A 72089-nucleotide genomic window follows, 5' to 3' on the forward strand; every position below is an offset into this window, starting at 1 on the left:
ATTCACTGCCTGCAAATCATCTTTGCTGCATAGAGTGCAGCTGATGTGTACAAATGTACTCATGGCTTAAAAGAAATTCGGAAGTTAATGTGAATTATGATACATTTAAAAGGTTGAGATAACGCTTTTCATGAAATGTAGTTGCTTTCTTTCATCATCGATACAGTATTTGCTGCCAGTGGCATGCCATCTTTTTAGATTCAGGCTGTAGTGCAGGCCTCTGTTTTCCAGGGTGATTGCTGTCCTTGGAAAAAAAAGGCAGTATGTTGGGATCATTTGATTAATAAAACAGGACCTCATTCCTGGCCCAAATGTAGTTAGTTATGTCTAAAGACAGCATCCAGAAAACGCTTCATAACCAAGCTGAATAGGTTTTCAGCAAATTTCTCTCTTGACCTCCCGTGACCTGCCTGCCTTCTCCTCTGTTCTCAGCTCTTTCCCTTAATCCCTTACTAAAAAAATAGCAAGAGTAATTAAGTGATCTCAATGCCTCATTCATGCCACCCTCTGTTGACCTGCAACACTATCTTCAGGCAACCTTCAGCATAACTGGAAAACACGATTTTTCTCAGGTTCACATAATGGCAAAAGCCAATTACCAGATACCGGAGATCAAGGTTTCTTAATTCTGACATGGAACCAATAAAACTGCACAGTAGTCGTTCTATAGTGATGTGAAACCCAGAAAGCAAACATTAAAATAAACATGAGGAAGATATATTTTGTCAATTAATTGATAGTCAGTTGAAAAATAATACAATTGATTCATTGTGTAAGTTTTGTAATCTTTGGTAAAAATACCAGACATTAGCTTTTAACCACTTCTTCAATGTGAGGATTTGCTCATTTCATTGTAAATTGAATCCCTTTAGGGTTTTGATTGTCAATTCAAAAACATGAACAGGTTGAAGGCATCACATTTTGCTCTGGTAGCTTGAGATAAGACGCTTTCATTATTTGTGACATTTTTACAAAAATAGTTGGATTAATCCTTGCAAGACTAATTATATAGTATGTCTCCAAAGCATTGCTTGATTTTGTTTTTGTGTTTTTTCTATGAGTGTAGTTTGACACTATGGAGAAAATACAGAAAATCCCAACGTTTTAATTATTGCTCTCCTTGACCCCAAAAAGTCATGTATTTATTTTCTGGTATGTAGGCTAACATGATATGTGGATTACCACCACCGTGTGAAACACTGCATCTGAAGCCAATGTGAGTTTATAAATGTCCATACACACACACACACATACACACAGAGCAGCCCTGTGCTCTCTATGTCAGCCCATCTAAGCGTCTTCCCCTCCCCCCTCTCAACATCTCTCTCCCCTTTTTTGTCCCCCTCGCCTTCTCCTTTTCCCTGCCGCCTGCTCTCTCCTTCCTGCTAGCACTATTTCAAGCCACTGCCTAGGAGAGAGAGAGAGAGAGAGAGAGAGAGGCAGAGACACACAGATGCGCAGTTAGAGGGAGAGAGAGAGAGAGAGAGAAAGAAAAAGAGAGGGGAGGGGAAAGCAAACAGGATTTAGAGTTCAAGTCCACGTGCAGAAAATAGGCTGAATAGAGGGGAGTCAGAGCAGAAAGGAAACCAGGAAAAGGAGCGGTAGGGGCAGGATACAAAGCACACAGTAGCTCTTTCTCTTCTTCTTTCTTCTTCGCTATTTCCTTCTTACAGAAAGAGAAGGTGTTAGCTGTGGAACAAAGGGGTGAAAAAATGAGAAAGCCCAAAATTTGAATAGCGTGAGCATAAAAATGACAAAAAATGTATTCCTATTCCTGCCCCCTCCTCTTTCCTCTCCCCACCGACACACTCCTCCTCCATCCCTCCCTCTTAGATATTTCTCCATGAACCCCCAGTGTCTCTCTCTCTCTCTCTCTCTGTCTTCTCGCTTTCTCTCTCCTCCCACCTCTTCACACACACACACACACACACACACACACACACACACACACACACACACACACTCCGGAGTCCTTCCCACTCCTTCCCCTCACGCGGGCTTACTATCCACTTCCAGTGGAGACCGCAACGAGCTCGGTTTTATTCCTTCTTTTCTTTTACTTGCCACTCTTTGCTTCGGTTATGCCCTCGTGTACGGAGGCACCATCACCCCTCCTATGCCTGGCGCCCCTGAAAAACGCAGGCCGTGGATTGTCCCTGCGTTAGAGCTAATGACAAACTGCTTGTCCTTTCCTGTTAGTAACAGTTTTTTTCTATTCTTTTGCAGTATTTTTTTTTCCTCAGAGCTCGACTTCTGTTTTCAAAACTATCTGCATGAAGCAGGAGCTGAGGGTTGAAGAAAAAGAAAAGAGTGTCCGATGAATGGACAGATTAAGGGGACAGAGGCAAAGAATGAGGAGAAAATGGAGAGCATGGTCTGCGGGAGAAAGCGAGAAAGACAGAGAAAGAGAGAGAGGTAGGAGAAAGAGTACCGGTACTGGCAAGAAAAACAGGAGGGGGAAGAGCAGTAGGGGATAAACTTAGGAAGGAGGGACGGCTGGATAGGAATTGGCAAAATCGCGGGAAAAAAAGAGAAAAAAGAAAACTCCAGAATGAGAAGAAACTGGACTTCTTGTCAAACTCAGACTTGCAGTCTGTGGTTGCATTTGCTTTTGCTTTTTTGACATGATTTTTCATCACTTCTCCGGTCACCCTCTCATTCATCTGTGAGTATACAGAATGTACATGTCCTTTTACTTTCCCATACATGCATCATCTCTGCCTTTTTAATATGTTTCTTTAAACCATTCTCCTCTCCCCCACCTTCACTTGACTACATTTTTCTTTCCTTCTTCTTCATTGCTAATCCCCTCATCCTGCTAATCTATCCCATCTCGTGCTCGACCTCTTTCCCTCTGTCGCTCTCTTTTTCCTCCTTCGGCCTCCTTTATCTTTGGTCATCGCTGTTCCCTTTGCCTCTCCTTGAAGGATTACCTCTGCTCACATTTAGATGAGGGCTTTGGAAAGGGATCACTGAGTGCACCCAGTTTTAGGGGGCCCATGCATGGGAGGCTAGCACATGAAGGAGGCAGGGTGTGTGTATTTCTGTGTGTATCTATCTGTATTAGTCATGTGTATCTGTGTCTGTGTGTGTCTGTGTGTGTGTGTGTTAGTATGTTGGTGTGTGATTTAGAGTTAACGAAGCCGGCAGTGGCGGACGGTCACTCCTGCTTACGCATGCGTACAATCAGGTTTCATATTCATGAAATGATTGTGGGATGGTGTTTGTTATAAAATGCACAAAAATGAAAGGTGATGTGTTAGAATGAGCCGAACACAGAGAGGCGAAAATACTGTAAGTACTGCAGGATTTCTTCTTCTTCTCTCATTGCGTATTTCACTCCTCCCATGCTTCTCCCCCTTTTTCTATGCCATCTTCCATCCGTTCATCCGGTTATCCCGAACCCGAATCTGACGGTCCGCCTGTAAAGACAAAACCCACGGTCCAAGATGTGGTTCGGTACCAACAAAAGATAAGTAGGGATTTGTTCCAGGGCGTAAACTAAGTAACACACCGGACTTCTCTTCAACAAGTTTTATTTTCATTTCCACAACCTGCGCATTTGGGCGAGATTACTTTTGTCTGATGTGGGGAAGTTACAGGTAACGACGGATTACTGCATGTATGCACTCTGCTATGTCGAGGTGTCAGACAGTAGTGGATTACATGAATGCTTTAGTGTACTGTCAGTAGAGTGAGCCTGAACAGTAGACAGAGGCATGTATCACAAGTCTGCTATCGTCCATTTGCAGTCCATCTGCTGTAACCTCCATCGAATATACCCTTTTCTCCTGCGGTATCGGCCTCAGATATCTCCTGGCATCTCTTTCCTTTCCCTTTTTTCCTCTCCCGTGTTATATCCCTGCCTGCTCTGTTTTTTATTTACATAGCCTCCTGTTATCTCTGCCCACATTTTCTCTATTACGTGTCATAGTTTTTATCTGAATCCACAATAATCCATTGGTATCGTTCCGAGGGGAGTGTGCCGAAACACCTTTTGATTGTTTGTGCTAGTTTTTGTCTTTATTGTCTGGTTTAATATCTTTGTTTGTCATCTGATTCCGAATAAAGCGAGGTTATTGAATGTATGTGAGGACGTGGACGTCAGAAAAAGTTTGATTAAAAACAGCGCAGTCATTTACAAAAATGCATACTGCCGTTATGGGTAAAAAAAATAAGCTAATTGTCGAGCGGAGGTCGTTAGATAACAGTTACTGGCTTAGTTGTCTAATAATATTCAGTGTCTAAATGTGTGCTGAATGAATTCATATGCAATGATTTGATTAATACACAATGATATGACATTTATAGGCAGACAGCATCGCTTCATTCTGTATTCAGCCAAGGGCGGAGGACGCTTTTGTTTAGTGGCGACTGGGCTCGACCATTCCACGACCTCCACTATAGCTCTGTAGAAAATGAAGGAAAATCATTTTTGGGGGAACCAAACTCCTGCAAAAAACACAAGAACGTTAGGAGAGATAAATCCCCCCCAGAGCCTTCGACTTGATCGTATTTGTTCTCAACTTTGACTTTTTTACGTTGCCAAACCTGCCCAGCACCTTTGAATCCACTCCTGATAGGATTGAATGGTAATGTCAGTGTAGTGGGACCCCCGGCTTATGAAACATTACTCAGACAGACCTGGTGTTATGTAATCTTACATAACTGAGGCCGCAGCTCAACAGGGTTGCGATCAGAGGCTCTGGAGGAGAAGCTATATGGGTCTGCTTATGGTATGAACTCACTGGCAGGGTCAACACACTCTGGGCCTTAAAGGGGAAGAGGCCCCGGCTGCATAAAGATACTGCAGCACTCACACACATGGACACCTAAAGGCTGAGGGAATAGAATAACCCCACCTATAGTAGGAGCGCTTTGCTGCAGACTGTCTCATTTACAGATGTTATGTACATTCCTGTGTAATTTGATTGAAATCAACCTCTTAATTTGATAATTGTTTTTTAAACGCTAACGTTTAAAGATAGCCTGCCCCAGAACTTGCGTATATCTGATGGGATAATATACTTCACACATTATGTTACATGTATTCACGGTGCTACAGTCCAACAGCCATGACCCATGATTCTCCACCAGCACTCTGTGAATCTCACATGTTTCTCATTCATAATTGATGACATTCAACCGCAGCATACATTAATGGATCGAACAGACCTCAGGAATTCCCATGCAAGCTGTCATTGTGTGTAGCTGGTTTGAATTTGTGCTGCTGAATTTGTGTTTTCCCAGCTGGAAACTGGCGAGTGCTACTACAACAGCCTAACGGGCCTGGAAGGAAATGTGAATAGTACAATGAAATGCCTGCAACGATCGGTTGTGTTGTAAAAAAGGAGGATTGAAAAACAATCTTGAAACATGGTTGAATATAGGATAAGGCGTGAATTTTAAGGGGAGAATGGGGGCTGGATTTAGGCTAGCTAACAGACAAAAGACAAATAATCCAGAATCAGTGCATGAATCCTATCAAACAATTCATGTTTTACAGAATACCTACAATTCTCAAAGTAATTGCAGCGGAAATAATGTATATGTATGTCTGTTTTTCAGGTTGAGCCTCTGAGAGAACTTTTTCATTGAAGACGTGATTTTTATCAGGTAAGGAAAGGAATTTACTTTACATTTATTTAATTCAACAAGGGTCCAGGATAAGCAACAGATTCTGTACTGTGTGTATATAAAGACTGAGACAAAACAAGTGCTTTACTGACTCGAGTTTTGCTTAATGGCACTCAGCAGTCAGGAACACTTGGTCAGCCATTTTAGTCTGTGGCCCGATCGAAACGTCGATGGACCATCGGAATAATTGAATTACTCTTCCCTGAGTCATTCTGTCGTGATTAACCTCCCAGATATGTGCTAACTGTGGGCCTACGTGAAAGCAGCAAGCATACAATCTTTCATTTTGCTGGCACGCCTATTCCAGTCAGTTTGGTGCAACACTGTTGGCTGTGACTTATCTTAGTAAGCAACAAGTGGAAGGGTCATCTGTTGGTCACGTCCCGATTATCAGATGTTGCTGAAAAGTGAGAGCGTACGGGCATAAAGAGCGGTCTGTGGTCTAACCTAGAAGCTCGCTTTGGAGATGCCTCACATTACATTTTTGTCTTTGTGCTGATGTCACCCCGATGCCCCCGGTCCAGCAGCAGGAGAATAAGAGCTACATTCTGCCTCTGTGACACAATAGAGCCCTTCTTGCCCTGATATTTTCACAATGTGTTTTTGCAAGGCCACATGCACACACAGACCGTTGATTCAGAGCAGGCTGAGCATTGCGCTTTACCTGATATTTCCATTCTTGTTGAAGCAGTTTGCGTCCACAGTCAGAATTAGCTCTGTAAATATAACCGCAGGTCATCAATTCAAATTTCCAAATTAATTGGCAGCTCACATCCAGTGTGAGGTCAGTGACAGAGAAGCCATATAAGCCACTGCAGTACAGTATGGTGGTGTGGCATGGGTTAACGTCTGAGGACCGGAGGAATGCGTTCGGGTCAACAGGGAGAATTCCTCAGTCTTGCGCGACTAGGTCACTGCACTGACGAGAGTCTGCCACCTATTTTAGCATGCGCATTGCCCTCTATCTTTATCTAATGCTGCCTGCCTGCCTTTCTCTCTCTTTCTCTCTCTCTCATCGTTTTTTCTCTGTCTGGCTCCAAATCTGTCCTTCTTCCTCCCCTTCCACTCCCTTCCTTTACATAATTTCCTCTTTTGTTCTTCCTGCCTGCTCTTTATTTGTCTCTGTCTCTCTCTTGTGACTCTTTTAGTTAATCTGTCCTTCACTCACGGCGTCTATTTTGCTGTTCTACTTTGCCGCATGTTTTTTTTCCACTCTTCGTTCTGTCTTTTATTTGTCCCCTTGCACTTTTATCTTTGTGTTTTTCATCTTCAAATATTAATGCCTCCAGGTATTTATACTCCAAATGTCATTATTCTGTCATTGTGGTTTATCCATCCTCCAACGCTTCAACTTCCTATCTTTTTTTGTTTTTTTTTGTGTCACGTATTTGTCTCCCTGTCTGTCTTTTTCTGCGGCACATTGAGTTCAGTGCTGCAGTTGCTTTCAAGGGGACATAGCGGGAAGACAGGGAAGTGAGACAAAAATGAAGTAGACGTATACATTCTTTATATGCTTGTGTATGACACTGGCATGCTTGTCATTAATGCAGTGCTGTGCATATGGTGCCTGGTGGTGCTGGTCATGTATGATTTATAGGGTGTGTTCCCACATACAGGCCAGGGGCTTTCATACTAGCTGTATGTATTCCTGGGTGAAGGAGTTTGCAGACTCTCACCTCTTCGTTGGCTGACAGCGGGGGTGACAGACAGACCCCCAGGTACAGGAGTGTTTCCGCTGCTGGCAGATGTGGCGATTTGACACAGTCTGAGCCTCGCACACATGCTCACTGAATGGAAGCACGTTTCTCCCTTTTACACCAATGTGGACTGTGCACAGCCGTATACCCCATGCAGAGGGGTATTGGCAGCCACATCTGGAGATTCACTTATCCTCTTGTTCGTCTGTACTCTCTACATCCATACACATATAAATTACTTGTGGAATACCTGGCTCAAATATTTCATGATTTATTGTTTCACTTTACTTTACAAGTTGTTTCTTTTGTATACTTTTCCTATCTGAACTATTCTATCATGCTAGATCGTTGACTGTTCTGTCATCCCCATCTTGGAGAACATTTAGGTCAAAACTAGAGGAATTTGAATTCCATAAAAGATGATAGACAGATTAATCTTTTAAGCAACAATTCACTGGTTCCAGCCTTTTAAATGTGACATTTTTTTTGTCTTCTTCGTCTTCTTTGGGCTTTGGGAAAATGCGATTTTTCACTATTTCTAAACATTTCATTGGCTAAACTGTAAATTGATTAATTGAAAAACAAATTGACAAATTAGAAAAAGTTGCAGCCCTAACACATAAGAAAATGTTTAATGCACTTTACTGTGATTGACACCGTACTATAAATATTCTGTCATGCTACATTTTTAACTCGAATGTCATGGTCATCTTGTCGTCCGTTTAAGGTTAAAACTGAATTGTTAAATGAAGAGTTTAGTTCCATAAAAGACATTCAACATTTCAGAAACTATGACAAAGTAATAACTTGTAATGAAATGCATGCTACACTAAAATAATTTCACTCTCAACTATGTGTGAGTCTGAACTAGTTTAGGTCATACAAATCTCCAAATTGGATTTACAGAGAATTCTCAGATACAGCTCTTCAAGTGCTATTTTATTCATCTCTGACACCACGCGTGTTACTGTGTGTCTGTGTTCGCTGTCGAGCACCTGAAGCCCTTGCAGTTTGAGACAGTGAGGGGAGGTCAGACGTGAGTAATAGCAGTGACTGATGATGTCACAGACAGCATTGCGCCGCTTCAGCTGCCCCCTGTGACCCGGCTTTAGGATGGCGGCAGCAGCGCGTAAGCACCCGTGGGTAACACACGCCAAAGCACATTAGAGGCAGGGAGCTGGAGAGAGGCGGGGATGGAGCACACAGAACATGGCTCAGGGGGACAGAGAGAGAAAGAGACAGTCAGAGAGACAACGGGAGACAGAAAGAGAGGAGGGGAGGCTTTCACATTAAAGAGGAGAGACAGGAAGAAAAGCTGAGAGACATTGGTCATGTTTGCCTCTCCATGCTTTTTTCTTTTTTTTTAGCAGACTGTCTGGTTGGTGGTGATGTTCGGCATCATGGCCTCAGGTATCTCTCACTGTCTCTCACTGTTTCTCTGTTGGTTTTACTTCCTCTATCAAATAAATGTCGTCTTTGCATGAAAAGAAACAAAACCTTGATATACCGTAGACAACAATTTTGATTATCAATCAATTTATGTCCCTTATCGTGGAAAAATGCATCACATCTGCTGGTTCCAGCTTATCCAAACATGTGGAGTTTCAGATTGTCTCTCTCTGATATTACAGTTATTTGAATATCTTTAGTTTTGAACAGACAAAACAGGCAGTTTTTGCACCTCCAACCTGCCAAATACAGGGTAAATTGCAGATAGGTTTCCTTTGTGTAAGAAATCTTATTCTGAACTGTAATTCTTGACTTGACTCAGGTTGCAAAGGGTACAAATTGTAGTGTAAGTTCAACAAGGGTGAAATGAGTGACAGTGACTCACCACATCTTCAAATCATCACGTCTGATAGATTGACTCAGAGAGTGACCGTCGCTGGCTGCAACCGGTCCCTTCTTTGCTCCAGTGGGTCCATCAAGTGCTCCAAAATATGCAGTTTCTGATGATTCATATGAAGTGATGGCAACATGTATGTAGCACAGAGAAACATATTGAAGGACAATATGATTTGTGATCTAAAATCTGGCAAATAGAAAAATTGTTGCTTTGATGCATATTAAGTGAATGTACATTATTAGTGCAGCCAAATGTCCCACCAGAACAGGAAAAAAAGCAACTGTTCACAATAAAATAACACCTAGATTATATATATATATATATATATATATATATATACTGTATATATATTACATATCAGATTATAGTTTACATGGTGAAATGAAAGTGCCTGTTATATTTGAAGTGATTCTCTTCAAATATGTTCAGTGTGCAAATAATAAAACTGCCAGTCAACAACTGTGTGATAGTATTCAGCAACCCCACCGCCATTCATGCTTCTCTTTCAAGGCCAAATCGTGAATTATGGGTAATGCATTGCTATATGTATCTCTTCAATTAAACAATATCACTTATAGCATGCAGAACTTTGCCTTTAGAGATACTGCACTTACAGTTAACCGAGGCTTTCATCATTGAAATCCATCTCAAGAGCCGAGGAACCTTGTGCAGGAAGTGGAGAGCGCCCGTTAAGAAAGCACTCAGCATCCATGACATGTGTTTGTTTTCGCCACTATCACTTCAAAGTCTCATTGAGTTCCGACTCCCAAATGGCTCTTGATTCTTTGATCTCATTGCCGAGCAGATACTCAAAGCAAGGAAATCTCAGAAAAGAAATTTCAGCATAGGTATGATATATATATATATATATATATATATATATATATATATATATATATATATATATATATATATATATATATATATATATATATATATATATATATATATATATATATATATATAATTGAGATAATGAATGATATATTATAAAGTCAATTTCGCAAAAAATATAAATGAGTATAAATACACACAAATACTTAAAGCTGGAGTGGGGACTTCTACAAATATATATATATATATCAACCAGAGTGAGAGACCAGAGTGACGGAGCAGATAGCTATGGCTAAGGCGGAAAATCCTAAATGGCATCCAAGGAAAGTTTCTGGAGTGGATGCTCCAGATAAATAAGAAACTCATCATTCAGAGGAATGATTAAAGTAAAAAAAGAAAAAAGAGATTGACAGTGAGGACAAACGCTCTTGGGGGCGGGGGAAACGCGGCGAGCACACCTTCAGGCATTCGTCGTAAGCACGCTGAGACAGTGTTTGAGGGGGAGACTCTTTTTAAGAAAGGTCCAAGAGGCTGATATCGATACTGCTGTACTCCATCGCCTATGTATTGCTCCGCTCAAAATAACATTCTCAACAATAGAAATTTGATACTCGATCAAATCTCTGGGGATTTCTCGATCACAGTCTAGACCATTATAGTTGACCGGTATGTCATATTTCAGCAGAGGACCCGACATGCGCGCGACAAGAATACAGCCTCACCCGAGCGTCTTTTCCTACATCCATTGTTGAGCAAAAACAGCTGTTTGAAGACGTCAACTTCAGGTCACATTATGGTTATTTTGTGACATTATATTGACCAAAAAACAGGGAGTTTAAGTGAAAAGGTCACAATGATATCCTCGGTAGCCTGAGATTAAGAATAGAAGTGAAAGGCTCAAAGTTGCCTGTGCAGACAGTGGCAGATTGTTGTGTTGTGAGATCTGGGCTTTGAGGTTTGTTTATTCACAGCCATGACTCTCTCACCTCAGTCATCAACATATTCGATTCTAACAATCACATACTTTCACAAAGCACAATACTAAAATGCTCTAATATTAGAAAAATGTTGATTATTGCCAGCTCCATGAAGCATTACAAGTATGAAAACTATTTGAAAGCGTGGATTAAAAATGGGAAATACTTAATAAGTCATACAGAGAGGTAAATTATTTTGTTCAGGCATCATTTTTTAAAGCGCCGTTTAAAAAAAATACACCAAAGTGAAACAAATATGTAACTTTATTTAACCAAGAAAGGGTAGAGATAAAAAAAAGAAGAAGAATTGAAGAAAAAGAAGCACCGTCCAGTCTCCCTTCACACCACCAGTGATGCAGGAATGCCGGGCTCGTCTCCGGTGCATCGCTGCTCACATGTCTCTCTCTCTGTTTTCTCTCTACCTTGCCTAACCATCCGTTTTAACCGTCAACGACCTCAAATCACTGAGGTTTTGCTGTAGAAATGAGTGGTCTTTCCCACGTGTACAGTTAGTCGCTGTGCTGCTGGTAGCACATCACCTCTCCAACCCTCCATCACCCCTCCCCCATCTCCTCCTCTGTGGCGCATCACCCCACTCACTCGCTTTTCAGTCTCTCCTTCTCTCTCCTTCACTCCCTGGTTTAATATTGATCTGAATTCATTTGTTTCCTATTGATCTGCCACTCCACCCTCTGCCGCATTGAACAAACACAAGGACACACACAATGCGCACACAAGCCTCAGACACGCACATGAAGATGCAGCACATGAAGATGCAGCACATGCGCGTCTCAAACAAGTCTCACGTGTGCACACACACATACACACAAAGAAAAAAGGCTCAAAACGCTCATTTACCAACCTGTTATACGAGAACTGATTTAAAGGTTAATATGCCCACAAACACACACACACACACACACACACACACACACACACACACACACACACACACACACACACACACACTGCAGACAGACACAATCGCAATTGCACACTCTTTATTTGTCAGAGGGTGAAAACACAAAGGTTTAGAGAGGTCCCAGCTCCAGCATCAGACAAGCTAATGACATACAAAGGAACCTGGATTCCATATTGATCCAACACCTCAGCAGTAAGATGAAAACGCAGACAGTCTAGGGCGGGCTCCGGCAGACGACACAATTACAGCTGCAGTTAATTTCTCAGCTTTTTCTCAATTGTACTCTGAGTTATTAGCACAATAAATGGCAATTGTTCGGCCGAGGTGTCATTCGTGGCAGCAATTGTGTGTTTTTTGAAAGCCCTTCTTAGTCTTTAGAATAAAATTAGCAAATGGAAGTCCGTCAAGTTTAAGGCGGCACTATGTTCATTGATGGGCTTTGCAAACACTGCATCATAAGGAAAATGTAAGAATGAGATGTAATGTATAAAAAAGAAAAACACAATTATTATTCTATTCTGAACATGAAGGCGTATGTGAGGATCACTCAAAATAGACTACACTGCTCATGTTCATGGTAATGAAGGAGCATGTCACCCAGTGCAACAGTTGGGCTCATTAAAGTGTCTTTAATAGTTTTTAGAGAACAATGTGACACAGAAGAATACGATTTTAGGCTTTATAGCTACAACAGAATTAATGATCGTCACTAGGGTCAATATAGAGTCTGTTTCGGTTTACTCTTTTCATGGGAACTTATTGATGACAACAAAAGTAAAGAATACCACCAGCTTTGTCCTTTAAGGTTCAACGCTTAATTCATTCATCCTTTGTCTTCACTAGGATGTGACAGTTTGACCAACCTTTCTTGCGGCTCAACCAGCCACTCCAATTTGCCATGACACCAGACTGATTCTCCTGCCCTCTGACCTCCTTTCAGGACATGCTGTGTTCAGTCATCTCCAGCAGTGGCTTGAGGTCAAAGGGTGGGGGGGGGGGGGGGGGGGGGGGGGGAGAAACAAGGGGGAGAGACGGTTTCCTCTCAATAAAATTTGATAAGATGCACCACAGGCAATTCTCGCTCTCCCTAAGTGCATGCAAACAGGAACACGGAGGCCCATAGATATACGTACATGTACACGTGTGGGAATTGATGAGCGCACACCAACACAAAAGCCTCACATCTCCGTCTCTGTTGTCTTTCATTGTGTTGCAGTGTCATAATTATTGCATTTGTTTCGCTCACTGTTGTTTAATTTATGATGTCGAACTGTGTTTTCCAGCATTATTAATGTATTATTCATCACCGTTGACTTTAACCGTCTCGGCTGTAAATGTATTTTTGTACCACCCGCTCATTCATGCATTGTTGATGGCACAGTATTCATTCTCACCATTATCTCCCACTTTGTTAATCCATTTCATACTCCACGCACCATGTTTGATGCTTCGCCCTTCATAAATGCTCGCTTCTCTATTCATTTCTTTGTGCTGCCGAGTGCTTCATCTCTAATCAGGGATTGGTCCATTATGGTTTCATTGTCTCCGAGAATTCCCTCATACTTGAGTCCAGGGTGTTTTTTTACCGGCACTACTTGTTTATGTGGATAAAAGCCCAGATACGGTTGTGTCTGGGTGGCTGACTTTATTTATTTACTTGCTCCCAACTTCATGGCTCAATGTGTTTATTGATGTTCCCCTTCCTATCCTGTGGTATGCTAATAATCTGCATGATGCTCTGCTGATTTCAGGAATGCCGTGGTCAACCATACAAGCTCCCCAGTGAGAGGAGAGCCATGGGAAAAGCCTCAAACTAGTTCTCGGTTGTGAGGTAAATGCTTTGGCAACATCTGTTTCTTCCTTTTTATACCAACAAAGACTCTTTGAATCTGACTGAAATAGAGATGGTGAGCGTCAGCTCCAAGTATACAGAGAGACGCTAGGACTTCCATGTCTCTGAGCCTCTCTTTCTGTCTCCTCCTGTCTCTTTAATCTGTACTCTCATCATAAAACACAAGTTTCTTCCTATTGACAATGCGTTTTGATGCAACATTGTAATATCTCAGCCACTATACACAGACTAGTTCCTGACTGTTAGCTATCACACACACTACAACCTGTTGAAAGAAGACCAAATCGGAGCACCAGCATGTATATAATTTAAGAACATTGTATATGGAACTCGCATAACTGTTTGCATGATTAGCAGTCATACACGTATACACACTTTCCCCTCTTCTACTCATGCACACACATCTTGGCCGACACTACCCAGTAGCCATTAACAACAGTGCCCTAGCAACCATTGGGCATCATGCCAAGCCGCTGAGGTTGCCTGGTACCGTGTTCCCATGGCAACATTTTCTGCCTTTTGTAAATAAGGTACAGGGAGAGTGAAATGGGGGGATTTGGGAGGAATCGCACCACCGAATCTCAACCTATCTTGAGGAAACTAATGATTTATAGTGTGTGAGTCGTGGATACTTATCCTGGCCTTGCACTGAGCTGAGGAGGGGCGTGGTATCCACAAGGATCTATATAAATAAAGTTATTATTATTATTATCTCATCTCCAAGTCCTCGTGACACACTGTCAGATCCAGCATGTAGTCTTAGTCTTCCTTTGTCTTCTGGTCTTTAGATTACTTCTTATAAATATAATTGGGAAAGTAATGATCACACTCTCCTGTAGACTCCCTGGAAGTTAAATCTGAATTTTGGACATGTTTTCTGACAATTTATATAAAAATTGTATTCATCTATTTGTTCTTTTCTCATCATCTTGGATTGATTTGTAATAGTTTCTTTTTAGAACTCTATTCATTCAGAAGCCATTGTGTTTTCCTACACAGTGTGTGCTCTTCTGTAAAGTCAAGCGAACCTTCAGCGGTCCTTGGTCCAGAGTTTGAGAAGCGCTGTCTGAGGCCTGCATTCCTGTTGAGCTGGCACTCGCCAGACGATTCATAGCAGCGGTTAACAGTTTATTTGCTGTCACCGGGCAGATTTCACTCCTCTGTGCCCCTACATTGTTGGGGTGGCGCCATAGTCTCTGTGCGTCACTTCTCAAAGACAATGAGTGGTGGAGAGTCACCTGAAGTCTTTGTTTTGTCGAAGCAGCAGAGCCTAAACGTCTTAAAGAAAAGGTTTCTCTTCAATTGAAAAGAAATGTCTTGTTGCGAGGCAGATGTGTGCTTGATTTCAGTAATTATCCGTCATTATTATCTCTCCAGTTAGTCCATGTCTTTTTGTTCTTGTTTTTCATGTGAAACACCATGAGGTCTTTGCCATTTGATGGCTTTCCTCTGACAGGCCATTGTTGTTAAAAAATTAATTTGTTTCATATAAATTTTGAATATTGAAGAACAGAATGCAGATGCTCTCTAATCTTGCAATTGATTGGGTCAGAACCGCCATGTATCCATATGTTTTACATTTAGTTAGTTGAAAACAGGAATAAGATTTCAGATTTCAAGTTTTTACTTCTATTTATTTTTCAGATTAAGTATCTGTCGTATTTTTTACATCCAATTCGTAAATTATACATTTAAAAAAACAATACTGTTAATTTTCCACAAGGAAATTAACTGTTGTTTCTTGGATACGTTTATTCTAATTCATGTGCCTTAACTCACAGTTCAAAAAATGAATCAAAATATTAAGCCCTCTTATCAAAGAAGCAAATAATCTGAACATTTGTAGAGATTTTGTTGTTGACTTAATGGAAAACTTTTGGCTGCCAGTTTTCATACATACATACATATGCAATGGATATTTTCCTACTAAACTATTAAACTATTATTTAAGTTTGATTATTTTAGCAGTAACGACTGACAAACGATAAGTCATTGCTCAGTATTGTCTCAACTGTTTTGCAAGATTAAACCATTCAATTTATAAACTGAACTCCCCTCAAACTTACTTTAAGAGGTTTTACAAGCCTGATGTATGAACTGGTTCTGATTAAATAAGCCACTTAAACGTTACTTTTATTTTTGGCTGATTAAATAAAAATATATATATCTAGTTCTGCTCAGCAACAGATGTTTTTTCCAGTATTGTGTTGCAATACAAAACCTTCTAGTGGCCATCTTGGTATTTGCCAGTTAGTTCAGCACTGTCATTATCTTGTTCCTCACGGGCCTAATACAACGTTATGAGTGATTACAACGGCTACAAATAACGGCGATTATTGTATTGCAGAAGGGGCATCATCAATATTTGGTGATTTAGGCGTTCCTTGGTATATACTTTGGCTCAACCTGATTCATTTGTTTTCACTCTCTCAATAGGCCAAACTGTAATCCCCACAAAGCTTCATCTGACCCGACACCAGCCCGGGTCTGGGCTTATGCACAACCCTGGCCTCCAGTGCAGGGGCTTCCCACCAGACATTGGCACACAAACACACCCAGGCAGATTGGCAAAGAGCTGGTATTGGCACAACCATGCCGCATTCATGCGTGATCCGACTTCGAATGAGACGGTGAGAGAGGTTTGAAAAGGGGAGGAGCAGAATCAAGGGCAACAAGGAGGGAGACTTAGATGGTATGAACAGGGAGAATGTCTAAGAAAAAAAAAAGAAAATACTTGTAAAGGATTTTGAGGCGTGAAATGTTCAGTGATGGAGGACAAATAAGAGGCACCAAGAGAGGCGGGAGGACGGCCAAAGAAAGAAAATGAAGGGTAGGCGGAGGGTGGGCTTTTAGCATGGCAGAGGGCAGTGGAGACAGGCGAGGTGAATGGGTTTGTGTTTGGAAGCTGGCCAATAAAAAAAAATAAAACATCTATGTCTCTATTAAGCATATGTTGCTGCCGTATCTTTTGAAGTTCACACTTAGTTGGCTCATTTTTTATTTAATAATGGTTAAATGTTGAATCTTTAGCTCTGTTACAAGTTAAAGACTGCTTACAAATGGCTTTTATGTCCATAATGTAATTGAACAAGACCCAGCGCAGCCATTTATCATCTGGCACACGTTTACCTGTGCTACGCAGCACATATTAAAACGCAGTTATCGTCCTGGCAGTTAATAGAGCGAGTTCCCTTTCGAGGAGTCAGTGTTCTACCACTTTTGTGTTTTGAGTCCAGCTTCATCGGTGAGACTCCAGACATACAAGACTTCAAGGTTGTATTTTTGGTGCATTGACCGAGCTGAATAGGGGGCCAAGCAACTCAGCTGCACAGCAGCTATCAAGTAATCAATGAGTCATTGAGGCACACAGGAGGAGTGTCAAAACACAGCCATTGACTGCTAACAACAGCCAATTTGCAGTTTTTGCAGGAGATCACCTCGGCGAGATGTCGAATGTGTGGGTGCGGCTCATTGTTTATTGGGTATGAGAAAGATTGACTGGATTGTGCTGTTACTCCAAATTGTCAGCCAATTACTCACCCATTAGATCCCCTTTGTTGTATTGGAAACTGCTCTCAAATGCACCAATGTATGCATTACCCAGAATGTACCTTATTAAACAGTGCAAATCAGCTTATAATGTTTTAATGTGACGAGCTATCTGACACCATTCCTGAGATTCCGAAACATGAACAGCACACAATCTGGATAAAATACTACAGTTATCTTTATTTACAGTTAGACAATGTAACGTTTTAACAACAGAAATTGAGTCTGACTCATTCAGTCATGCACTCACTCTTATTCAGCCATTCTATGGCTGAGAGGAAGCATGGTCGTGTCTACAGGCATCATTAACTCTCCCTCTGCAGCACTGCTTGTGTGCTTTGCATCTGTGGCACCGCTTTGCCCTTGTTAATGTTAAGACCTGAGGGCGGTGACGTGTTGTTCACTGCTGCCACTATTCTGTGAGGTAACACTTGACGATGATCCTTATGATGGAGTTTTCCATTTTTAAGTGTCATAGCTTTTCAAAGAATATTTTTCTTTTTGTGTCACAGTCGAAAGAGAAGAGAGGGAGAGAACTTGCACATATGGTTCAGGATAACGGTCTCAGAATACTTCAAATGAAACGGGAAGAAAGTATTTCATTAATAAAATAACTTCAGAGAGTTCAGACCCTTCCTACGTTCACAACTCTGCACACCTGGCCACGTGATTGCTGGATTGTTTCAGAAAATTACAAACATTTTATGTGCAAATTCCCCCCCGAGTCTTTTGGACAAGGCGTTTCAGACAATCCAACAATCACTTCATTTGAAGCATAGACAAGGGAAGACCAATTTATTTTTATAGCACCTGCCAACAACAAGGCAATTCAAAGTGCCCTACATAAGAAGCCATTAAGACAAGAAAATATAGAAACACAAGTCAACATATAAATGACAGCATACATACAAGATAAAAAAATAAAACACTATATTATGACATCATGACTATAGCTTACATTGTAGTTACAGTGCAGTGATTTAAATGAATTAGGCAGTAGAAAACAGAAAATGTATTAGTTAGTAATCTTCAAACTTCACATGAATGTTTTTATCAGATACTTTTGCACCATCAAAAGGAATGGACTATGTTTAAAACAACATATGATATCGTATATTACAGAGCTGAAACTTTTAGTCAATTAATCAATTGTAGTCATTTTTCAAGCAACAATGCCTTACTGTTCCAATCCTCCAATGTGATTGTTTGGTACTTTTTTTGTTTGTTTTAAATGATGGCAAACTGTGTTTGGGTTTTGGAGAGTTGGTCAGACAGAACAAGCAGTTTGAGGATGTCACCTTGAGCTGTGGTTTTCACTATCACGTGACATTTTATAGGCAAAACTTTCCATTGAAAAAACAACCAACTGCTTTAATGATAATGACAATAAAACGTCAGTAGTGGCTTTAATGTATCATTAAATCTTAAGAATATTTGTGGTTAAATGTCTTGAGTTAATATACTACCATAGACAAGTGTTGCTCCTTCAGCCCGCTGAAAGTGTGATATATAATATCAGCCTTCTTCAGACACCATGGCACGATAGGAATCTAACTATTGGTTCAGTAAAATGAAAACAGAAGAGGAGTATTCGACTTTAACCTCAGAATGACAATGAAGTTTGCTCAGTAGTGCTGAATCGAGTCTTTGAGGAGAAGGAAGATTCCACCGGCTCCAGTTGCAGAAATAGGTCATGCAGACGCCTACAGTAAGCAACTGCAGGTTAAGTGCTTGCCTTTGTATTCAGCGGCAGTAATGGTCTGCCTTGGCCTGTGGTGGGGGGTGGGGGTGGTCTATGTACTGAGTATACCCACAAGAGGGAGACAAGTCCACAACATGTTTTCTCGTGCATTTTCTCCAGCCAGCCTCAGCTATTATTTCTTTAAATTCCAACAGTATCACAGTATTAATCTTTAATATTGTAGACACAGACCAAGATATTTCCGTATCTTTTTTTATAACGTGGTAATCTGGAAAATAGCTTCATCATAAATATATGAGATTATGAATGAAATGAGACGTAGGCAAGCGGCAGATATACATAGACAGACAGAAGTAAAAGACACAGAAGACGAAGTATGGAAGAAGAAGAAGAAACTCCAACGCTGACCCTGCTCCGGTGCGCTGCAGTGTGAGGTAGTTGGTTGTATGGTTTCGCATCATAAACAGCCTGGAGATAACTGTACAACCTTCTAGCTTTCCCTGCGGTGTCGCCCAGACTTCAGACGAAGGACACCGCTCTTTATGTCTCTTAAAGTGGTAAGTTCAAAGACGGACCCGAACAAGGAACAACATTTACGTTTTTTAAGGTTACAGGCAAGCCATTTGAATCATTTTAACTATTTAACCAGAACAATTTATATTGAACATGGCAAAGGAATACAGCAAATCAAAGAGTGTTTCGGGCTGTAGTTAAATTATTCAATGAGGGTCCAAATTGATTTAAGTATAATACAGCGTGTTCCCTCTATGTTCTCTCACCATGTCTTTCTTTTACCTCTTTTTTCAACATGGTCTGTTTTCCTTAAAGATCTGATGGATGTCTTTTACAGTGCTGGACAAAAGAGCTGCACTAACAGTCACTACCATAGAGACCACATCCATTACCGAATCTAAAACAATTTAACATTTCTCCTTCAACAATTTTCCAGCCCATAATTATAATAATAAAATAATAAAAACAGCAGCAAAACAGTTTCTTCACTGACTTTAAATCTAATACATTTGAAATAGTAATCAGGTTTTGCTGTTGAGGTCCAGCTAATCCAGACATCAATATACCCACCTTGCTCTGCAGGGCTCTTTGATATGTTATTTGGTGCAGTCCAATAGAGCCAACTATCGATAGCGCTTTGCTTCTTTGCATTCTTAGCAGCCCGTGCAAAAAAAACACCTGACACCTCTTAAGGCGACATTATGCTGGAATGTGATCGAGAACGTTAAAACCAGGAAAACGAACCTATAAAGAACTCCTATTTAATTGTGGGTCAGGGGCATTTTTGCTGTCTGTAAAGTAAAACATCAGGTTGCACTGTGTTTTCAACAGTTTGAAAATATGAAATTTAAACTGCAATATGTTATAACCTTGGCCTTTTTATGGAAATCGTAATGGTTTAATTACATATTGTACAAATATGAAGCATTTTATGGCCAAAAGGTTTCTAGTTCTTGTTTATTTTTTGAAAGCCCTCCGTGTGCATTCATTCAATCGACATACAAATCTCCAAAGTGAACGATCTGTACACGCTTGCTGCTCTCTGTAGTCATGGTAGATAATGACAGTGTGCCTAGACGTTAGTATCAATGTGTCCTGAAGCACGAGGCTGTATGTGAACTTGCTTACCGCCTCCTTCTCCTCCCTGCAACCCCCCAACCAGCCCCCACCCGCTCCTCGCTCCTCGCTCCCCACCAACCCCACCCCCCTCTGTCCCCCAGTGTGTCTGGCTAGTGGCTCAGACACTCAGTATCCGCATTGCGTTGCAGTGCGAGGAGGGGAAAAAAGAGCATATATCAGCAATCTCTGCCAAGCGCTGCTCTTTTCCGTACGCACACAAAGAGACGACTCCTCGGCATGTTCCAACTCAAGAGGCAACGCATCCGTCACAATAGAGCTGCTTGCCACCCGCTATTTTATGAAATGTGACCACTTACTGCACGTTTTTTAATTTAATGCTAACATTTCACACATAATGTTGATTTTTTTTCTTCTTTCTATTAATAGCTCTATTTTCTTGTTAATGTATCTTTAGTTTATTGTACTATATCACTTCAAGCATGCATACAATTAAAAAAATTGCATTTTCTTATTGCAATTTTCACAACATTTTAATTTGTAATTGTGGGAGTTTTTTGTTAAAGATGCAAAGTTGCATTGTTGATTGTTGTTAAATGTTACGCACCTCCCGTCATGTCAAATTCCTTGTATGTTCAACATACAATGGCAATAAACGGTTTCTGATTCTGATTCTGATTCTGAAAAGTTCAGCTGTGTGATTTCACAATCTCTAATGACTCACTTATTACTTGCCATGTGATGGGAGGATATCCGGGAATTAGTGCAACATCGGCAGATAGATTGATACGCAATGAATTGTGCAGATAGCAGACTGTTGTGTTAATGAAATATGGAAGAGGAGCAGCAGTGTTGTGGTCAGAACGACTGGGAGGTTAATCACCTTTGGGCTTGCTGTGGCTTTGATCCTCATGCTGTGTAAAATCCACAGCCTCCGTCTGCGAGCTCCCTCCACCGCCTTCTCTCCCCCGTTCCCTCCCTACCTCACACACCAACAAACACACTCTCTCTCTCTCACACAGATGCGTAAGTGCACAGCGGTGCACAAGAACATGCACGCACACACACCTCACACACGTGCACCTCCCTCCGGACACGTTGGCACTCTCTTCTCCAGATGCACGAATGTTCAAACACACACTAACAAAGTAATAGACACCCATTCAGAGACATCGTGTGAACGTAGACTGCAAGATGGGCAAGACGATGTCTTGTCACGCCTGAAAAAAAATGTAAGGGGTTACAGTGGGAGAGGGAGAGGGTGAGAGACGAGGAGAGGATCAAAATGAGGGGAAGGGCTGAGACAGAGTGGGGGGAGGCGGGGACAGTGATAGAGAGTGTTCAGGCAAGAAAGGAAGAAAGAGCGATAGCTGGAGATACTGCATGCTTGCATAAGTGTGTGTGTGTGTGTGTGTGTGTGTGTGATGTATGTAGGTGACACAGATTTATGATAGAGGGGGTCATAGATGGAGGCACTGTTGGTGGTTGTTGGGGGAAGTGAGGGTGTTGGTACAGCACCAGATAATGGAATCAATGCAATTGTCTGTGTTTTACTGTGTGTGTGTGTGTGTGTGTGTGTGTGTGTGTGTGTGTGTGTGTGTGTGTGTGTGTGTGTGTGTGTGTGTGTGTGTGTGTGTGTGTGTGTGTGTGTGTGTGTGTGTGTGTGTGTGTGTGTGTGTGTGAAGCGTACCTGCCCCATAGACATTGCCTGCTCGGACTCTAATCGCCTGGAGAATTTGTGATGTGACTTGGCAGAGGGAAGCAGGCACAAAACAGAGCCAGGCACAGCGCCTGAGAGAGGGATCGAAGAAGAGGAGAGACAAAAAGAGGAGAGCGAGAGATGGAGGGGAAACGAGAGGGGAATAGCTTTTCTGTTCGCAGCCGCGTACAGCGCTCAGTAAAAAGGAAGACTGTGAAGATGGGGCAGGATAGGTTTTATCAAGCGTTATTTTCTTTACCTCTGGATTAATTGATGCTGGTTTTTTTCTGTCAAGGGGAAAATGGATCAATATTTCATCGTAAGAGTGCGTTGTGTTTTTATGTGTACCTGTTTTACGTACATGCACTTGTTGTATGCAAGTACACATGGACATGTGTACAAATGTGTGTGTGTGTGTTCATGTAAGGGACCTCAGGAAAGGGCAAATGGTGAGTTGAGAATGACTTAAACGGGCCGGCAAACAAATCGAGACAAGTAATTCGACTTGGCCATATTTCCTTCATTTTTGTCCACCTTCATGTTCATTCTTTTTGACATGGGTCATTTATTTTTTTTCCGTAAGAATATTTCTCCTCATTCTCCCTCTGGCTTCTGATTTTCATCCTCCGGTCTTTGTCTCTGGTGCTTTTGAGAGCAGCAGAGGAGCTCATGAAACTGGGACAGAGGAAAACATCTCACAGCACAGAGACAAAGAGGAAACAGAGAGAGGCAGTCTAATGTCTCACTCTGGCAGCAAAACGGCTTCATGTTCTGTGCCTTCGTGGAGTCGCATGTTTGTCTGCATGTGCGCGCACCTGGCCACAGACAGATTTTAGTAAATTGGGATCGTTCTGAATTGTTAGCAGAGAATAAATCTGTCGTCGGCACAGACTTACGAATGGAGCTTTTCGGCTGTGTACCAGTTGTTTGGACCCCGGCTCATATTCTTCATGTGGCATTTGCAGTGTCAGGCTTGTGTGACATTTATTTTGTCTGGGGAAGAGTAAATCAGTGTTACTCCCTCAAGGCTGAACATCTTTGTCATGGGGGAGTGATTGCATAATCCTCCTGTGAGATCACAAGGCCTGTAGGAAATATAAGATGACAGTGTTGTCTGCGGCTCCAGGCACAGCTGATGTTTCGTGCATGTGCACAAGCAAACAGTTGCGTGTGACTATGAACTGTATGACCACTCTGTTAGAGCCTAAAGCTCCTACAGGCCGTATGCTCATCACATATGCAAATCCCGATTTATACATTCAATTTGAGGATTTTTCCTCTGCATGCGTGTGTCTTTGTCTCGCTGTCTGCCAGCAGGGGGCATTTTATTTGAATGCCTTACCGCACAGACCTTTGCTGAATGTTCGGCTCTGGTTGTGGCAGGAGGACAGACAGTAAAATGGCCCTGACAATGAAACAAACGGATAAATATCGAGGATTGATATTTATATGTTTTACAATGTACTCCAACTAAATCTTTCTTATTTCTGCAGGATGCGATCCAGTCCATTTTGTACAGATGTGTCCAGGCGCTTCATTTAACATCGGACTGCATCGGCATCGATAAAAAACGACGGTAACCACCCAATATGAAGAATAGACTGTTTCTCATTTTAGAGTCTACTGTTGTTACACTGTTAGATGCTACGTATCTATCTGAAGTTAAACATGTATTGATGTGCAGTTTTATTGTCGAAATGTAATCTAATTTAACTTAAATAACGGATAATTCCTAATAAACGTACATGCTACATTTACATACCGGCATACGTGCATACATCACAGAAATATATTTTTTATGATAAAATTTCAGGGCTGACAGAAATACTTAAGACGCGATGGATTTTACTTGCGGACGCGGCTGATTGAACAGCTAACTGAATGACGGTGTGCTTCATTGTCCCTGAGACCCTTAACCTGTGATGATATGAAAGGTCACAGGTGAGGTCCTTGGGAACAAAGTTGCATGCAGTTGCATCTGGAGGCTCCAACATTTCGTGTCATGAGACGGAGAGAAAACATATTACAAGTTGTGTACTTTTTTTTAAATCATGAGACTATCTGCAGAGCAGTTTCGACTGCATGAACTCATCTGGCGAGAATTCCCAGACCTTTCCAGACATCATGGAAAGCCAAGAAGAGACGACGTGGTTCTCTGGAGGGGGCAGTTCCTTTTGGCTAGCTTTGTGAGCTGAACACTTGCATGGTTCAATAAAAAGACAGCCGAGGATCGTGACCCCGATGTATGATTCACATGGGATTTTTACAAGGTGTTCACAGACACTTAAAATTACAACATCCAAGAGCTGTTAGTCACATTAAGACAGCCAAGTATCATCACCTTGATGCTTATTCATTTGTAGACATTTTAAAGCTCCTCACAGCAACTGAAAATATCTGTTGATGTTTAACATTTAATAAAATATGTTGATAAGAAAAAAGTGCATTCTCATCATTTCTCATTTCCTCAATTAATCCATTAATCATTTGGTGTATAAAATGTCAGAAAATAGTGAAGTGTAAACGATTAATTGAAAATCAAAATAGTTGCAGATAAATGTACTGTTGATCGACTAATTGATTAATCAACGGGTTGTTGCAGCTCTACACTTTCATGTTTGTTATGGATGAGTGATTTGTGGATGTTTATTCACGGAAAATATTAGAATAAAATTTAAAAAATGGGGAAAACTTGTGTTGTTTCTGTTAAATACCATGTAAATCCAATAAATACTGAAAAGGGTTTTTTTTTTAAACGTGATCAGCTGTTTTTCACCAGTGTTTCGTGGTAAGTAAGCAGCATAGGAGGAATTTTCCCTCACCCAGTCAGGAGTTTACTGTGAGATAAACATTTCAGATCAGTGTAGTAATGATCAGCATGGGATATTAGGCACCTACAGAGAACACAAATGTAACTTGTCACATTTTATGACGCTTAACAAAGCACCAGAGCCTGCAGTTTTCATGCGAATAAATGAGAGTGACGTGGTCCTCTTTCAGACTCTTGCCCTGACACTCAGCCAAGGTGGCTCAGTGTTCCCTGGCTCTCAGCCCCCCCATGTGTTTGTGCATCCCAGGACAGTTGACATTGATTGTGCAGGAGACAGACTGAGACACATTAGTACCCAGCTCGCTTCTGCCGCTGAAAAACACATTAACTGGCTGCATTGGGAGCCCTGTCTAGTAACCATGGCAAAGCACACGGGGAGGGAGGAGGAGGAGGAGGAGGAGGAGGAGGAGGAGGAGGGTTGAGACGGGGCAGCGGGTTCAGCGCGCAGTCTCTCAGGGGTTGTCTTTCTCAAACGCTCCTTTCCTTTCCTCCGGCCACGTCTGTCATTTTCTCTATGCCTCTGTCTCCCTATTTTGAACTGACAGCCTCTCTCTCTCTGGCTCTCCTCTGCTCACACACATACAAACACAATTTGCATATTTCTTTCTCTTCCATTGTAGATCTCTTCCATTCTTATTGACGCTGACCTCATCAATCTGCCCTTACCTCGTACTCCACCCCCTTATACAACTACGCTGTGCAACATAATCTGCCTCTCTCTAATTTGCCTTCTGTTTTGCGGCCCCCCCCCCCCCCCATATCCTTTCTTTCTTTGTCAATATGGTTTCCCTATGGGGAGAGGTACAGGAAAGAAAAGAAGCAGCTAAAATAATGTGGGATAAACTCAGCTAACACTGATTCTGAAGGAGGACAGATGAGCTTTCTACGATCATTCTCACATTCTCTACACTATTGGTGTAGGATAAGGATAGTGTTTTTCCAGTTGTAGTTTTAAGTATTCTATACCCGATGGGTTTCTGCTGCTGCAACACTTTTCCTATGTGGGATCAATAAAGGTTACACCATCTTATAAATCAGTCCTCATAGCCACGTCAATTTCCAACGTGCTATATTGGCTGAGCATATTTTAATGAATGTACGTATGTTTGTTCTCGGTGCTGGAGTACAATTTTTTAAGGTATTTATACTTATGTGAGTTGTGTAACAGTAGCTCAAGTAGGGAAGAATCGTAGTAAGCTGACTTTGACTTGATGTCAGTTACACAGTTAAGTTTGGCAAAAATAGCCACCAGAAGCCACTGGTCATACCACACCAAGTAAGGCTGTTAAAGTGTATTGAATTGACCAATTTTATTACTTATAAATGAAACTTCATTTGTAAGAGAAAAAAATGTGTAATTACTTCTTTCAAATGTTACATTGTCTCGCTTTGAACCATATATATTAAATCTGTTATGTCAGCCACCATCGTTTTAATCAGCTTCTCTTTTACCTCTCTCTGTTTATTATAGATAAGATAAACTCGATTGATTGTACACAGAGGAATTGAGTGTCACTGCACGAACACATACATAGTAAATTCAAATATCTAGTACACTACAAATAGACTACATTTTGAGTATCCAACTAAAATGAAGCATGTAAAAACAAAAATCAAAGGTACTAATTTATCCTTTATTTAACCATTGAGATACAATATTTATTCGGCCAGGGAGTCCTGGTTAATAATTTTGCGACCTTGTCTGAACCTGAGCGTTCGCTATACCTTAATAAATTTAGGTTAATGCTGTCATACCCCTTCAGGTTTCCCTGTCCAACACAGTGGCAGGATATTGCTGATCCAGACAACTATGATTGATTGAATCTCGTTAGGTTAAGTTGTATCTGTAACTGACCAACCTGTTAATAGCCAACTGTTTGAAATATAGGCTGATATATAGTTGGAGACGAGAGTCTGATGCTGCTATATGACTGAATCAGTCAACTCGAACTTGGTGGACTCTGGACTCAGGCAATGACTATACTGCAGCAGTCTCCCACTCAAGCTAACGTTAGCTTCCATCAGAAGTCTGTCACCAGCATCATTCAGCATACTAAATATTTTTGATGGCATGCTAAATAGTATGGTAGTGTGAGTATTGGAATGCACAGGCTGTTGCTGTCGAGGGGCGTGTTGATGAGAGCCCGCCTGCCTGGCAGTGACAGGCTATGGTCAGCAGGGACGCGGAGGCGGAACTAAAGCTCTGCGCTGCAGTTTCCTTCAGAGCCTCCTAAACGGCACGGACGACCGGAAGTGGTCGCAAATTCAAACCACCGTCACATCAACAATAAGCGCGTAGTTGGTACTTTCACTTCATCTGCTGTCTGACGAATCGGTAGTTTATGAAGAATTAAGATAAACTCTTACAGAGCATTTATTTGAGGTGATGTATGCACTATGTTTATTGCATAATTTGATCTGTTTCATGCCGCTAGCTACTCTTTCCATCGCCGTCAATTCTGAAGCTGACTATTACCTGGAAAACAATCTGGTTCATCGTCATAGCGAATATCTACAACCCTAAATTTCACCAAATGCATTACGCTTCAGCTACAGTTTACAATGTTTGGGCCTATTTACATTTTTGCAAATAATGTGCAGATTTTGCAATCTGTAAACATGCAGCCTAGGAACACAACATTATTATCACGTTCCTGTTATTAATAGCGTTTATTATCGGTACGCCTTCCCGCCTTTGCTAGATTATACTCCAGGAAATAGACAAAGCCGTGCTAAACCCATCCTTTAAATCGTAACGTTATATCTAATTAAACGTGTATTTATTGCTTTCCAAATAATTAAAAATACGCATGTGTATTCTGTCGTATTCTGTAGAGTAACGTTAAATTGTTTATGTTGATTGGACTTTGTTAGTAGAAGAGTAATAATGTTATTTTAGGGTAAAATGGGGGACGTTTTTAAAGTCAAGATTAAATAAAAAATCTCGTTTAACCCTTGTACATCCCGGTGATATTGTGTATCGATTTAACAATGCATTATTTATTTCACAAAAATCTTAACTCTTCGTATTTAAAAATATGACTTGTGCATACGTGAACTAGTAACGTCCAATTTAATCCCATAGTTTAGAGTGCTGCAGGGATGACGTGTTTTGGCTTAGCACTTAATTAAACCTTCAACAAAAGGCCAATGGGATTTTTCCTTCGGAGGTTTGGTTATTGCAGAAAATAAGTCCTGGGTCAAACAAACATTTATGATACAACTTACACATTTTGTTTTAACACCACTTTTATGATATCTGAAACATAAAAGCAGTGTTAAGAAGTAAAAAGCTAATGTTCGGCAATAATCATAATCAGAACCGTTTATTGCCAAGTACGTTACAAATACAAGGAGTTTTTTCTTGGTGACTGATGCAAAACAATAAACAGTGCAATAATCAAGACATAGTTATAATTTGCAATAAAATATGGTAAACCGATAACAGTACATTAAAACAAGTATTTTCTAAAAGTGGCAAGTGTATTTTAATATAGAAAGGCTGTGCAAACAAACTACACAGGAACTGGAAGTGCAAAAATGCTCACTCCTTTCGGGGTTTTAGGGCTCGTCTTTTTACATTGTTAAAAAGGGTCTATATTACATTTTATCCAGGTGTCACAGTTCAAAAATAGCAAACTGCATCATATCTCAAATGTAGACATTCAATTTAATGTTTGCATTTGTTTGTGCATGTGAGTGTGCCCCACTGGTTAGCTCACGTCAGTTACAGCTGATAATGCCGCCTTGACCGACATCATCGTCACAGGGGTGTAATGCCCGCCCACATGTTAATCCCCTCACGTAAACACTGTCAGAACGTTCGCCGTTGTTAGCTGTGAGCGATCGGATCTAACCTCAACATGTTGAGAGCCGTTTAGAGGAAATCTATATGCTCCCAATATCGGATCTTGCACCTTTATAAAATATCTCCGATTATAACAATATCTATCTTGTAATATCATAGACGTTTCTGATTGTTATTCAAAATCAGCGCTCAAACTAAATAATTTTTTCTTTTCACTCAGCTGATTCATTTATGTTCTTTATTATTGTACTCATCCTTTGGTCTATAAAACTGAAAAATAGCCATTACAATATCCTAGAGCACAACGTGCCATCATCAAATGTCTCTTTCAGTAAGAGTAACAGCCCAAGTAAGGTCAAGAAAAGAAGCAAATGCTCCTGTTTTAGAACCTGGAAACGTCACGTTTTGCATTTTTGCTTGAAAAATGGCCATGTTCAATTGATTATATATTCTGCAATACTGAAGTTCTTCTGTATCACACATGCATCATGTAATATAAACAATATTAAATAGTTTGATTTACGCAGGAAGTGATTATTACTAAACAATAATTGTGCTTTTCAATGTTCAATTTACAGGTGCAAACCTAACCGAAGCGGTCCAGGCTGACGGCAACAGTATGGAAGAAGAACTAAAGGTGGCTGAGACAGAACAAGGAGATGCGGCGAGCAATGAGAGAGAGCCCAGTGTAGACATGTCCAATAACAGTCCAATTAAAAGAGCAAGGGGTATGCCACAAGGTTCAAAGAAGTTGAGAGTTTTAATTCGAGATATCAACCTAACAAAGGAGTATTCAGGCATTTCCAACGGTGGGTCCCAACAGTCCAAGAGGGGAAGAGGGCGTCCAAAACTCATGAAACACACAGTGCAGGAAGGATCAGGAGATGACCATGCTGGTAATTCAACAGAGTCCAACAAACAGGTCAGGAATGAAGACAGTCCTACGGCAGACCATTCTCCGAAGAAAAGAGGCCGGCCAAGAAAATCTCTCAACGAAAGCACCTCTGAGAATGCTGAAGCTAAAGACTTACCGAACGGTGCCTCTGATACACCAAAAGCGAGAAGGGGTCGTCCTAAAGGATCCACGAAGCGCAAGTCAGAAAGTTTAACAAGTGGAGAGAATGAAGGCAGTTCTGTAACGCGTCGGAAACAAAGAGGCTCTCTCAATAAGAAACCCAGGCTAGAGACAGAGGTGAGCAGTGAGGAGGAAGAAGAGGAAGAGGAGGAGAAGGAAGAAGAAGAGGAGGAGGAGGAGGAGGAAGAAGAAGAATATAAGGTGCACGGTAAGGTGGGCCGGCCGAAGAGAAGCCTGCCCACACGGGGGAAGCGTGGTCGACCAAGAAAAGAACCAGCCAAAAGGGGAAGGCCAAGGAAGGACCCTCTGCCATCACCCGAGGAGCTGAAAAAGCCCAAAGTATGGAAGCCACTGGGAAGGCCGAGGAAATACCCGCGTGTTGATCCACCAGAGGATTCTCAACCGGCCCCTCGCAGAAGCCGCGGTCGGCCTTTCAAGTCAGAGTCCAAGAGAGGTGCTCACTTGCGCAAGAGTTTGCCTGCATCTTCATCCTCACCCAATGTTGTATCCCTGAGAAAAAGGGGCCGTCCCCCAAACGCTCCTAAAAATGATGCCGGCCCAACAGGGAAAAGGGGCCGTCCTAAAGGTTCAGTCATTAGAAAGAAAGCCAGAAGTGAAACAAAGCTCGAAAGCGCAGTCCCCAAGCATTCAAAAGCAGAGAGTGATTCATCTTCTGTTGGGGTGGAACATGAAGCAGAGGAGGTAGAAGAGGTGGAGCACAACACAGAGACGCCCATCGAGCTCGCGGACGATTCAGAAGACTCGTTCATCGAACAGGATGCAGGCTTTGACGTTAGTAACCAGGCTTGATGAACCACCCCGGTCTCACCAAAAAAAGTTGAAATACAATCTTGTCAAAGAAATCACATTTTTGACATTTTGTCGGTCAGATAAATATTCTGCAGCTCTCCTGTTTTCTGACTAACATGTCCATCTTCTATTGTGCTTGATTTTTTTTAAGAACTTCATTTTTGTCATCTCCGTAAAACAGTTTTTCTTTAGCTCTCAGATGTAATGTTTGTCAGTTTTATTGTTGCTGTAAAACAGTTGCTAGGGTTTGAGTTTGAAGGGGAAAAAAGTCCACACGCAACTCAGTATTTTTGGAAAGATTAAATGCGTTGTTGGGGTTTACGTTTCATGTTTTAGGACTCATCACCTTCTCATATATTTGTGTAAATCAACTGCCTCTTTGAATTGAAATAGACGTATCTGATATTGTTTCTTGTGTCACCAAGAATACAATTGCAGCAGTGAGAAAGTGGTGTGAAGAACTTTGTTTCCTGTCCCAAGTGCTTCAAATGAATTTGCCCCCCAAAACAATGTATTATACACATCGCAAGTTTTTTAAACAAATTAGAGGAACTCATGAGAAATTAGACATTTTACTGGAAAGTAAAGTCCTTAAATAATCATATAAATTTATTTTTTTGAATTAAAAAAATGTACAATATAATAAGCAATAAAACTTCAAATGGGTTTTGTCTTCAGCTCTACTTAAAATGACACATAAAGAAGTCTTTCCTTTAAGGAGAACCATTCAACTGGTTCTACTGTAGTGCTAATGCTGATATACCTGAATGTAACTAGTTATATTTTTATAATTGAGGTTTGTTATGAAAATTAACAGATCACTTTGTCTTATACTATTATGAATATTAAGTATTCTTATGTATCGTGCTTTTATTTTTATTATCATATACTCTAACATGTTTGAGTAGAAGTGTTTGTCAGTGTTGGAGTTAAATCAGTGTATTTCTAGAGTGTTGTTACGTTCATCTCTGTATTTCGTCCCTCCGTACACTGCATATTATTATTCCTGACCCAATAATCCAACAGTCTCGTGGGCTGTTTGAGCTACATCCCAGTTCTTATTTGAGGTGGCAACACTGAAGTGAAACACTGTACTTAATTTCTCACTGAAATGAAATAATGAATAATAAATACATTGTAGTTACTTTACCAGAGTGTATAAACCTTGTGATTCCATTTACTTTTTTTTTTCAGAAGCAACTATTGTAATTTATCTGACAGCTTGTTAGTTTGCTTCTGAAATATATCTAGTAAAGTTTAAACGGGCCAACATTATTCACAGTTGAGGCACCACCACATTAAATTATATTTCATGTTCCTGTCCACATGCTGGTAAAGAAGACAGCTCATAACAATAACTTCCTTATACTGTCATGTCAATGTCAGCGGAAACAGCTGGTGGACAATTGCTGGGTCAACCTAAGGGGGCATGGAGATAGCAATACATCAAAAGGGTGCTGCAGACATGTTGGGAGAAGGAGATGACACAAAAAAATGAAGTTTTGGCTGAACAGGAGAGCAAATAGCAAGATATAGGCCTCGAAGGGAGTTCTGTGCAACCTGTCTGGGAATCAGAAGACCTGTGTATATCTGGAGTTAATTACTTAAGATTACACACAGGAATGGGATAAACAAAATAGGGCGGGTAGAGGACAACGTGAAAAGTGTGTAGACGGTGTTCAAGGAAGGAAGTGTGTTTTTTAAGCATGATTTGACTGGAAATTTGAAAAGGAAGGGATACAGAGGGAGAATAATACCTGAAGGTGGCAGCAATGCGACATAGTGGATTCCAATTGCCGTAAAAGCCTGCAAGAAGAGGATGGCGGTATGAGAAGCAACAGCAGTAACAGTCATCGGGGATGTTGAGGCGGAACTAAAACTGTGCGCTGCAGTTTCCTTCAGAGCCTCCTAAACGGCACGGACGACCGGAAGTGGTCGCAAATTCAAACCACCGTCACATCAACAATAAGCGCGTAGTTGGTACTTTCACTTCATCTGCTGTCTGACGAATCGGTAGTTTATGAAGAATTAAGATAAACTCTTACAGAGCATTTATTTGAGGTGATGTATGCACTATGTTTATTGCATAATTTGATCTGTTTCATGCCGCTAGCTACTCTTTCCATCGCCGTCAATTCTGAAGCTGACTATTACCTGGAAAACAATCTGGTTCATCGTCATAGCGAATATCTACAACCCTAAATTTCACCAAATGCATTACGCTTCAGCTACAGTTTACAATGTTTGGGCCTATTTACATTTTTGCAAATAATGTGCAGATTTTGCAATCTGTAAACATGCAGCCTAGGAACACAACATTATTATCACGTTCCTGTTATTAATAGCGTTTATTATCGGTACGCCTTCCCGCCTTTGCTAGATTATACTCCAGGAAATAGACAAAGCCGTGCTAAACGCATCCTTTAAATCGTAACGTTATATCTAATTAAACGTGTATTTATTGCTTTCCAAATAATTAAAAATACGCATGTGTATTCTGTCGTATTCTGTAGAGTAACGTTAAATTGTTTATGTTGATTGGACTTTGTTAGTAGAAGAGTAATAATGTTATTTTAGGGTAAAATGGGGGACGTTTTTAAAGTCACGATTAAATAAAAAATCTCGTTTAACCCTTGTACATCCCGGTGATATTGTGTATCGATTTAACAATGCATTATTTATTTCACAAAAATCTTAACTCTTCGTATTTAAAAATATGACTTGTGCATACGTGAACTAGTAACGTCCAATTTCATCCCATAGTTTAGAGTGCTGCAGGGATGACGTGTTTTGGCTTAGCACTTAATTAAACTTCAACAAAAAGCCAATGGGATTTTTCCTTCGGAGTTTTGGTTATTGCAGAAAATAAGTCCTGGGTCAAACAAACATTTATGATACAACTTACACATTTTGTTTTAACACCACTTTTATGATATCTGAAACATAAATGCAGTGTTAAGAAGTAAAAAGCTAATGTTCGGCAATAATCATAATCAGAACCGTTTATTGCCAAGTACGTTACAAATACAAGGAGTTTTTTCTTGGTGACTGATGCAAAAACAATAAACAGTGCAATAATCAAGACATAATTATAATTTGCAATAAAATATGGTAAACCGATAACAGTACATTAAAACAAGTATTTTCTAAAAGTGGCAAGTGTATTTTAATATAGAAAGGCTGTGCAAACAAACTACACAGGAACTGGAAGTGCAAAAATGCTCACTCCTTTCGGGGTTTTAGGGCTCGTCTTTTTACATTGTTAAAAAGGGTCTATATTACATTTTATCCAGGTGTCACAGTTCAAAAATAGCAAACTGCATCATATCTCAAATGTAGACATTCAATTTAATGTTTGCATTTGTTTGTGCATGTGAGTGTGCCCCACTGGTTAGCTCACGTCAGTTACAGCTGATAATGCCGCCTTGACCGACATCATCGTCACAGGGGTGTAATGCCCGCCCACATGTTAATCCCCTCACGTAAACACTGTCAGAACGTTCGCCGTTGTTAGCTGTGAGCGATCGGATCTAACCTCAACATGTTGAGAGCCGTTTAGAGGAAATCTATATGCTCCCAATATCGGATCTTGCACCTTTATAAAATATCTCCGATTATAACAATATCTATCTTGTAATATCATAGACGTTTCTGATTGTTATTCAAAATCAGCGCTCAAACTAAATATTTTTTTCTTTTCACTCAGCTGATTCATTTATGTTCTTTATTATTGTACTCATCCTTTGGTCTATAAAACTGAAAAATAGCCATTACAATATCCTAGAGCACAACGTGCCATCATCAAATGTCTCTTTCAGTAAGAGTAACAGCCCAAGTAAGGTCAAGAAAAGAAGCAAATGCTCCCGTTTTAGAACCTGGAAACGTCACGTTTTGCATTTTTGCTTGAAAAATGGCCATGTTCAATTGATTATATATTCTGCAATACTGAAGTTCTTCTGTATCACACATGCATCATGTAATATAAACAATATTAAATAGTTTGATTTACGCAGGAAGTGATTATTACTAAACAATAATTGTGCTTTTCAATGTTCAATTTACAGGTGCAAACCTAACCGAAGCGGTCCAGGCTGACGGCAACAGTATGGAAGAAGAACTAAAGGTGGCTGAGACAGAACAAGGAGATGCGGCGAGCAATGAGAGAGAGCCCAGTGTAGACATGTCCAATAACAGTCCAATTAAAAGAGCAAGGGGTAGGCCACAAGGTTCAAAGAAGTTGAGAGTTTTAATTCGAGATATCAACCTAACAAAGGAGTATTCAGGCATTTCCAACGGTGGGTCCCAACAGTCCAAGAGGGGAAGAGGGCGTCCAAAACTCATGAAACACACAGTGCAGGAAGGATCAGGAGATGACCATGCTGGTAATTCAACAGAGTCCAACAAACAGGTCAGGAATGAAGACAGTCCTACGGCAGACCATTCTCCGAAGAAAAGAGGCCGGCCAAGAAAATCTCTCAACAAAAGCACCTCTGAGAATGCTGAAGCTAAAGACTTACCGAACGGTGCCTCTGATACACCAAAAGCGAGAAGGGGTCGTCCTAAAGGATCCACGAAGCGCAAGTCAGAAAGTTTAACAAGTGGAGAGAATGAAGGCAGTTCTGTAACGCGTCAGAAACAAAGAGGCTCTCTCAATAAGAAACCCAGGCTAGAGACAGAGGTGAGCAGTGAGGAGGAAGAAGAGGAAGAGGAGGAGGAGGAGAAGGAAGAAGAAGAGGAGGAGGAGGAGGAGGAAGAAGAAGAATATAAGGTGCACGGTAAGGTGGGCCGGCCGAAGAGAAGCCTGCCCACACGGGGGAAGCGTGGTCGACCAAGAAAAGAACCAGCCAAAAGGGGAAGGCCAACGAAGGACCCTCTGCCATCACCCGAGGAGCTGAAAAAGCCCAAAGTATGGAAGCCACTGGGAAGGCCGAGGAAATACCCGCGTGTTGATCCACCAGAGGATTCTCAACCGGCCCCTCGCAGAAGCCGCGGTCGGCCTTTCAAGTCAGAGTCCAAGAGAGGTGCTCACTTGCGCAAGAGTTTGCCTGCATCTTCATCCTCACCCAATGTTGTATCCCTGAGAAAAAGGGGCCGTCCCCCAAACGCTCCTAAAAATGATGCCGGCCCAACAGGGAAAAGGGGCCGTCCTAAAGGTTCAGTCATTAGAAAGAAAGCCAGAAGTGAAACAAAGCTCGAAAGCGCAGTCCCCAAGCATTCAAAAGCAGAGAGTGATTCATCTTCTGTTGGGGTGGAACATGAAGCAGAGGAGGTAGAAGAGGTGGAGCACAACACAGAGACGCCCATCGAGCTCGCGGACGATTCAGAAGACTCGTTCATCGAACAGGATGCAGGCTTTGACGTTAGTAACCAGGCTTGATGAACCACCCCGGTCTCACCAAAAAAAGTTGAAATACAATCTTGTCAAAGAAATCACATTTTTGACATTTTGTCGGTCAGATAAATATTCTGCAGCTCTCCTGTTTTCTGACTAACATGTCCATCTTCTATTGTGCTTGATTTTTTTTAAGAACTTCATTTTTGTCATCTCCGTAAAACAGTTTTTCTTTAGCTCTCAGATGTAATGTTTGTCAGTTTTATTGTTGCTGTAAAACAGTTGCTAGGGTTTGAGTTTGAAGGGGAAAAAAGTCCACACGCAACTCAGTATTTTTGGAAAGATTAAATGCGTTGTTGGGGTTTACGTTTCATGTTTTAGGACTCATCACCTTCTCATATATTTGTGTAAATCAACTGCCTCTTTGAATTGAAATAGACGTATCTGATATTGTTTCTTGTGTCACCAAGAATACAATTGCAGCAGTGAGAAAGTGGTGTGAAGAACTTTGTTTCCTGTCCCAAGTGCTTCAAATGAATTTGCCCCCCAAAACAATGTATTATACACATCGCAAGTTTTTTAAACAAATTAGAGGAACTCATGAGAAATTAGACATTTTACTGAAAAGTAAAGTCCTTAAATAATCATATAAATTTATTTTTTTGAATTAAAAAAATGTACAATATAATAAGCAATAAAACTTCAAATGGGTTTTGTCTTCAGCTCTACTTAAAATGACACATAAAGAAGTCTTTCCTTTAAGGAGAACCATTCAACTGGTTCTACTGTAGTGCTAATGCTGATATACCTGAATGTAACTAGTTATATTTTTATAATTGAGGTTTGTTATGAAAATTAACAGATCACTTTGTCTTATACTATTATGAATATTAAGTATTCTTATGTATCGTGCTTTTATTTTTATTATCATATACTCTAACATGTTTGAGTAGAAGTGTTTGTCAGTGTTGGAGTTAAATCAGTGTATTTCTAGAGTGTTGTTACGTTCATCTCTGTATTTCGTCCCTCCGTACACTGCATATTATTATTCCTGACCCAATAATCCAACAGTCTCGTGGGCTGTTTGAGCTACATCCCAGTTCTTATTTGAGGTGGCAACACTGAAGTGAAACACTGTACTTAATTTCTCACTGAAATGAAATAATGAATAATAAATACATTGTAGTTACTTTACCAGAGTGTATAAACCTTGTGATTCCATTTACTTTTTTTTTTCAGAAGCAACTATTGTAATTTATCTGACAGCTTGTTAGTTTGCTTCTGAAATATATCTAGTAAAGTTTAAACGGGCCAACATTATTCACAGTTGAGGCACCACCACATTAAATTATATTTCATGTTCCTGTCCACATGCTGGTAAAGAAGACAGCTCATAACAATAACTTCCTTATACTGTCATGTCAATGTCAGCGGAAACAGCTGGTGGACAATTGCTGGGTCAACCTAAGGGGGCATGGAGATAGCAATACATCAAAAGGGTGCTGCAGACATGTTGGGAGAAGGAGATGACACAAAAAAATGAAGTTTTGGCTGAACAGGAGAGCAAATAGCAAGATATAGGCCTCGAAGGGAGTTCTGTGCAACCTGTCTGGGAATCAGAAGACCTGTGTATATCTGGAGTTAATTACTTAAGATTACACACAGGAATGGGATAAACAAAATAGGGCGGGTAGAGGACAACGTGAAAAGTGTGTAGACGGTGTTCAAGGAAGGAAGTGTGTTTTTTAAGCATGATTTGACTGGAAATTTGAAAAGGAAGGGATACAGAGGGAGAATAATACCTGAAGGTGGCAGCAATGCGACATAGTGGATTCCAATTGCCGTAAAAGCCTGCAAGAAGAGGATGGCGGTATGAGAAGCAACAGCAGTAACAGTCATCGGGGATGTTGAGGCGGAACTAAAACTGTGCGCTGCAGTTTCCTTCAGAGCCTCCTAAATGTCACGGACGCCCGGAAGTGGTTGCAAATTTAAACAGCCATCACAGCAACAATAAAGGTGTACTTTCACATCACACGCTGTTTGGACAATCGGCAATAAATGAAAATTAAGCTAAACTCTTACAGAGAATTTCGTTAAGGTGAGGTATGCATTTTGTTTACTGCAGTAGTTTCTCTCTTTTCCTCTGATAGCTACTGTTTCCATTTTGAAGCTGACTATTACCTGGAAAACAATCTGATAGTCAAAGCGGTTGTCTGGCCCTATATTTCACGAAATGATTGCGTTTCAGTTACATTTGAGAATCCATCGAGCTTTTACGATTTAAAAAAAACAAACTTTACAGTTGTTTCAAGATGTAACCGTAAACATGCAGCGGAAGAACACAAACGTATTATCATTTGCATTTTGTTGGTAGCCTCTACTATCGGTACGCCTTCCCGCCTTTGCAAGATTGTAATCCGGGAAAAAGTCATAGTCGTGTAAAACCCATCCTTAGCCATAGATATATTTTTATTAATAATAGTTTTCTTTTTAAATTAATTATGTGTTCAAGCTGTTGTGAGTAGATCAGTAAAACATTTGACAGTTATAATCCTTAGATATAGACAATATGCAGACTTATGAATAAACATATAATACAGATGGTATTATTTTAGTTATGATTAATCATTGTGTCACATGAGTGCGTTCGTGACTAAGCACAGTAAGACACATTTAAAAATGTATCCTTTTAAGTTACTATGAGAAACTTTGAACTGGTTATCAAACCGTCTCAATGTAATACTGACGCCTCTTTATGACCTACATAAGTAAACATCAGAGAGAAGATTGGTTATTTATTTACAGTTATTCTTCATGCTTTTCATCGGTGTCCCTCAGAAAACATGCAGGTTCACCAGAAACGCCTTCAGCTCTCAGGAAAAAGTCTCATAATGACATTATTTTTTATTTTACAAAGGACTTCTTACATTGTGAGAAGATATTCTTCATGTTTAGGTTTAATAGAAATGTCTGTATTTTAACATCTATTTTGTAATGTCACAGAACTTTCTTGTTATAGCTCAAACTCAGTTATTGAACGAACAATTTTCATTTCACTTGATTAATCAGCTGATTCATTTCTTTTACGAATCCTTCTGTCTATAAAACACCAGAATGACTTGTTTAGTCTGACTAACAGCCCAAGCAAGGCCCAGAAAAGCAACACATTCTCCCATTTTACAACCTGGAAACATCAGATGTGTGGCATTTTGCTTAAAAACTGACCACGTTAAATTGACAATCAAAATAGTTGCCATTTTATTAGAATGGACTAATAGTTGTAGCTCTCGCTAAAACAAGAAATATTTCTCTTTGTAACACTGCAGGACTAATCTATTCCGCAATACTGAAGGCCTGCTTTATCACACTTACACCCAGTTATATAATCAATATTAAAGAGTTTGAAAGTGATTATTACTCAACAATAATTGAGCTTTTCAATGTTCAATTTACAGGTGCAAACCTAACCGAAGCGGTCCAGGCTGACGGCAACAGTATGGAAGAAGAACTAAAGGTGGCTGAGACGGAAGAAGGAGATGAGGCGAGCAATGAGAGAGAGCCCAGTGTAGACATGTCCAATAACAGTCCAATTAAAAGAGCAAGGGGTAGGCCACAAGGTTCAAAGAAGTTGAGAGTTTTAATTCGAGATATCAACCTAACAAAGGAGTATTCAGGCATTTCCAACGGTGGGTCCCAACAGTCCAAGAGGGGAAGAGGGCGTCCAAAACTCATGAAACACACAGTGCAGGAAGGATCAGGAGATGACCATGCTGGTAATTCAACAGAGTCCAACAAACAGGTCAGGAATGAAGACAGTCCTACGGCAGACCATTCTCCTAAGAAAAGAGGCCGGCCAAGAAATTCTCTCAACAAAAGCACCTCTGAGAATGCTGAAGCTAAAGACTTACCGAACGGTGCCTCTGATACACCAAAAGCGAGAAGGGGTCGTCCTAAAGGATCCACGAAGCGCAAGTCAGAAAGTTTAACAAGTGGAGAGAATGAAGGCAGTTCTGTAACGCGTCGGAAACAAAGAGGCTCTCTCAATAAGAAACCCAGGCTAGAGACGGAGGTGAGCAGTGAGGAGGAAGAAGAGGAGGAGGAGGGGGAGAAGGAAGAAGAAGAGGAGGAGGAGGAGGAAGAAGAAGAAGAGGAGCCTCGTCGAGGGAGGGGAAGGCCAAGAAAGGTCACAGGTGGCTCCCAGCCAGCTAAGAGGGGAAGGGGTCGCCCTAAAGGCTCTTTAAACAACAAACCCCCCGCATATAAGGTGCACGGTAAGGTGGGCCGGCCGAAGAGAAGCCTGCCCACACGGGGGAAGCGTGGTCGACCAAGAAAAGAACCAGCCAAAAGGGGAAGGCCAAGGAAGGACCCTCTGCCATCACCCGAGGAGCTGAAAAAGCCCAAAGTATGGAAGCCACTGGGAAGGCCGAGGAAATACCCGCGTGTTGATCCACCAGAGGATTCTCAACCGGCCCCTCGCAGAAGCCGCGGTCGGCCTTTCAAGTCAGAGTCCAAGAGAGGTGCTCACTTGCGCAAGAGTTTGCCTGCATCTTCATCCTCACCCAATGTTGTATCCCTGAGAAAAAGGGGCCGTCCCCCAAACGCTCCTAAAAATGATGCCGGCCCAACAGGGAAAAGGGGCCGTCCTAAAGGTTCAGTCATTAGAAAGAAAGCCAGAAGTGAAACAAAGCTCGAAAGCGCAGTCCCCAAGCATTCAAAAGCAGAGAGTGATTCATCTTCTGTTGGGGTGGAACATGAAGCAGAGGAGGTAGAAGAGGTGGAGCACAACACAGAGACGCCCATCGAGCTCGCGGACGATTCAGAAGACTCGTTCATCGAACAGGATGCAGGCTTTGACGTTAGTAACCAGGCTTGATGAACCACCCCGGTCTCACCAAAAAAAGTTGAAATACAATCTTGTCAAAGAAATCACATTTTTGACATTTTGTCGGTCAGATAAATATTCTGCAGCTCTCCTGTTTTCTGACTAACATGTCCATCTTCTATTGTGCTTGATTTTTTTTAAGAACTTCATTTTTGTCATCTCCGTAAAACAGTTTTTCTTTAGCTCTCAGATGTAATGTTTGTCAGTTTTATTGTTGCTGTAAAACAGTTGCTAGGGTTTGAGTTTGAAGGGGAAAAAAGTCCACACGCAACTCAGTATTTTTGGAAAGATTAAATGCGTTGTTGGGGTTTACGTTTCATGTTTTAGGACTCATCACCTTCTCATATATTTGTGTAAATCAACTGCCTCTTTGAATTGAAATAGACGTATCTGATATTGTTTCTTGTGTCACCAAGAATACAATTGCAGCAGTGAGAAAGTGGTGTGAAGAACTTTGTTTCCTGTCCCAAGTGCTTCAAATGAATTTGCCCCCCAAAACAATGTATTATACACATCGCAAGTTTTTTAAACAAATTAGAGGAACTCATGAGAAATTAGACATTTTACTGAAAAGTAAAGTCCTTAAATAATCATATAAATTTATTTTTTTGAATTAAAAAAATGTACAATATAATAAGCAATAAAACTTCAAATGGGTTTTGTCTTCAGCTCTACTTAAAATGACACATAAAGAAGTCTTTCCTTTAAGGAGAACCATTCAACTGGTTCTACTGTAGTGCTAATGCTGATATACCTGAATGTAACTAGTTATATTTTTATAATTGAGGTTTGTTATGAAAATTAACAGATCACTTTGTCTTATACTATTATGAATATTAAGTATTCTTATGTATCGTGCTTTTATTTTTATTATCATATACTCTAACATGTTTGAGTAGAAGTGTTTGTCAGTGTTGGAGTTAAATCAGTGTATTTCTAGAGTGTTGTTACGTTCATCTCTGTATTTCGTCCCTCCGTACACTGCATATTATTATTCCTGACCCAATAATCCAACAGTCTCGTGGGCTGTTTGAGCTACATCCCAGTTCTTATTTGAGGTGGCAACACTGAAGTGAAACACTGTACTTAATTTCTCACTGAAATGAAATAATGAATAATAAATACATTGTAGTTACTTTACCAGAGTGTATAAACCTTGTGATTCCATTTACTTTTTTTTTTCAGAAGCAACTATTGTAATTTATCTGACAGCTTGTTAGTTTGCTTCTGAAATATATCTAGTAAAGTTTAAACGGGCCAACATTATTCACAGTTGAGGCACCACCACATTAAATTATATTGCATGTTCCTGTCCACATGCTGGTAAAGAAGACAGCTCATAACAATAACTTCACTCTGAAAGCAATCCGTGCTCACAAGTTACACGTCACATTTCATGTTTTTTAGCAGAACCCAAAGCCTACATGCTGCTACAATATCTGAAACAAATACTTTTAAAGAGCAAATATTGAACACAGATGTTACTCACTATGATGTCAGAAATGTTGGGTGTAAAATTGTTAATTTTCCTCAAAGCCTTTCTTCCTTCGATGTGAGCATGGTACCAAGTGAAGCATTTTCAACTGATTACAATTATTTCTCAGGATCAAAGAAACCGGGCAATTGAACAGTTACACTTTAATGAAGATAGTTCTGTACTTGCATCATTTCTTCCTTTTCTAATGGAGTCATCCTCTTTGATGCATTTGACTAGAGTGCATGATGCTTGCAGGTATTATTTGGAGCATTGTATCAAGTTCATTATTCCTGTGGCTGAGATCATGCAGGCATGGGCCTCATTCAGATTTGCATATAAGGATTGAAAGCATCTCGTGTCACAAATATTGTCGTGCTCTTGTCTTCTTTTTATGTTTGTAGATAAGGTAAGACACCGTATTGATTGTACACAGGACAATTGAGTGTCACAACAGCAGAAGCACAAGAACAGATGTTTAAATATCTAGTATATGTACATTACGAGTATACAGCTAAAATGAAGCACATACAGTAAATCAAACATACAAGGTAGCCTACCAATGACTATTTAAGACAACATAATTGAACTTAAGTTTATTGAACTTAATAAAATAATCACAAGTTGAGGAAACAGAATTTGCAATTTAAAAAAATATGTACAACAAAAGTAAGATATGTTGGGTCTGCAGATAGCAGTCAGAGTTAGAAGCAAATGCGGGTACAAATACTCTACCCTACAGCATGTGTGAGGTCATGAGGTATCTTGCAGAATTGGAGCGTGGAGCTGATTTTGCATCTGTGAAATATATTTAGACTTAATAAGAACAGGATTAGACTATGGCAGTGTCGGATATGTATCCGCAGCTAAATCTGTGCAAGCAGACCTGGATGTTCTGCAAGCTCAGGCTAAAAGTGTATGCTGTAGATCTCTTCCATTCTTATTGACGCTGACCTCATCAATCTGCCCTTACCTCGTACTCCACCCCCTTATACAACTACGCTGTGCAACATAATCTGCCTCTCTCTAATTTGCCTTCTGTTTTGCGGCCCCCCCCCCCCCCCCCATATCCTTTCTTTCTTTGTCAATATGGTTTCCCTATGGGGAGAGGTACAGGAAAGAAAAGAAGCAGCTAAAATAATGTGGGATAAACTCAGCTAACACTGATTCTGAAGGAGGACAGATGAGCTTTCTACGATCATTCTCACATTCTCTACACTATTGGTGTAGGATAAGGATAGTGTTTTTCCAGTTGTAGTTTTAAGTATTCTATACCCGATGGGTTTCTGCTGCTGCAACACTTTTCCTATGTGGGATCAATAAAGGTTACACCATCTTATAAATCAGTCCTCATAGCCACGTCAATTTCCAACGTGCTATATTGGCTGAGCATATTTTAATGAATGTACGTATTGTCAAGAAGAGTTGACCTCTCATAGCTGCCTCGGTAACATGTCGACACATTCAAGGGAGAGAAGTCAGGCTATAAGAGCGCAAAGCATATATTCAACGTTGAAATGTAATCAAACAGAGAAAATGTATGAATAAATATAACGAAATGTTCTAATCAATTGTGTAACAAATGTTTAACTGCATAGAAATGATTTAAACAATGTAATGAATGTTTCTGTGTGTTCTGTGGAGCTGAGATAAATGTATTGGGCAAGTATTGGGCAAGAATGACATTGCTGTAATCAAGACCAGATGTTGGGTGTAGTCAAGTGGAAAGTTCTGGAAACTGATGCAATAGTTGAGTCATACCGGCAATGTTCGGCTTAACGCCCTTTCCAGAGGGAGGGGGGATGAGTAATGGACCAAACAGGTGGGGGCTGATCACAGCCCATATGAGGAATATAAGGACATGCTTGCAAAGAGCAAAGCTGGGATTTCATCGCGGATGCCGTACCAAGCGCATCGGAAGAAGATACTAAAGCCTGCAGCTGATGTATTGAGGACTTCGTCTCTGTTCACGGAAAAGAGACCTCTGTTCGTGGACATTGAGATTGAAAGACGAAGGTTCTAACTCTCCCCACCGCTCGCCTCTTAACATCTGGACAACTGAGAAAGCCGCAGCTGCCTGAGAAAGACTTTGTACTGAGTTTTGAGAACAGCTGAACGGGCTCCGTTGCGGAGCGGGAGGATCGAGGGTCAGGCCTGACCTTCGCTCCTAACAACTCCAAAAGAACCTTTTTCATCGCACCATTGGACATCCAGCTCCAACCGAGCCGTCTCGGCGACTAAAACTAATGAGTATAATCGAAGAAGATAATTAAATTGACTAATCATGTGTAGTGACATTTTATGTGAGCTGTAGCTGTAACCCCTGCAAACTAACTAAATATAACCTGCAATAAATATCTAATCTGCATTTAAAGTGAAATCCTCAAGTGCATTAATTTGCCGAAGTAGTAATAAGTTCCTCGTGACAGTAAAAAGTTAAAGCTATTGTATGTCTAACAACTGAGTTCTGAAAGGTTATCCTAGAGACCGAATCCACTTAACAACCCCTTACGGTTTTAGCAAGAATTAATCCTAGCCGTTAAAACCTAACCTGGCATTTACCAAGAGCGCGGATCCATAAGAGGGAAGCTGCCATAACCGACGCGACTGGTGGGAGCGCCCGGGGCCAGGACTGGTCTCTCGGCCGAGCGCGCTCTGACCGGAGGAAGCAGGGTAGACGTCGGGAGTAACGGCAGTTAGCGGAGCCAGGCGAGTTCCCTCGCCAGAACACCAGCTCGAGAATCTTTTAATAGAGAGCTGAGTCAGTAATTAGCCCCGTATCGGGCCAGAAGTACCCAGGATCTAACACGTGGCGCCCATAACGTGGGGCTCGACGGAAAAGGAGTACGTTGAGTCCAAAAGAAGAACCCCGGCAGCAAAGAGAGGCTGTCGTTCGTGTACGAAAAGACCTGAGGTGAGGCGTTGGGGTAGAAAGTAAAGCTGCCCAAGCCTCGAAGAAGTCCGATTGCGAAGACATCCACGAATCGAAGCTGTGTGTGGTATTTACAGGCCAACACAGGAGAATCCGCAGGCGACGGGGAGCATCGACCAGACTCGCCCGACCTGTAGAGGGACCAGAGCCTGATCCCATCCCTTCCTCAACGCGCGACGAGAGGCTTTGGGAGGAAGGCGACTCGAGACAACAAAGACAAAGACAAAGTCCATGATGGAGGAATCGCCCGGAGGATCCGATAGCGGCGGAGGCGACCCAGCGGTACGAGCCAACGGCCCTGATGGAGGAAGCGCCACCGGACAGCAGAGAGGATCCGACGGCGACGGAGGCAGCCCGCAGACGGCGACGCCTCAGCAGAACGAGCCAGTGACATCGCCCCTGGACCAGGCAACAGATGACAGCCCGGACCAGCAGAAGGACGACGCTGGACCACACGGAGCGACATCGGGAGTACCGACACCGATGCCGTATCCAGGGGCACAACGCAAAAGCGAGGTCCAACATCAGATCATCCTGAATGGCAGAGGATGGGACACCTGGGACGAGTCTGTCCAACAACACCTATTCGTCCTGCATGAAGAAACAGATAAGGCGAAGGTGGGAGAAAAAGTACAAGAGTTCTGCGAGAAGAAGGGGGGTTATCTTGCTCCCCTCACCCTTGAGTCAGGAATGGTGTTGGCAGTGGTAGGGTGTGAAGCACCCCCGAAAACCAAGAAGACAGTGAAAGAGTGGCTACAGTGGTGGCTAGTGGTAATGGAGACGATTAAAGGAAAAATAACCACCGTAATCAGCCCGTCAAAAGAATACGACCCAGTCGTGAAGATGCTGGCCGCAGAAATCAGAGCAGGGGCAGTGACTATCAAGCAGAAGGTAAAAGCCACCCCCCGCTACAAAGAGAATAAAAAAGAGCAAGACGCCATAGCGGCATATATAGCCAAAGAACCAAGCTACAAGGAGGTTGCCGATGAAGATCAGATCAGCACCAACGGGACAGAGGCCTCCGTGGTCTCCGAGTCAGAGGAGTCCACAGAGTCCGAAGGAGAGAAAGGGCTGGACAGCGCCGAGGGCGGGCAAACCTCGGAGGAAGACGATGTGAAGGGAGACTCAACGCTGGACAGGAGCGCCGAGTACCAACTGCTCCCGCCCTTCATGCAATCCGGGACTCCCGCTGCCGCTGCAGTAAAAAAGGTCCTGAAGGACTACAACGGCCCAGAGCCGAGGCGGCCCCAGAAAGCTAGGGGTAAGACCAGACATGTTCACTCCCCGAACCCAGAAGAGCATCTTCAAAAGTTGAAAAAGATGCCCGAGGGGACCAAGAAATATGCGAACCAGACAGGGTTAACCGCATATAACCACTTCGGAGAGCCTTGGGACATAGACAGCCATGGACTGGTTGTCTTAACCAACTCACATCTAAAGCCTCATATCTCCCGGTTCAGAAAGAATCTGGTAAGAGAGGCAGGCAGCCTCTACAAAGAAGAACTTGAGGTGCGCCTCCAGGGATGCAGACAAAGACAGGAGGAGGTGGTGGTTACGAGCGGCGGAGAATCGAGCCATTTTGCGGTGCTACACGTACCGATCGAAAGATATGAAGATAGCGAAGATCAAGACGCCTATCGGGACAGCATAGAGGAGGCATTAGAAAAAGGTGTCACCCGAGCAAGCGAATTGTCCTTCAAAAGAGTCGTTATATGTAACGACGGCGCCAGGTCCGGCAACCTACCCTGGGAGGTAGCAGAAGAAGCGGCAATGAGGATTCTGCACCTCCTGATGAACGCTCCTCACGGGTGGAACAAAATCCGCGAGTTGGTGATAGTCACCTCGGTGGCCCAATACCAAGAGAGAAAAGAGAGAATACTGAGACCCCTCTTCAAAACGGAGGGGCCAAACAACTGGAGGGCAGGACCGCCGGAATACGAGGACGAGAACGCCCCAGTTACGAAAGCAGTTCTGCCACGGCTCCCGCAATCAGCAAGATTGAAGAAAGAAACCAGGCCGGAGCAGAGGAGCTACCAGGAATCAACACCCGGTCCGTCAGGACGGGAGGAGCGACGTCCACAGGTCAGCTCAAGCCAAGAAAAACCACAAAAGGAAAGAAGAACTCCTATCCCCTCTCCCCGGACAGTAGCGGTGCAGACAGAAGAGGAAAACCCCGTGCCAACCAAACCTCCACGGGGGATCCCCAGCCCAGCAGAGTCCATCGGCCTGCAGCAAATGCGCTACTCCGGAGGAGGAGAAGCGGCCATGATAAGGTTCGAAAGTCCTGGCGGGAGCAGGGAAAGTCCCAGGGCTCCACAAAGAACGCCAGAACCAGTTCAGCCGGCCTCGCCGTCAGCAGAACCAGAACAAGAGGCGCAGGAAGAAGCCGCGGATGTGAGTTCAGATGAAGAAGAAACAGCGCCAAGCCTGACTTCCATCGAATACGACGCTCCAGGAGGAATGACCGACCTGAGAATAGGAAGCAGAAAAGGCAAGAAGAACGCGCTGCCCCTAGTTTCAGTGTGCACGGCTTCGCTGAAATTCCCCCGAGACGATCGTTACGGGCCCATGACCACCAAAGACGGAAGAAAAGCCTATGCTCCAGAGGTCGGTCAAACAAGTTATGATGTTCCAGAAATATGGCTGCACGACCTCGAAGAAATGAAAGGAACAATAGTCTACGCGACAAAAAGAGAATGGGCGAATTTTCTAATGACCCCGACCTACGGCTCCCTCGCAACAGCCACGGAGCTGACGGGTAACTTTCGCACAGGCTTTGTGACAATCGTGTACGACGTCATGTTGCGACGCCTGAAGAAAGCAGCCTACAAGCTGGCAGCGGAGGAAAACAAAGCGCGGAGGCAAGACATCTCGGACACCGAGGACGAACAGCCACCTCAAGGGCAGGGCCTTGCACGAAGCAGCTGCCCCACCACCGCTGAAGAAAATGACTGCATAACAAAGATGCGGGCTTCCACCCAGAGCTTTGGTGAGTTCAAAAAGATCAAGGCGATGGTGACAAACCGAGACCCAAAAGAATCGGTGCAAGAATACCTGACGCAGAAATGGCTTATGGTAAAAGCTAGCTCCACAAACGATGAGGCGAAAAGATTGTGGCTGGCTCATGTGACGGACCAACCGATGGGTCCCGAAGAAACCGCGGAACAGCACTACCGAAGATTAGTGTTGGAAGACTGCGAAGACGAGGAGTCACACATCGACAAGGCAAGAAAAAGCTTAGACAAAGGGCAAACTCTCACCCAGGCATGGTACGCCTTGCGACAGGCGATTCCGCCGGAAAGAAGTGTGCAAGTCCTTAGGAAGCTGACAAAGGGCCTAATGAATGACATCGATTTTGTGACCCTAAACATCAGCAAAAGTACCACCGAACAAATCCAAGAAACAGTAAGAAAGTGGGATTTGAAGAAAAAACACTTGGAAGACAAAAGAGAAAAAGGAAACCAGCCGAAGCCGCCGGCTCCCAGGCCCTCGTATGACAACGCGAGGCCCACCGAGGGACCCGGTCCTTCACAGACACAGAGAAGGCAGTCGGGAGGATTCCAGAGGAGTCCACAAAACTACGAGCGTGAGCCAGGATTCCGGAGGGGTTCTCAAGGCTACCAAGGCTACCCGCGAGAGCAAGGACCTCAGAGGGGTCCACAAGGCAACCAGAGGGAGCAGCAAGCTCCAAGGCAAGAAGGCTTCCAGAGGCAGGGCGTTTACCACAGGGCCCAGCCGGATCAACAACAGGAGGGGCCACGGCCCCCGCCAGCCAACAAGAGCGGTTTTCTCTCTTCCGAGGATTACAACAAGCTGACGACAGAACAGAAACAGGCCCTTCGTGCCTCCCGCCTAGAAGCTGGGAGCGAAGGGCAGAGAAAGTAATGGCTAAGCGGGCGCGGGTCACAGTGGATCATGCCTACTGGGTGGGGGACGACATATACACCGACGTGGATGGAATCCCCTATCAGGTAGATACTGGTGCAGAAGTGTCGATGACCCGCAAATGCCTTGAAACAAAAGGACACCTGACTGTTCAACTAGCCGACGGAACCATCAAAAAGATTCCGTTTGGCGTCTGGAAAGGAGTTGTATGGGCTCTAGGACCCTACAATTTAATGACAATAACAGACTTAAAAGAGCTGCATAGCAGCCCAGGCAATCGAACCCCAATACAACAGCGACTCAGAGTCCTCGGGGCAAAACTAATCCAGATGGGATCATTATCACCGGAGTGGTACAAACCAGTGAACATTCCAGAGGTGACCAAGCAACAAATCGAAGACAGCGACCTTTCTCCGGAGGGAAAAGAAACGCTAGAAGACATACTTTCCAAAGCCGGAGTGGCTAGGTTCAAAAATGACTGTGGAGACATGGGTGCGAAGTACACCCACACCATAGAAGGGGGTGTACACCCGCCCGTCCGCCAATACCCCCTGAATCCAGGGGCCGTTGCAGAAATGGACCTGATAGTCACGGAGCTCAGCGAACTAGGAGTGGTGCGAGAGGAGCCAAATCCCATCACAAACAGCCCAATACAGGCAGTCAAGAAGCCTGAGTCATCAGGAGGTGGCTGGAGACCTGTTATCAACTTCAAGGCCCTCAACCGCAGGACTGTCGCCAACCGCGCCAGCCTGATCAACCCACAAGGGACGCTGAAGACACTAAGACTGAAAAGGTACAAATCCTGCATAGATCTGGCAAACGGATTTTTCTCGTTGAGGCTAGCCAAAGCCTCCCAAGGCAAGACAGCGTTCACCCACAAAGGTAAAGCGTACGTCTGGGAACGGCTACCGCAAGGCTACAAAAACTCTCCGAATGTTTTCCAGTCAGCCGTGATGGACATACTCGACGGCCTAGAGACAACAATCTACATCGATGATGTATTCATTGCAGATGACACCGAAGAAGAACATCTGCAAAAATTGAGAAAAGTCGTAGAACGACTAACAGCAGCAGGCTTGAAATTGAATCTGAAAAAATGCCAATTTGGACGATTCCAAGTGAACTACCTGGGATTCCAGGTCTCCAACGACCTGGGACTCTCGGACGGATTCCGGGAAAAAGTGGAGCAGATCGACCCGCCAACCTCGCTGAACGAACTACAGCAGGTGCTGGGACTCTGCAACTACGTTAGGGACCATGTCCCTAGCTACCAGAAGTATGCAAGACCACTGTATGTAAAACTACGAAAAGAAAAGCCAGAAGATGCCCACAAGAAGTGGGAATGGACCGCAACGGATCAAAACAATTTGGAAAACCTCCAGACAGCCATTAAAGACGCTTTGCGGCTGGAGCCACGAAGCCTTACAACGAAGCTGGTGGCAGAGGTCAGTTGCAACGACGACGACGCAGTGGTAAAAGTGTGCAACGAGGGCGGGGGAATAGTCACTTTGTGGAGCTACACCCTGTCCTCCGTGGAAAAGAAATATCCAGCAGAAGAGAAGGAGTTGGCAGTTCTGGCAAGGTATTGGAGCACCCTGAAAGATCTTGCTCAAGGGCAGGGCATCAGGGTCCTCACGCAAAGCCAGGTCCATCGATTCCTAAGAAAAGCCACGGTAGAGAGCACGAAGGCGACGAACGCGAGGTGGGGACGTTGGGAAGACATCCTGCTGGACCCAGACCTCGAAATCGGCCCTGCACAACCCGTGAGTAAGAAAAAGACGACTCAGGACGAGAAGCCAGCCGAACCGATAGAGTGGACTCTATACACCGACGGCTCGCGAAAAGGACAAGACGACAAAGCCTACTGGGGCTTCATTCTCAAGCACAAAGAGAAGGAGCGCTTCAGACAACGAGGCCAAATCCCCGGCAGTGCTCAGACCGGGGAAGTGACAGCAATATTGGAAGGTTTGCTCGAGTTGGAGCGAAGAAAGGTGAAAAGAGCTAGAGTCATAACTGATAGTTATTACTGTGCTCAGGCCCTTAACGAAGACCTGTCCATATGGGAAGAAAATGGTTTTGAGAGTGCTAAAAACAAGAAAGTAGCTCACGAAAACCTATGGAGAAAAATAGCCGAATTGCGGCTAACAATGGAGCTCGAAGTGGTGCACCAGAGGGCCCACACGCGAGCAGGAACTCATTGGCAAGGAAACGAAGAAGTGGATCGTTTCGTCCAGATGAGACAAATTGTCTTTGTTGGGATCGAGAAGTGGGAAGATTTGCCCAAAGGACGGGTAGTCCCAGAAGAGAACGTGAAGGAGGTGGTGCAAGCAGTGCATGGAGCACTTGGACATGCAGGCACCGTTCCAACGCGAAGGGAACTGGAAAAGCAGCGACTCTGGATTCCTGAAAAAGAGGTCCGCAGAATCCTTCAAGACTGTGAGTTGTGTGGTCGATACAACGCAGGAAGGAGAGGACAAAGAGTGGGAGGACTCACCATTAAAAGTACCGTACCCTGGGGTTCTATCTGCATGGATGTGGCAGGACCCTTAGGGGTACCGGGTAAATGTGGAGAAAAGTACCTGTTGGTGCTTGTGGACTCCATGTCAGGGTATGTAACCACAAAAGCCGTAAGAAAAGCTAATGGCAACAGTGTTGTTAGCATGCTGGACCAAGTCTGTGGCTACTTAGGGTTGCCTAAAGAGCTCAGGACTGACAACGGAACGCATTTTCGCAACGCTAAAGTGGACCAGTGGTGCCAACAGCATGGGGTAATGAGGATCTACTCTCCCCCATACACCCCCCAGGCTAACGGGGTGGTGGAAAGGACCATTGGCTTGGTGAAAAGTTGGATTGGGAAAAATGCCAACTCGAGAGAATGGAGCACTAAGACCCTGGAAATCGCCAAAACCCTGAACGACCGCTACCGATGTGACAGGCCCTCCCCTGCGGAGGAGCTGATGCGCCGCCCCTTCACATCACAGGAAGTGGGGCGGGGCTCCGAAGATAAAGAGCCCAAGCTTGAGCAAAAAGTGCCACTTCAAGTAGGACAGCGCGTCTGGATCAAGGCTCAGGTCGGTGCTTCTAACTCTGCAGTCAAAGCCAAGTACGATAAATCAGACATAGTTGTCAAGATATTGGACAGTAATACTGTTCAACTCAAGAAGAAAGGAATCCAAGGAGTAGGGCAGCTGAAGCCAGTTCCGTACTAGGAGAAAACCAGGAACTCAAAAATGGCCACCCACATACAAGCTTTACCACCCTTTGTCAGAGTGGCCAATGTCAAAGGGGTGGTTAACATGAGAAGGAGTACTACGGGGCTCTGGGCAGGAAGAGCCATGAAGAAGTTGGAGTATGCAAAAAAGGGCTTTCTCTCAGAAGAGAATGAAGTCTTAACATGGAAGGAAATCAAGAATGATTGTGTGGTCTGCCTGCTGCCGACCACCCTTAACCTCACATGGCAGGGACCCGGAAACAAGAAACCACACCGGGTCTCTGGACGACGAAAGGAATTTGACCGTATGACCCACAAACCAGTGAAGGTTTTGGATGCATATGTGTGCGGTTTTTGTCGTATAGCGCTTTTACCAAGGATGCACTTCGTCATCCAGTGGGATCTGCGGGGGACAAAGCTGAACCTTAAGGACTGTGTCTGCCAATGGGATGGACACAGGCTGCTCCTCTGTGCGTCTTGCTCCGTACTCCAGCTGAATGGACTGCTGGTGCAAGCTGGAGCAGCCGACGGATGGCAGGTGAGAAAGTTTCTTCAGCCGATACAAACCCTGGCACCCGCCTCGTGGGAAGGTGAGGGTGCTGCCGCTCCTGTTGATCTATCACAAGCAGCGACTGGGGGACCTTCGGCACCATCTATGGGCCTACTCGACGGCGACCCACAAGAAGCAAGTGGAAACCGTAGTGAAGTCCCCATGAGATCCTGGTGGGAGTCAGTGCAAAGGAACTGGCCATACAGCCCAGGCCAGGCCGAAGTTATCAACCCGCCCCTGTCTTCCGTACAGATCCCAGCGGCCTTCAGGGTCTTTCGCAGCCCTGATGACCCAGGGTACACAGCCACCGCAGCAAACCTACCCGATTGCCGCTTGGAGATGGCAACACGAGAGGGGTGGCTGGGGCCCTGGGAATTGACAACCTGGCGCGAGTTAATTGAGGAGGTGTTTTGTGATCCTGATGTGCCAATACGTGAGCTTGCCCCGGTACCAACAGAAGCTGGTGCTCGCGGCACGAATCTCCAGTATTCCACCACAGATCTGGACGCCTTCCACCACACCGGTGCCAGGACCAAGGAAAAGAGTAAGATTTTCACGGTCACCCCAGAGGGATGGCGCAGAAACGGTGCTATGCAAATACCGGGCTCCTGGGCGTCCAGAGCGCCAACGCCTACATGGGAGACCCGCACAATGCGCGTCATGGTGACGCTGAAAACCGTGATGGTTCCATTCGACGGTGTGTACTCCGTCGGGGTGGAGCTGACCAGAGCGGATGAGGCGGAGCCTCCTCCAAACCCACGCGCAGACGCAAAAGGTTTGACCGCTTGGGCACGGAAGTCATTTCGCAAACTGCAGCGGGGTGGAAAGCCTCGCAGTAGCAGCACTTAGCAAAGTATAGCTGCTGGAAGAAACGGAACTTGATTGTCAACATGTCGCTGCCAAACCCACCAAACAAAGATTGCAGGGACCTATCAATAGTCTCTCAGTCCCTCCTCGCACAAAGAAGGCCATATCTGCAATTGCCGAACGAAAATGTCTTTTTGGACAGACCCCAACGCGATTTTGCCTACCGAAAAGGCCTTTGTGGATCCGGCGCCTATTTCTGCAGCAATGGCGAATATAGGCGCTCAATTGACCTGTCAATACCCGGGAAGGCGGAATTGCTGACTGCTTTTCGCACAGGATGGCAACTCCAATATGACAGAGTCAATCGGACCCATCCGTGGCTGCTGCAGCCAGTCCTCCCTTGTCCTGACCAATCCCCCTGGATCCTGAATACCGTTTTCATCTCAGTTATGGGTCTGCGGTTGAAGTTGCGCTGGGGTCCTAACTATGCTGATTATTTGCAAAACGACTATGTTGATCTTTCGCTGGGTGAAAATGTGATCTGGACCACCAGCCCGGTCATGCGGCGTCTCATAGCGCTCCACGTGAAAAACAGAGCGCGCTGTGTAATTGAGAACCAAGACATAGAGTTGCGTATGGTTCATTACCGCCTGCCAGGCCTTGGCCCACCGAACCCGGACCCATGCCTGACCATGAGGGAATTGCCTCCTTCCAGATTACGGACTACGGGGTTTGGCCGGCTTAACCTTCACGAACCCTTGGCAGCATGGGCTAAAGTAACGGAGCTCCAGACGGACGACGGTCAGCCGTTATACGCATCTCTTGCCAAAGTCCGGATCCTTATCGACCCAGTGGACAGACAGATCTACGCATGGCTGCGGCAAAATAATGCTGTGCACGAGGGTTGCTTTGAACCCCCCCCCTGCTCCCCCTCCTTAATCGTCACCTACTACCAGTGGGTGTGGCGGGGGCTGGACTTAGCCATTGGCAGATACCCATCGGTGCTATATCACCAGCTACTGAAGGGCAGGATTAGTCAGTGCGATCCTGACTCTCCCCCGCGCCTCAGCTCCGGATGCCTAGCTCCTCTTCCAGAGGTGCTACCGACCAGAGCACTGCAGTATCCGAAACCATGGATCTCCCACTACTTCATGGGAGAGTTCATGAATTTAGGCGATCCTCAACCTTTACCCCCGTCTCATTAAGACGCCCCGGCAAGCGACTGGACCAATCAAGTAAACGACCTCGGAATGGAAAACGACTATGGCTTTGCTTAATGGCTAAGGTAGTAGCAGTACTTGCAGGATTGTGCTCTGTCCTGGCTATACTGTACTACTATGGTAGTATCCCATGGGCCCTCACTCATGTGAGGGTGTCCTACACTACCACAAAGAAGTTCGACCAGACATGCTGGACGGTCGCCTCTGGAACGATCGTTCTCTCTCAACTCGCTGGACAGAAGCGCGCCTCGCCCTGGTTGGACCTTGAAGTTGGCTCTAATACAACCCGTCAAGTCCAAGAAGGGGGTGGGACGGCTCCGAACCTGACAGCTACTATCATCGCGTGGATGACTATCTGGGATCAGAAAATCAACGATTCGAAAATCAACGACACGGGTGAAGAAACAGACTGGGCAGGCGAATTCCAGAAGATAATAGAGAATTCGACATGGAGGATAGATGAAGTATCTACGCTAGGAGCGGAGATGAAGATTACGGTATTGATGAAGACAGCACAAGACGAAAAACGGGCACAGTGTAATTGGATCTACCCCGAAAACGGTGTCCCAGGCTGGTACTGTTCATGGGCATGTGTCTCATGGTCAGAGCAAGGGAACGAGGGATACTGGAAACCCGAGGTAACCTATGCAGCGAGCCACCGCAATGATACGTGTTTGATGATTTTACCGGCAGACGGAATGTTCTGGGGACACTACAATCTCACCTGTGAGGCCACACAACCGCGACGTAAACCACAGCGGGTGAAAGTTAAAGTGAGGCCAGAGAGGCCACTAGGAAACTCCACCGACTGCCAGCGGAGCAACCTCACCAGCCGAGCCGTGAATGTCACGCAGCAGAGGGAAGAAGAAGTAGTGGAAGTACAACCTACGGCTTCAGAGACGGTTCCAGAGGAAAAAGAAGAACAGCCGCCGCCGCTATTCAAGTCAAGTGACAGTCTTCGGAGAAATAGAAGCAGGAAATGGACGCAGCATTGTATAAAAAGCAAGCTCCCTCTCCTAGATAAGTGCTTCTGGAATGTGTTCTTTTATTGCGAAGGTCAGAATTACTTCGTAATAACTCCGGTAAACAAACCACAGTATCAGGCTCATAAGTTCATCTATCTACCCGAACCTAATGCCCGGCACGAGGCTTGGCTCAACAACACCCTGCCGTGGATATGGATAACCGAGCTAAAGCATTTCAAAGGAGCCTTCAAGGAGGGATACTCCAGAGCCAGCTACGGCCTTTTGGGACCACGGACAACCGACATGTATGTACAAAAGCTGCCGAAACCCGAGGATTTGATGACAGCCCCAAGAGGGGATTTCCAAAAGATTGACACTTGTGTGACCAACAAAATGTTCATCGCTCTGAATGGAACAGAGTATCTAGCCGACGGCGCCTCCCCGAGATGCACACTCTGGCAAGAGTGGTATCGGGCTTGGGGAACGTGGCTATATGACTGCACAGGCCTGAAGACGAACAAGACGATCAAAGGAACCCTGCAGGCATGGAAAGAGGCCCACACCCGGGACGACGGTTCAACCTGGTGGGGCCTACAGAAGGATGAAGTGTTAGAATGGGTGGTGCCATGTCTAACTCAAACCAACAACTACTGGGTGAAGTATCAGTACCTGGCCACAGTGTACTCGAAAGAAAGAGACATCTGGCCTGGGGTTTGGAGCCGACCAGAACCATATGTGGGCCCACGGCCCTGGAAGATGGAATGCAATCGAGGAAACACGACCTGCAACATCAGCCTGGCCGGGGGACATTGTGAGTCTGTGCCAGGATGGGAAGACCATTGCCAGACCCACTATGGAGCAGAATATGAAACCCACGTGCAAGAAGTAACCTGGGTGAAGGATAAAGACAAGAAATGGAGACGGTCAGGGCCTCTGACTAGCAGCTGCACCAACTTAATCCTGGGCCATCGCATGAAAGACAGAGTAAACGTGAACGGCCAAATCATTCCCCCAGTAACCGACCCTACAGTCTTTCTAGCTGAGGGCCACGCCTTCAGGAAAAGCCTCTGCGAGGGTAAAGAAGACAAAGGATTTGAATGGGTAGGAGCTAACCGCCTCTACGGGAACGGAACCTGCTACGAGCCAGAAGAACACTGGCTGAGTTGCGGGAGCGGCCGACGAGAACACGAGTGCAGTTGGATCGAACTAACGGGCGCCTCCATAGTCGGGACCGCAACCATCGTAGTGGAAGAAGTGGCAGGGAAGATTGGAGAAGGATTCACGGTCATAAAGGGATGGATGGGGAGTTTGTTCTCCTGGCTTTGGCCTTATTTGTTGATGATAATTGGAATTGTCATCTTGGGCCTAATAATCTGTGCCGCCATTAAGGGCGGGGTAGCAGCCACTGTTGCCTCGTGCTTTAAGGGGAAGTTGAAGGAAAAAGAAGAAGTGAAGAAGGGACTCCTCCCACGAAGGAAGGAGGAGTCCACCCACCTATAAAGGGTGAACAACTGGAGCGCCATAGCCATTGCAGACCCGGAACCTGAACCAAGAGCCTCATACTGAAATAAGAGCGAATAAAACCTAAGAAAGCCAAGATGACCAACATGACCAACACCACAACCATTGCACCTCCAGGCATGAACGCCACTTCTCACCCAGGCATGACCACCTTCGGAGTGAGTATGACCAACACCACAACTATTGTGACTCCAGGCATGACCACCTTCGGAATGAGTATAACTGAAGCATTACAGAACTCCTCCGACACAGCACGCAGATGCAGGCCATTTATTCGCTTAACCGACCTGGACTTTTGGGTCCTTGAGATCATATGGTTCTTCTACTGTTGCATGGGCGAATGGTCCAGGAATCAGCCGCTAAGAATACTGGCCCTGGCTGTAGGGTGTCTGAAAACAGCGATTGAAAACATCTATCGAGGATCGCTGTGGCTTACCCTGACATGGTTCGCTACATACCTCCTGGGGAGAATCCACATCGACTCTACTCGCTGCGGTCTAGTAAAAGGTGGAATGGTGATCATCTGGCTGGTAATCGACGTCGCTGCAGTTTTCTACAACCCCCTGAAGATGGTCTCGGCAATCGTCGAGGCCTTTCTGGCGGTTACAGCCCTGACGTATCTCGTAGTCATGACCATGGCTATGAAAGAAAGAGGAAGAGGGCGTTGGCTCCACAAGATCGGCGCCATTGCTCTTTGGGGCATAGGTTGGGGCATAACTGTCGCCATCTACTGGTTGGGTTCTGAATCATCAATCGGGATAGCAGCCTGGCTCATGCTGTATGAGCCTTTGTTTCCAAGAAGGGTTAGGCCTACAAGCCCAGGCCTGACACCTCCTCCAATGGTGTTGGCATCTCCATGGCTGCATTCTCTGGCTCTGCGGCGCTCTGCAAAGCGCTCCAATACTGAGAGGGGGCCTTAAAAAAGAATGAAAATAAGACCACCCCCTGCTTGCTAAGCTTAGCTTGTAAAAATGCGCTGAAAAATGTAATGATTAATGAAGTCTTTGTGTTCAACAACATTCAGGAGGAGGTCTGCTGTGTCCGCTGTGGGATTCCTCCGGAGCTAATGTTGCACCTGTGGGAGGTAAACCAAGCCCTATGGTGCACCCAATGCTACCTGGGGCAATTCCCGGTAGGAGCAGCCAGCGGCCTCTTCTGCAAAGGAAGTACCCCTTATATGCCTGCGATGAATGTAGTCGACTGTATGGAATTAGAGGCTAAAGCAAAACCAGTGTGGACTTCCGCTGGGAGAACCCCACCGGAGGTCCTGCTCTATGCTGATGGTGTATACTGCCCAGTATACACAAAAATATGGGCGTATCCTGATGGCATCCGGGTGTCCAGCACCCACCTCACCGATGGCCGCTTCGTCGTCATTGGACCACGCCTGCCCGCCCTGCAGTATCCAGTACCAACTCCAGAAGAAGACGACGACACAGCAAGCATCACGGGTGTGGAACACCGAGACGTGGGTAGCCAGACGATGCTCGCAGGAGTAGTACCAAATCTAATGGGGATGTGGGGATACGACGAGGACTGCGGAGAGCTGGTGGAGGTAATCCCTGAAGGATTGATAGTTCCAGGCGAGGATGAGGACAAAGCAGCAACCAGCCCCGTCCCTACTCCGGCCTCCCTCTCCCCAGACAGCATTCTGAACCAGAATGTGTTGGCCCTGGTCCTGAGCCTGGACGAGCAGATGAAGGATGCCATAGATGACGAGGAAGATGACAACGCCCTCCTGGATTTCCAGCCACCAGGTATGGAAGGCCTGGTGGTGCTCGACAGCTGGCAACACGAATCCGAGCCGGAGGACGACGTTCTCATCATCACCGCCGAGGACGACGACGAGTTCCTAGAGGATTATCTGGGGCACGGTGCGGCAGCTTGAGACCTCAAGAAGGGGGTGTCAAGAAGAGTTGACCTCTCATAGCTGCCTCGGTAACATGTCGACACATTCAAGGGAGAGAAGTCAGGCTATAAGAGCGCAAAGCATATATTCAACGTTGAAATGTAATCAAACAGAGAAAATGTATGAATAAATATAACGAAATGTTCTAATCAATTGTGTAACAAATGTTTAACTGCATAGAAATGATTTAAACAATGTAATGAATGTTTCTGTGTGTTCTGTGGAGCTGAGATAAATGTATTGGGCAAGTATTGGGCAAGAATGACATTGCTGTAATCAAGACCAGATGTTGGGTGTAGTCAAGTGGAAAGTTCTGGAAACTGATGCAATAGTTGAGTCATACCGGCAATGTTCGGCTTAACGCCCTTTCCAGAGGGAGGGGGGATGAGTAATGGACCAAACAGGTGGGGGCTGATCACAGCCCATATGAGGAATATAAGGACATGCTTGCAAAGAGCAAAGCTGGGATTTCATCGCGGATGCCGTACCAAGCGCATCGGAAGAAGATACTAAAGCCTGCAGCTGATGTATTGAGGACTTCGTCTCTGTTCACGGAAAAGAGACCTCTGTTCGTGGACATTGAGATTGAAAGACGAAGGTTCTAACTCTCCCCACCGCTCGCCTCTTAACATCTGGACAACTGAGAAAGCCGCAGCTGCCTGAGAAAGACTTTGTACTGAGTTTTGAGAACAGCTGAACGGGCTCCGTTGCGGAGCGGGAGGATCGAGGGTCAGGCCTGACCTTCGCTCCTAACAACTCCAAAAGAACCTTTTTCATCGCACCATTGGACATCCAGCTCCAACCGAGCCGTCTCGGCGACTAAAACTAATGAGTATAATCGAAGAAGATAATTAAATTGACTAATCATGTGTAGTGACATTTTATGTGAGCTGTAGCTGTAACCCCTGCAAACTAACTAAATATAACCTGCAATAAATATCTAATCTGCATTTAAAGTGAAATCCTCAAGTGCATTAATTTGCCGAAGTAGTAATAAGTTCCTCGTGACAGTAAAAAGTTAAAGCTATTGTATGTCTAACAACTGAGTTCTGAAAGGTTATCCTAGAGACCGAATCCACTTAACAACCCCTTACGGTTTTAGCAAGAATTAATCCTAGCCGTTAAAACCTAACCTGGCATTTACCAAGAGCGCGGATCCATAAGAGGGAAGCTGCCATAACCGACGCGACTGGTGGGAGCGCCCGGGGCCAGGACTGGTCTCTCGGCCGAGCGCGCTCTGACCGGAGGAAGCAGGGTAGACGTCGGGAGTAACGGCAGTTAGCGGAGCCAGGCGAGTTCCCTCGCCAGAACACCAGCTCGAGAATCTTTTAATAGAGAGCTGAGTCAGTAATTAGCCCCGTATCGGGCCAGAAGTACCCAGGATCTAACAGTATGTTTGTTCTCGGTGCTGGAGTACAATTTTTTAAGGTATTTATACTTATGTGAGTTGTGTAACAGTAGCTCAAGTAGGGAAGAATCGTAGTAAGCTGACTTTGACTTGATGTCAGTTACACAGTTAAGTTTGGCAAAAATAGCCACCAGAAGCCACTGGTCATACCACACCAAGTAAGGCTGTTAAAGTGTATTGAATTGACCAATTTTATTACTTATAAATGAAACTTCATTTGTAAGAGAAAAAAATGTGTAATTACTTCTTTCAAATGTTACATTGTCTCGCTTTGAACCATATATATTAAATCTGTTATGTCAGCCACCATCGTTTTAATCAGCTTCTCTTTTACCTCTCTCTGTTTATTATAGATAAGATAAACTCGATTGATTGTACACAGAGGAATTGAGTGTCACTGCACGAACACATACATAGTAAATTCAAATATCTAGTACACTACAAATAGACTACATTTTGAGTATCCAACTAAAATGAAGCATGTAAAAACAAAAATCAAAGGTACTAATTTATCCTTTATTTAACCATTGAGATACAATATTTATTCGGCCAGGGAGTCCTGGTTAATAATTTTGCGACCTTGTCTGAACCTGAGCGTTCGCTATACCTTAATAAATTTAGGTTAATGCTGTCATACCCCTTCAGGTTTCCCTGTCCAACACAGTGGCAGGATATTGCTGATCCAGACAACTATGATTGATTGAATCTCGTTAGGTTAAGTTGTATCTGTAACTGACCAACCTGTTAATAGCCAACTGTTTGAAATATAGGCTGATATATAGTTGGAGACGAGAGTCTGATGCTGCTATATGACTGAATCAGTCAACTCGAACTTCGTGGACTCTGGACTCAGGCAATGACTATACTGCAGCAGTCTCCCACTCAAGCTAACGTTAGCTTCCATCAGAAGTCTGTCACCAGCATCATTCAGCATACTAAATATTTTTGATGGCATGCTAAATAGTATGGTAGTGTGAGTATTGGAATGCACAGGCTGTTGCTGTCGAGGGGCGTGTTGATGAGAGCCCGCCTGCCTGGCAGTGACAGGCTATGGTCAGCAGGGACGCGGAGGCGGAACTAAAGCTCTGCGCTGCAGTTTCCTTCAGAGCCTCCTAAACGGCACGGACGACCGGAAGTGGTCGCAAATTCAAACCACCGTCACATCAACAATAAGCGCGTAGTTGGTACTTTCACTTCATCTGCTGTCTGACGAATCGGTAGTTTATGAAGAATTAAGATAAACTCTTACAGAGCATTTATTTGAGGTGATGTATGCACTATGTTTATTGCATAATTTGATCTGTTTCATGCCGCTAGCTACTCTTTCCATCGCCGTCAATTCTGAAGCTGACTATTACCTGGAAAACAATCTGGTTCATCGTCATAGCGAATATCTACAACCCTAAATTTCACCAAATGCATTACGCTTCAGCTACAGTTTACAATGTTTGGGCCTATTTACATTTTTGCAAATAATGTGCAGATTTTGCAATCTGTAAACATGCAGCCTAGGAACACAACATTATTATCACGTTCCTGTTATTAATAGCGTTTATTATCGGTACGCCTTCCCGCCTTTGCTAGATTATACTCCAGGAAATAGACAAAGCCGTGCTAAACCCATCCTTTAAATCGTAACGTTATATCTAATTAAACGTGTATTTATTGCTTTCCAAATAATTAAAAATACGCATGTGTATTCTGTCGTATTCTGTAGAGTAACGTTAAATTGTTTATGTTGATTGGACTTTGTTAGTAGAAGAGTAATAATGTTATTTTAGGGTAAAATGGGGGACGTTTTTAAAGTCAAGATTAAATAAAAAATCTCGTTTAACCCTTGTACATCCCGGTGATATTGTGTATCGATTTAACAATGCATTATTTATTTCACAAACATCTTAACTCTTCGTATTTAAAAATATGACTTGTGCATACGTGAACTAGTAACGTCCAATTTCATCCCATAGTTTAGAGTGCTGCAGGGATGACGTGTTTTGGCTTAGCACTTAATTAAACCTTCAACAAAAGGCCAATGGGATTTTTCCTTCGGAGGTTTGGTTATTGCAGAAAATAAGTCCTGGGTCAAACAAACATTTATGATACAACTTACACATTTTGTTTTAACACCACTTTTATGATATCTGAAACATAAAAGCAGTGTTAAGAAGTAAAAAGCTAATGTTCGGCAATAATCATAATCAGAACCGTTTATTGCCAAGTACGTTACAAATACAAGGAGTTTTTTCTTGGTGACTGATGCAAAACAATAAACAGTGCAATAATCAAGACATAATTATAATTTGCAATAAAATATGGTAAACCGATAACAGTACATTAAAACAAGTATTTTCTAAAAGTGGCAAGTGTATTTTAATATAGAAAGGCTGTGCAAACAAACTACACAGGAACTGGAAGTGCAAAAATGCTCACTCCTTTCGGGGTTTTAGGGCTCGTCTTTTTACATTGTTAAAAAGGGTCTATATTACATTTTATCCAGGTGTCACAGTTCAAAAATAGCAAACTGCATCATATCTCAAATGTAGACATTCAATTTAATGTTTGCATTTGTTTGTGCATGTGAGTGTGCCCCACTGGTTAGCTCACGTCAGTTACAGCTGATAATGCCGCCTTGACCGACATCATCGTCACAGGGGTGTAATGCCCGCCCACATGTTAATCCCCTCACGTAAACACTGTCAGAACGTTCGCCGTTGTTAGCTGTGAGCGATCGGATCTAACCTCAACATGTTGAGAGCCGTTTAGAGGAAATCTATATGCTCCCAATATCGGATCTTGCACCTTTATAAAATATCTCCGATTATAACAATATCTATCTTGTAATATCATAGACGTTTCTGATTGTTATTCAAAATCAGCGCTCAAACTAAATAATTTTTTCTTTTCACTCAGCTGATTCATTTATGTTCTTTATTATTGTACTCATCCTTTGGTCTATAAAACTGAAAAATAGCCATTACAATATCCTAGAGCACAACGTGCCATCATCAAATGTCTCTTTCAGTAAGAGTAACAGCCCAAGTAAGGTCAAGAAAAGAAGCAAATGCTCCCGTTTTAGAACCTGGAAACGTCACGTTTTGCATTTTTGCTTGAAAAATGGCCATGTTCAATTGATTATATATTCTGCAATACTGAAGTTCTTCTGTATCACACATGCATCATGTAATATAAACAATATTAAATAGTTTGATTTACGCAGGAAGTGATTATTACTAAACAATAATTGTGCTTTTCAATGTTCAATTTACAGGTGCAAACCTAACCGAAGCGGTCCAGGCTGACGGCAACAGTATGGAAGAAGAACTAAAGGTGGCTGAGACAGAACAAGGAGATGCGGCGAGCAATGAGAGAGAGCCCAGTGTAGACATGTCCAATAACAGTCCAATTAAAAGAGCAAGGGGTAGGCCACAAGGTTCAAAGAAGTTGAGAGTTTTAATTCGAGATATCAACCTAACAAAGGAGTATTCAGGCATTTCCAACGGTGGGTCCCAACAGTCCAAGAGGGGAAGAGGGCGTCCAAAACTCATGAAACACACAGTGCAGGAAGGATCAGGAGATGACCATGCTGGTAATTCAACAGAGTCCAACAAACAGGTCAGGAATGAAGACAGTCCTACGGCAGACCATTCTCCGAAGAAAAGAGGCCGGCCAAGAAAATCTCTCAACAAAAGCACCTCTGAGAATGCTGAAGCTAAAGACTTACCGAACGGTGCCTCTGATACACCAAAAGCGAGAAGGGGTCGTCCTAAAGGATCCACGAAGCGCAAGTCAGAAAGTTTAACAAGTGGAGAGAATGAAGGCAGTTCTGTAACGCGTCGGAAACAAAGAGGCTCTCTCAATAAGAAACCCAGGCTAGAGACAGAGGTGAGCAGTGAGGAGGAAGAAGAGGAAGAGGAGGAGAAGGAAGAAGAAGAGGAGGAGGAGGAGGAGGAAGAAGAAGAATATAAGGTGCACGGTAAGGTGGGCCGGCCGAAGAGAAGCCTGCCCACACGGGGGAAGCGTGGTCGACCAAGAAAAGAACCAGCCAAAAGGGGAAGGCCAAGGAAGGACCCTCTGCCATCACCCGAGGAGCTGAAAAAGCCCAAAGTATGGAAGCCACTGGGAAGGCCGAGGAAATACCCGCGTGTTGATCCACCAGAGGATTCTCAACCGGCCCCTCGCAGAAGCCGCGGTCGGCCTTTCAAGTCAGAGTCCAAGAGAGGTGCTCACTTGCGCAAGAGTTTGCCTGCATCTTCATCCTCACCCAATGTTGTATCCCTGAGAAAAAGGGGCCGTCCCCCAAACGCTCCTAAAAATGATGCCGGCCCAACAGGGAAAAGGGGCCGTCCTAAAGGTTCAGTCATTAGAAAGAAAGCCAGAAGTGAAACAAAGCTCGAAAGCGCAGTCCCCAAGCATTCAAAAGCAGAGAGTGATTCATCTTCTGTTGGGGTGGAACATGAAGCAGAGGAGGTAGAAGAGGTGGAGCACAACACAGAGACGCCCATCGAGCTCGCGGACGATTCAGAAGACTCGTTCATCGAACAGGATGCAGGCTTTGACGTTAGTAACCAGGCTTGATGAACCACCCCGGTCTCACCAAAAAAAGTTGAAATACAATCTTGTCAAAGAAATCACATTTTTGACATTTTGTCGGTCAGATAAATATTCTGCAGCTCTCCTGTTTTCTGACTAACATGTCCATCTTCTATTGTGCTTGATTTTTTTTAAGAACTTCATTTTTGTCATCTCCGTAAAACAGTTTTTCTTTAGCTCTCAGATGTAATGTTTGTCAGTTTTATTGTTGCTGTAAAACAGTTGCTAGGGTTTGAGTTTGAAGGGGAAAAAAGTCCACACGCAACTCAGTATTTTTGGAAAGATTAAATGCGTTGTTGGGGTTTACGTTTCATGTTTTAGGACTCATCACCTTCTCATATATTTGTGTAAATCAACTGCCTCTTTGAATTGAAATAGACGTATCTGATATTGTTTCTTGTGTCACCAAGAATACAATTGCAGCAGTGAGAAAGTGGTGTGAAGAACTTTGTTTCCTGTCCCAAGTGCTTCAAATGAATTTGCCCCCCAAAACAATGTATTATACACATCGCAAGTTTTTTAAACAAATTAGAGGAACTCATGAGAAATTAGACATTTTACTGAAAAGTAAAGTCCTTAAATAATCATATAAATTTATTTTTTTTAATTAAAAAAATGTACAATATAATAAGCAATAAAACTTCAAATGGGTTTTGTCTTCAGCTCTACTTAAAATGACACATAAAGAAGTCTTTCCTTTAAGGAGAACCATTCAACTGGTTCTACTGTAGTGCTAATGCTGATATACCTGAATGTAACTAGTTATATTTTTATAATTGAGGTTTGTTATGAAAATTAACAGATCACTTTGTCTTATACTATTATGAATATTAAGTATTCTTATGTATCGTGCTTTTATTTTTATTATCATATACTCTAACATGTTTGAGTAGAAGTGTTTGTCAGTGTTGGAGTTAAATCAGTGTATTTCTAGAGTGTTGTTACGTTCATCTCTGTATTTCGTCCCTCCGTACACTGCATATTATTATTCCTGACCCAATAATCCAACAGTCTCGTGGGCTGTTTGAGCTACATCCCAGTTCTTATTTGAGGTGGCAACACTGAAGTGAAACACTGTACTTAATTTCTCACTGAAATGAAATAATGAATAATAAATACATTGTAGTTACTTTACCAGAGTGTATAAACCTTGTGATTCCATTTACTTTTTTTTTTCAGAAGCAACTATTGTAATTTATCTGACAGCTTGTTAGTTTGCTTCTGAAATATATCTAGTAAAGTTTAAACGGGCCAACATTATTCACAGTTGAGGCACCACCACATTAAATTATATTTCATGTTCCTGTCCACATGCTGGTAAAGAAGACAGCTCATAACAATAACTTCACTCTGAAAGCAATCCGTGCTCACAAGTTACACGTCACATTTCATGTTTTTTAGCAGAACCCAAAGCCTACATGCTGCTACAATATCTGAAACAAATACTTTTAAAGAGCAAATATTGAACACAGATGTTACTCACTATGATGTCAGAAATGTTGGGTGTAAAATTGTTAATTTTCCTCAAAGCCTTTCTTCCTTCGATGTGAGCATGGTACCAAGTGAAGCATTTTCAACTGATTACAATTATTTCTCAGGATCAAAGAAACCGGGCAATTGAACAGTTACACTTTAATGAAGATAGTTCTGTACTTGCATCATTTCTTCCTTTTCTAATGGAGTCATCCTCTTTGATGCATTTGACTAGAGTGCATGATGCTTGCAGGTATTATTTGGAGCATTGTATCAAGTTCATTATTCCTGTGGCTGAGATCATGCAGGCATGGGCCTCATTCAGATTTGCATATAAGGATTGAAAGCATCTCGTGTCACAAATATTGTCGTGCTCTTGTCTTCTTTTTATGTTTGTAGATAAGGTAAGACACCATATTGATTGTACACAGGACAATTGAGTGTCACAACAGCAGAAGCACAAGAACAGATGTTTAAATATCTAGTATATGTACATTACGAGTATACAGCTAAAATGAAGCACATACAGTAAATCAAACATACAAGGTAGCCTACCAATGACTATTTAAGACAACATAATTGAACTTAAGTTTATTGAACTTAATAAAATAATCACAAGTTGAGGAAACAGAATTTGCAATTTAAAAAAATATGTACAACAAAAGTAAGATATGTTGGGTCTGCAGATAGCAGTCAGAGTTAGAAGCAAATGCGGGTACAAATACTCTACCCTACAGCATGTGTGAGGTCATGAGGTATCTTGCAGAATTGGAGCGTGGAGCTGATTTTGCATCTGTGAAATATATTTAGACTTAATAAGAACAGGATTAGACTATGGCAGTGTCGGATATGTATCCGCAGCTAAATCTGTGCAAGCAGACCTGGATGTTCTGCAAGCTCAGGCTAAAAGTGTATGCTGTAGATCTCTTCCATTCTTATTGACGCTGACCTCATCAATCTGCCCTTACCTCGTACTCCACCCCCTTATACAACTACGCTGTGCAACATAATCTGCCTCTCTCTAATTTGCCTTCTGTTTTGCGGCCCCCCCCCCCCCCCCCATATCCTTTCTTTCTTTGTCAATATGGTTTCCCTATGGGGAGAGGTACAGGAAAGAAAAGAAGCAGCTAAAATAATGTGGGATAAACTCAGCTAACACTGATTCTGAAGGAGGACAGATGAGCTTTCTACGATCATTCTCACATTCTCTACACTATTGGTGTAGGATAAGGATAGTGTTTTTCCAGTTGTAGTTTTAAGTATTCTATACCCGATGGGTTTCTGCTGCTGCAACACTTTTCCTATGTGGGATCAATAAAGGTTACACCATCTTATAAATCAGTCCTCATAGCCACGTCAATTTCCAACGTGCTATATTGGCTGAGCATATTTTAATGAATGTACGTATGTTTGTTCTCGGTGCTGGAGTACAATTTTTTAAGGTATTTATACTTATGTGAGTTGTGTAACAGTAGCTCAAGTAGGGAAGAATCGTAGTAAGCTGACTTTGACTTGATGTCAGTTACACAGTTAAGTTTGGCAAAAATAGCCACCAGAAGCCACTGGTCATACCACACCAAGTAAGGCTGTTAAAGTGTATTGAATTGACCAATTTTATTACTTATAAATGAAACTTCATTTGTAAGAGAAAAAAATGTGTAATTACTTCTTTCAAATGTTACATTGTCTCGCTTTGAACCATATATATTAAATCTGTTATGTCAGCCACCATCGTTTTAATCAGCTTCTCTTTTACCTCTCTCTGTTTATTATAGATAAGATAAACTCGATTGATTGTACACAGAGGAATTGAGTGTCACTGCACGAACACATACATAGTAAATTCAAATATCTAGTACACTACAAATAGACTACATTTTGAGTATCCAACTAAAATGAAGCATGTAAAAACAAAAATCAAAGGTACTAATTTATCCTTTATTTAACCATTGAGATACAATATTTATTCGGCCAGGGAGTCCTGGTTAATAATTTTGCGACCTTGTCTGAACCTGAGCGTTCGCTATACCTTAATAAATTTAGGTTAATGCTGTCATACCCCTTCAGGTTTCCCTGTCCAACACAGTGGCAGGATATTGCTGATCCAGACAACTATGATTGATTGAATCTCGTTAGGTTAAGTTGTATCTGTAACTGACCAACCTGTTAATAGCCAACTGTTTGAAATATAGGCTGATATATAGTTGGAGACGAGAGTCTGATGCTGCTATATGACTGAATCAGTCAACTCGAACTTCGTGGACTCTGGACTCAGGCAATGACTATACTGCAGCAGTCTCCCACTCAAGCTAACGTTAGCTTCCATCAGAAGTCTGTCACCAGCATCATTCAGCATACTAAATATTTTTGATGGCATGCTAAATAGTATGGTAGTGTGAGTATTGGAATGCACAGGCTGTTGCTGTCGAGGGGCGTGTTGATGAGAGCCCGCCTGCCTGGCAGTGACAGGCTATGGTCAGCAGGGACGCGGAGGCGGAACTAAAGCTCTGCGCTGCAGTTTCCTTCAGAGCCTCCTAAACGGCACGGACGACCGGAAGTGGTCGCAAATTCAAACCACCGTCACATCAACAATAAGCGCGTAGTTGGTACTTTCACTTCATCTGCTGTCTGACGAATCGGTAGTTTATGAAGAATTAAGATAAACTCTTACAGAGCATTTATTTGAGGTGATGTATGCACTATGTTTATTGCATAATTTGATCTGTTTCATGCCGCTAGCTACTCTTTCCATCGCCGTCAATTCTGAAGCTGACTATTACCTGGAAAACAATCTGGTTCATCGTCATAGCGAATATCTACAACCCTAAATTTCACCAAATGCATTACGCTTCAGCTACAGTTTACAATGTTTGGGCCTATTTACATTTTTGCAAATAATGTGCAGATTTTGCAATCTGTAAACATGCAGCCTAGGAACACAACATTATTATCACGTTCCTGTTATTAATAGCGTTTATTATCGGTACGCCTTCCCGCCTTTGCTAGATTATACTCCAGGAAATAGACAAAGCCGTGCTAAACCCATCCTTTAAATCGTAACGTTATATCTAATTAAACGTGTATTTATTGCTTTCCAAATAATTAAAAATACGCATGTGTATTCTGTCGTATTCTGTAGAGTAACGTTAAATTGTTTATGTTGATTGGACTTTGTTAGTAGAAGAGTAATAATGTTATTTTAGGGTAAAATGGGGGACGTTTTTAAAGTCAAGATTAAATAAAAAATCTCGTTTAACCCTTGTACATCCCGGTGATATTGTGTATCGATTTAACAATGCATTATTTATTTCACAAACATCTTAACTCTTCGTATTTAAAAATATGACTTGTGCATACGTGAACTAGTAACGTCCAATTTCATCCCATAGTTTAGAGTGCTGCAGGGATGACGTGTTTTGGCTTAGCACTTAATTAAACCTTCAACAAAAGGCCAATGGGATTTTTCCTTCGGAGGTTTGGTTATTGCAGAAAATAAGTCCTGGGTCAAACAAACATTTATGATACAACTTACACATTTTGTTTTAACACCACTTTTATGATATCTGAAACATAAAAGCAGTGTTAAGAAGTAAAAAGCTAATGTTCGGCAATAATCATAATCAGAACCGTTTATTGCCAAGTACGTTACAAATACAAGGAGTTTTTTCTTGGTGACTGATGCAAAACAATAAACAGTGCAATAATCAAGACATAATTATAATTTGCAATAAAATATGGTAAACCGATAACAGTACATTAAAACAAGTATTTTCTAAAAGTGGCAAGTGTATTTTAATATAGAAAGGCTGTGCAAACAAACTACACAGGAACTGGAAGTGCAAAAATGCTCACTCCTTTCGGGGTTTTAGGGCTCGTCTTTTTACATTGTTAAAAAGGGTCTATATTACATTTTATCCAGGTGTCACAGTTCAAAAATAGCAAACTGCATCATATCTCAAATGTAGACATTCAATTTAATGTTTGCATTTGTTTGTGCATGTGAGTGTGCCCCACTGGTTAGCTCACGTCAGTTACAGCTGATAATGCCGCCTTGACCGACATCATCGTCACAGGGGTGTAATGCCCGCCCACATGTTAATCCCCTCACGTAAACACTGTCAGAACGTTCGCCGTTGTTAGCTGTGAGCGATCGGATCTAACCTCAACATGTTGAGAGCCGTTTAGAGGAAATCTATATGCTCCCAATATCGGATCTTGCACCTTTATAAAATATCTCCGATTATAACAATATCTATCTTGTAATATCATAGACGTTTCTGATTGTTATTCAAAATCAGCGCTCAAACTAAATAATTTTTTCTTTTCACTCAGCTGATTCATTTATGTTCTTTATTATTGTACTCATCCTTTGGTCTATAAAACTGAAAAATAGCCATTACAATATCCTAGAGCACAACGTGCCATCATCAAATGTCTCTTTCAGTAAGAGTAACAGCCCAAGTAAGGTCAAGAAAAGAAGCAAATGCTCCCGTTTTAGAACCTGGAAACGTCACGTTTTGCATTTTTGCTTGAAAAATGGCCATGTTCAATTGATTATATATTCTGCAATACTGAAGTTCTTCTGTATCACACATGCATCATGTAATATAAACAATATTAAATAGTTTGATTTACGCAGGAAGTGATTATTACTAAACAATAATTGTGCTTTTCAATGTTCAATTTACAGGTGCAAACCTAACCGAAGCGGTCCAGGCTGACGGCAACAGTATGGAAGAAGAACTAAAGGTGGCTGAGACAGAACAAGGAGATGCGGCGAGCAATGAGAGAGAGCCCAGTGTAGACATGTCCAATAACAGTCCAATTAAAAGAGCAAGGGGTATGCCACAAGGTTCAAAGAAGTTGAGAGTTTTAATTCGAGATATCAACCTAACAAAGGAGTATTCAGGCATTTCCAACGGTGGGTCCCAACAGTCCAAGAGGGGAAGAGGGCGTCCAAAACTCATGAAACACACAGTGCAGGAAGGATCAGGAGATGACCATGCTGGTAATTCAACAGAGTCCAACAAACAGGTCAGGAATGAAGACAGTCCTACGGCAGACCATTCTCCGAAGAAAAGAGGCCGGCCAAGAAAATCTCT

At 43.0% G+C, this 72089-nt stretch overlaps 2 protein-coding genes across 6 annotated transcripts in view; both read left to right on the forward strand.

Annotated features, from left to right (window-relative positions):
- The first annotated feature begins 2351 nt into the window (after nucleotides 1–2351).
- LOC306791164 (uncharacterized protein) lies at nucleotides 2352–42182 on the forward strand. Of its 4 annotated transcripts, XM_079287795.1 has the most exons (6): nucleotides 2352–2665; nucleotides 5569–5616; nucleotides 13665–13744; nucleotides 29522–29671; nucleotides 34893–35042; nucleotides 39616–42182. In XM_079287795.1, the coding sequence occupies exons 4-6, from the start codon at nucleotides 29563–29565 to the stop codon at nucleotides 41031–41033; spliced, it is 1677 nt and encodes a 558-aa protein (XP_079143921.1). In that variant the 5' UTR covers nucleotides 2352–2665; nucleotides 5569–5616; nucleotides 13665–13744; nucleotides 29522–29562; the 3' UTR covers nucleotides 41034–42182. The 4 variants fall into 4 exon arrangements, with proteins under 4 accessions (XP_079143921.1, XP_079143920.1, XP_079143922.1 ...); XM_079287794.1 differs by lacking the exons at nucleotides 2352–2665; nucleotides 5569–5616; nucleotides 13665–13744 and adding an exon at nucleotides 27379–27518; XM_079287796.1 differs by lacking the exons at nucleotides 2352–2665; nucleotides 5569–5616; nucleotides 13665–13744; nucleotides 29522–29671 and adding an exon at nucleotides 32750–32889.
- A 19867-nt stretch (nucleotides 42183–62049) lies between these two features.
- Nucleotides 62050–72089, forward strand: part of LOC306791167 (uncharacterized protein) — a 12087-nt gene continuing 2047 nt past the window's right edge. The window contains exons 1-3 of one of the 2 annotated variants that reach the window (XM_079287804.1): nucleotides 62050–62189; nucleotides 64193–64342; nucleotides 71678–72089. The exon at nucleotides 71678–72089 is cut by the window's right edge and continues 2047 nt beyond it. In XM_079287804.1, the coding sequence (XP_079143930.1) occupies nucleotides 64234–64342; nucleotides 71678–72089 (521 nt within the window). In that variant the 5' untranslated portion in view covers nucleotides 62050–62189; nucleotides 64193–64233. Of the gene's footprint in view, nucleotides 62190–64192; nucleotides 64343–69534; nucleotides 69675–71677 lie in introns of those variants that run through there. The other variant, XM_079287805.1, reaches the window with a different exon arrangement.

The sequence above is a fragment of the Melanostigma gelatinosum genome (assembly GCF_949748355.1).
Source record: "Melanostigma gelatinosum genome assembly, chromosome: 17".
In the NCBI taxonomy this organism is placed as follows: domain Eukaryota; kingdom Metazoa; phylum Chordata; class Actinopteri; order Perciformes; family Zoarcidae; genus Melanostigma; species Melanostigma gelatinosum.

Excerpts from the sequence above, each read along its gene's own strand:
- LOC306791164 (XM_079287795.1), top strand. The coding sequence starts at position 29,563 with ATGGAAGAAGAACTAAAGGTGGCTGAGACAGAACAAGGAGATGCGGCG. Across the intron at positions 29,672-34,892 it reads TCCAATTAAAAGAGCAAGGG|GTGCAAACCTAACCGAAGCG; the intron begins GTATGCCACAAG and ends TTCAATTTACAG. Across the intron at positions 35,043-39,615 it reads TCCAATTAAAAGAGCAAGGG|GTGCAAACCTAACCGAAGCG; the intron begins GTAGGCCACAAG and ends TTCAATTTACAG.